This window comes from Lissotriton helveticus, chromosome 2_2 (genome assembly GCF_964261635.1).
Source record: "Lissotriton helveticus chromosome 2_2, aLisHel1.1, whole genome shotgun sequence".
NCBI classification, from domain to species: Eukaryota; Metazoa; Chordata; class Amphibia; order Caudata; family Salamandridae; genus Lissotriton; species Lissotriton helveticus.
Genome location: NC_136060.1, coordinates 6,452,660 through 6,524,748, shown reverse-complemented (window position 1 = coordinate 6,524,748; position 72,089 = coordinate 6,452,660).

The window sequence follows — 72,089 nt, the reverse complement described above, 5'->3', positions numbered from 1 at the left end:
GTGTTTGCATAGGTATTGGATGCCGCCTTGAGTCTGTTTTATCGAAGTTATAGGTATCTTCATGCTCACCTGACATTTTGGGTAGGTTCTTCATACTACTCTTACATCAAACTAGATCATTACGTGGACTTTATTTAGAGTTGTGCATATTAAAAGTTGTGTGTTTTGTTAACTCTTGTTAAAAGCATTATTTTGTTTCTCTTTCTAGGGAGTTTGCTGACCAGTATAATCGAAGTTTGAGTGACTTACCACTCCACCTACTGGTTTTGTAAACACATTTTTTCACTGTCTGAAGGCAATCCAAGTGGTTACTGGCACTTCACTTTATGCACACTCTTTTGGTCCTGATGAAAACCGCTGCATCCCTACGGGGAGCGTTAGGCTGAAACATGTTGACCTTCCTAATGCTTTGAAAGATTGAATCTCCCTCTGTCTTTGTTGTATTTTTTAATCCTGGGTTATGAATGCAACATTAAAATCGTCCAACATATCAAAGAGTTCGTTTTACTCACTTTCACCTTTTCATTCACCCCTCCCCACACCCTGCTCATCTAGAGGTTGGGTATATCTCATTATCGCTATCAAAACATACCTGAGCTCCTCTCTCTCAGTGAGGGGGTTTTAGCCCGCACTGCGACTAGGTTCGTAGTGTGAAGAGATCCCCTATGCTGAAGCATGCCACTTATGGGTGGGTGAGGGAATTCATCCTAAGAAAGGGATACCCCGACACCCCTACATCAAATTAGACCCAGGGGCCTACTATTGTGTTTTCTAGTTGTATAGTGGGGAATCAGCCCTGTTAGTCTCTAAAATTCCACTGCTCCTCTTTTTGTTAATTGCTGGTTTGAATGGGACCTGGATTAGCAAATCGGATGGACAGGTCCTATTGAAGCAGTACCAGAGCTGATTTAATTTTTGTTGGGTCTGATATTAGGTGGCATGGTGGGCAAAGGAGTGAGTAGTTGGATTGATTCCCATATCTATTGTCAGTGGTTACAGTAGCAATGTCTTGTGCTTCTGGAAATCTCCTCAAACCTGGCTATCCAGCAACTAATGGAGCAACCCTTCCATTATAACACAATTAGCACCAAGACATCACCAAGAATATGAGCGCCCTTCAAATCCCAAAAATCAATCAAATCAATCAATTAATTAGACAAATTGCAAGCGTTCTTCCCATTACCTGTTGCATGTTTGATCTACCACAATTAACACTAACTTGGAATGGTGTGTGTAGAAAATGACCTACTTTCAGTGGCTAATCCAAGAGATGAAACATGCCACTGATCTTTCTACCTACACAGTTTACAGAGTGCATATAAAATGTTCTCAAACAAATGTTTTCGATTTTCAGATTAATGGTGAATTGAACATTCAAGATTAGACCATAACAGATTTGAATTCCATTGACATGGTATTCTAAACCACCTACAGAAGGCATCTACATTTCGAAAGACTTCAATTAATTATACACTTTAACAAAAGAGTTTTGAGAAGACATAGGCTTGGTTTCAAGATATGTGTTATGTGGTAGGGTGTTTATAACACTCAATAAATACTATTACTCCGGGGCGAGTAGTTTACCAAGTGTAGCTCCCAGTTTTCAATGTAAAAACGAGGGAAAATGCGAAAATCAATAATCAACATACCATGGCCCTCTTTACAAACTGAGCTGCGTAGGGTATCATATTTACAACACCCCATAAATACCATCACCTCAGCTTCGGATACAGCTGTGGTAATAGCTTCCTAGTTCGAGTTTTGAACATGTAAATAACATACAACATGCACAATCGGTTCAAAAACACTGTGGGGCATATTATCAAGAAGAGCGTTAAAATTATCGCCGTTTTAGCGGCAGCAAACTGCCGCTAAAGCGGCAATAATGGGCTTGATAATATGCCCTTGTGAATTCCCATAGAAGCACAGGTTCTGATGCGATAATTTTAACGCCGTTGTTGATAATATGGCCCTGAATTTCATATATTTGGCCTTTTTTCCTTGAGTCCCCCCTCAAGTGAATGTTGGCACGTTTAACTGTCTGGAATGTATGAGGAGAAAACTCTAATACACAACTCGTAACACCGATCCCTGTGTAAACTCCTGGGGCCTCATTTATGAGAAATGACGCATCGCTGCGTGAAAGCAGCGATGTGTCACTTCTCAGTGCGCACTCCTTGCGACATTCCTGATGCGTCAGATTTAATGTATGACGCATCATGTCGCAAGGATTTACAGATACGTCAGTATTTCTGACGTTTCTGTAAGCGCAACAGTGACGCATTGCTAGAGTGTGTCACAAAAGTGACGCAACTCCAGCAATGCGTCCTTTCACATGGCCCATGTGAAAGGGCCTGCATCAGTCTTATGCCTGCTGTGAGGCAGGCGCAAGATTTTGACGCAACGGCGTCCTAAAAGTGACGCAGTGAAATCACATAGATTTCACTGCGTCACTTCTACGACCTTTCCTTGCGTCAATACGCCCCCCTTGCATACATTATACCTGGCGCAGGTATAATGTGTCGCAGGGGTTTACAAAGTGACACATCTACCTAAATGCGCCACTTTGTAAATATGGCGCAACAAGGTGCATTTTTTACGCCACTGGTGCATCACAAAAAGTGACGCACCGGCTGCGTAAAAGTGACGCAAGGCCTCATAAATGAGGCCCCTGTTTTTTCAATTATTTTCGGGAAAGCCTTGTGTGTCAAATGTGGAAAACACCGACAGAAGTAAAACAAAACATTGCACGTTTTACGATTTTGTAATTATGAATTCATAGGATTCACTTTAAAAAACCAAAATGTTCAGTGAGATTGGGGCATTTGCATGTCGCTGAGGAAGTAAGATTATCCTTGGATGTACTGTATACCAAAACACTTAAATCAAGCCTGCATTACACAAAAGTTGTTAAAAATGCACTTCATTCAAACAATGGCTCTCCAGCTGTGAGACTATTACAATGTAGGCAAACTAAGGTTTCTTTTAGTAGCCCATTAGCCTCAAACCAATTTAGAAAAGAATAGAGGTCATGGAACAAGAAACCTTCAATGCATTTTCAGTCTATCTGCTTAGGCTTTAGTCATTACATTTATACATACACATCTATTTTCTTTAGCGTGTCTGCACAGTCTATCTATTGCTTCCCCGTTATATAGCAAATAGAGTGAATATTTCCACTTCTAGCTCCAATACATTAATGACCAAAAGTGCTGCTTAATTTAAAAGTTACATTACAAAATGGCCTGTGCCCCCCCTTAATGTTTGTTCAAGGTGCAGAATGTAGATTGCTGTTTTCCTCACCCTGAGCTTAGTTTCATATTAGGACAAAACCCTATTTTTGTTATTTTCATTAGCCCATGATCCTGTTGATTGCTGTTTCTGCGCTGAATATGTGCATTCTGAGCTTTCTTGGATGTGCTTTTTTAAAAGTACGAGCTTCAGAAATAAAATAATATAAAGTAACAAATTTAGTGAGAGAGCTTTCCTTATCTGTAACGTGATTTTCGTCTAAGTGGTGGCACCTCTGCTAAGCCAGAGGAGCGTCGCCCCACAAGAAAAAAAAAAAACGATAATAACACAATGTTAATATCATTTTATTTTTCTCATACCGGCCCAGTTTTTCTTAAGAGGCGGGGCATGGCAAGGCTGGGACTGACGAAAGTCCCGCCCACTTTTCTTCTGGGACTGAAACATGTAGACCGCCAACACTTAGTCAACTAAGTAGTCATAATTTTTCTACTTGTAGTTGCATCACATACTTTTATCTTACACCCTAGGCCGCCACAAATAAAATATTGGGCAAAGACTCCCAGAGGTGCATTTTACTACTCACCTTCATTCACATCACACTATTGCACCACACCTGCTCCGCTGTAGTCAGGTGTTGAAGCACAACCAGGCGGCATTCGGCCGCCTGGTTGGACCCCGATGATGAAGCATGACACCAACCAGGTACGTGTGTGAGGGGTTTATAAACAAAATGTATTGTGCCCAGCTGATAAGCTATACTCACAAGTGACTTGGAATATCAACTAATATTCCACTACATCCACATAGTGGGCCAGTCCACACTGTATTCAACAAGGTCAACAAGTAATAATTAGTCCATGACTCAGCAGCATAAACCTTGATGGTTTCAAACCCTAGCTTTCATCTAATGTTAATTCATGTGGCATATCTACATCATTGCCTCTTTGGTTATCACAGGGGTTCTGTATTACATCATCTGGTAAGTGTTCCATGTGGTTGCACTGTGTTGATGTATTTTAGAATTGCATGTAGTCAGGCAGCTGTTGGACCTGAATATATGATGACCTGATCCTTGTACCTGCTTGGAATAAATACTTCAATCTTATATCTATCTGTAAATATCAGTTATTACAATGGCGACGATGTGGGTTCATTGAAAAACTTAATGAACATCAATTCCAGATTATTTTCTTCGTTTCAAGATCTTGAGGATTTTAAAGGATTTGGATTTTAAGAACATTAAATTGTGAACAGCGCAATTTTTTTTTTTGCCAAGCAGAGCGCACTGCTCATTTGAGGAAGGATAAAGATTAATAATATTAATATTAAAAGAATCGCGTTTATTTTTGATAAGGAAATAACAAGAACCTTGAATTTCTTGTCTTCAACTACATCCACAGTTAACTTCCATCAACAGTGACGGGAAATCGTGAGTAAACATTAATCTTTATGAGCCAGGAATCGCGACATTTTTGAGACAAAAGAAGCACGATTTGGAAACGAAGAAATTCTAACCGACTCAAAGTGCATCTTTTGAGTCACGGCAACGTTCGCAGCATGAGCGCTCTACTATAACCTTCATTGGCAGTTAACAAGAATCGTGAGTAAATTGACTCTTTATAAGCCATGTTTTTAGAAATTTTCTGGGAATAGAAGCGTGATTTATAAACAAGAGTAGCACTTACTGGCTCAAAGTGCATCTTTCAAATCGCGACAACATTCGGAGCTTGAGCGTTGGCACAGCTCGACTCGCGCTGTTAGGCAGAGTGACAGTGCGTAGCGTCGTAAGTCATCACGCTGTTCTCAAAGCGTGTGCGCAATGAGGTCATCACGCGCATACACGCAGCGGCCATTTTAAGAAGTGTTGGTAACCAAGGAAAACACTCTCCTTAGCAACGCAGCCACGCGAAGTAAACACGCATTTACCAGCTGATTTCTTGAGTATTCGCGCATTGTTTTGGATTAAATTACCAGCGACAAAGTAAGTGAACCAAGCATTTTACGCTCTATAAGAAATAAAACGAGTATAAAGGAACATTCGTTGTACTATTATCAATATCACAATAATAACTTTCACCATAAAATTGAACCATCGCAACTAGAAGAAGTTATTAGAAATTATAGGAATATTACATAAATATGGCATCACAATCCACGGGGTTAATTACTCCTGTCCCATTCCTTCTTCGACCTGGTGACCATACCATCAAGTGAATTGACTGGAAAGAGTATTTTTTTAACTATCTAGCGGCGCTTGAAGAAGAAAATGATGAGGCTTTCACTCCATCAAGAAAGAAAAAAATGCTTTTGAATATTTAGGACCAGAAGAAATAAGGATTTATTTGCAAATGGAAAAAAAAACAAGTGCTGATAGCAATTCAGACATTTTTCAAGATACCTTATCTGATTTAGAAAGATATTATCAACCAACTGTCTGTTTTGGAATAAGCCGATATGAATTTTTCCAAAGGAAACAAAAGAAAAATGAGACAGTGGAAGATTATGTGTCATCTTTAAAAAAATTATCTGTAAATTGTCAGTTTGAGAATCTCCATGATGGTTTCGTCAGAGATCAGCTGGTCATGCACTGCAATAACATTTCCATTCAAGAAAAGCTGTGAGTTTGTGGGGATTCCTCATTGAACGAAATAATAGCCATTATAAAAAATGGCTGAAATGTCTAAGAGGTGCGCACTAGTTGCGCTAAAAAAAAGATGGTGAGGATATGGTAGTTGCTATTGTACAAGGAAAAAAAGGTAGATAACGAGAAGTATAATGATCGCAACTTTAAAAAAGATAAGTATAAGAGCAAGTACATTAATGAAAATAAGAATGCATGTTATAGATGTGGGTATACTGGTCACAATGCGTTTGATAAAATGTGTCCTGCCATAAATTCTAAATGCACTTACTGTGGTGTACCAGGACATTATGCTAAAGTATGTAGAAGACGAGTTAACAAAAATCAAAAAAAGCATGTAAGCTATATTAATGAAATAGAAGAAAAGGATAGTGACAATGAAGTAAGCTCTGAGGATGAAGAAATACTCTACATCTTGGATGTTGATGACATTGACGATAGTGTTGTAAATGTCAGTGTCAATGGAAAAAAGAAACCAGTTTGTGATATTGACATTGGTGGGGTAACCATTAAAAGAGTTGCGGATTCTGGATCCCGTTATACCATTGTACAGAGAGCAGTTCGGGATAAAGAATTTGCAAAAGTCATTAATAAGGAATTAAAACCCTCAGATATTTGTCCTATAACTTACACCGGTCAGAGAATTCCCATAGTAGGGTATGTAGAGGAACTTTTAAAGTTCAAAGATAGGTCTACTTTGGGAAAGCTTTATATTGCTGAAAAGGGTCCATCTGTCTTGGGATGGATTGATCAAGGTGAATTAGGGATTATTTTAAACCCATAGCTGGTGATCAAGTCATGCTTGTAGATACTTGAATAAAGATTTTATAGGAACTATAACAAAGACATTAATAGAAGGAGATTCCAAAACTTTTAACTTAAGACAACTTTTGGAAGTAAAAAATGAATTTAAGTGGGATGCGGAGTTAGAACAGGATTTTCAAAATATAAAACAGATTTGGCATATGCTTTTCCTTACAGGTTTTTGACGATTGTGCCCTAGAAGTAAAAATTTTTTAAGTGGAGACTTATAAGCTATGTGGGAAATTCAAGATGAGTAGTCCATCGATGATGATGGTTAGGTTTGTAGGGTTGAGAAAGTTGTTGTTACACTTATTTTGAGGTATAAAGTTTTGGGTATTAACCATTAGGGTCATTTGGGCAATTCAAAATTAAAATCAAGAATCTAGTTACTATATGGATGTCCTGGTATAGATAAAGATACGAGAAGTTTGTTAGAAATTGCTCTATTTGTTTGGACTCAGATAAATCCCTGAAGACTTTAACCCCTTCGATGCTGATGACGGAACGGTTCCGTCATGAGCGTCGGTTGAGCTGTGCTGATGAGGGAACCGTTCCGTCATGACTCCGCCCGCGCAAGGCGGAGTCAGCATGGGCGGGGAATTCGCGCCGCACGCATGCGGTTAAGACCTACTCTTGAGTTCTGATCTCTCCTGATAATCCATGGTAACATTTGTATATTGACTGGTTGGGACCTATTGAGTATAAACATGCTTTAGTTGTCATGGATGTTGTCTCTAAGTGGTGCCTTAGATTTATCTTTAAAAAAGTTGAGATTTGGTCAAAGTAAGATTACCTAACAAGTCAAAAAGGGGTTGAGTAACTTTTCGGCTCCTGTACAAGTGGTAACTCATTATTCTTAAATCTGCAAAACTTAGTGATGGGAATATTTAGCATTTTAATAGGATGTGTGTGCATAAGAACAAAAAATGTAATCATTCTTAATGTGGGATGATGTTATGGACCTTGATTCCCTTGGTGCGAAAAATGTACCTTCTTGTGAGTCATTTACGCATTCTTCTAGTGAGGCCATGGGTTCACAGGATGGGGTCACTGATTTATAGGAATGTGGTGTTACAAAATCAACTGTTGATGCTGTAATTCACAAGGGAATGTACACAATATTTATAGTACTACCCGTGTTGGAAGGATTACAAAAGTTCCTGTTAAATACAGGAGTTATGTTATGTTATGTACATTTTTTTTGTTTTTTTTAGAAGAGGAGATGGGGTTATGTCATGTATTCAACCTTGTGTCTTTTGCTTAATTTAAGTTTTCTGGTTGTTTTAATATGCTGTATGGTAATGTTTATTCTTGTCTTATAAATTATAACATGTTCTTTAATCATTAGTTGTTTTATTGTATAGAAGGGAGATGTGGCATATCTACATCATTGCCTCTTAGGTTATCACAGGGGTTCTGTATTACATCATCTGGTAAGTGTACCATGTGGTTGCACTGTGTTGATGTATTTTAGAATTGCATGTAGTCAGTCAGTTGTTGGACCTGAATGTATGATGACCTGATCCTTGTACCTGCATGGAATAAATACTTCAATCTTATATCTATCTGGAATATCAGTTATTACACCCTAGCTTTCATCTAATGTCAAGTCACTCTGATTCACTGTGGTCACTGACCTCACCCTCAGCGAACACATGACTAAAAAAACCATGATGGCCTGGTGCCAGATGTCTCTACTAGAGGCAGGTGATTCTCATGTAAATTCCCTGTAGCGTGATCCAGCGGAATTACCAAACAATTCTACGAGATTATGCAGAATTACGTGAGAAGAGTAATTCTGCATTTAGCGCTATTTCTTAGCATAAAAAATGCCACCATGCGTCAAAATGGACAGGAGGATGCATTTTGAGCTAAAAAGTAATGCTAAATGCAACAGAACATGTGCACCTGACGAAGGATATTTCCGCTACTTACTTTTTTCTGAAAATATAAATTCAATGCCCCCTAGACATGAGAGTTTTCTCCCATGGTGAGGGGGCACTGACCATTTTTCAATGGCCTTACTGCCAGGTGCTGATAGACAATGAAAATCGGCGGTGTATGTCCTCCCATCTAAATTAGCTGGCATGACGTACAGCCGGACCTTCGGAGGGGTTTGATCATAGTGGAGACAGAGTAGTCTCCTATATCCACAAACCTCCATCTTCCCAATTACAAATTGGGCAGAGGATCATAATGTTGGCATGGAAGGATCTCTTTAGCCATTATGAAGGAGTTCCCTCTCCATCAACCTATAAATTGGACCCAAAGATCATTAAATTAAAATAGCTTTCTTTATCTTTTGTAAAGTTTAATTGCCTACATAATGGAGAGAAGCATTGATCGACAACTCGAAGAAACAAAGCTACAGTTTCTGTTAGGGAAATTTAACTGTGGACCGTTTAATCATGCAATACTTAAACTATTGTTTACTCCTCCGAGTAGCCGCGCGGTTAAATCACCACTAACATAACATAACATAACATAACATACCATAACATAACATAACATAACATATTGTGATTTTCCTTTTTTGATAGAGAAAGACTGTTTTGTACGTGCTTTTTGGGAGTACGCCACAAATCATGCTTTGTTGTGTGTTTCCTTGTTCATTAGTGAAACCGTTTCTTGTATTTTTCACGAGTAGCCTTTAACGTATATTGTGTAGCTTTATTTATTATGAAAAGTGCACTACTTCATTTAAGCCCATGTAAGGTCTAATGTATCTTTTTGGTGCTTCACTGACAATGTTGTGGTTGTTTTTCTTGTAATAATATGAGTGCTAACATTATTGCTTTTGATGGGTTTTAGTGTTAACTTCCATGTATCTCCATTTCTCTGTTGTTTTGAATTTTTAGTGGTTCACATAATTGTTAAAAGGTTTTATTCAATTTTAATGGATTTTCAAAAAAATGGATGTGGGGGTGAGGAGGATGTGGACACCATGAATATCCACAGTGAGCATATTGATACCCTATCTCTGAAACCGTAGGTGTGACAGCTGTTAAGAACCCCGTTTTAGGCACAATCAGCCACTGAGATTCAGTTAGCAAGTCACACATGGATGTGTGTGCGAGAGTTGCAAGTGCTACATGTGTTTTCTGAGAGGACAAGAAAAGACACTTTTCCCAGCAGGAAGAGTCTTAGGGATGTCTTACGTTTTCCTGACTACTCTCTGTAAGCGGTTTTTTGTGCCAGTGCATTCTTGGTTTGTGTATCTGGATCTGCATATGTCCCTTCCCTGCAAAAATATATAGAATTCGATGACTTCCTATGAGAAAACGTCTATAAAAATGTTTTTAACAAATGTTACATAGATAGCTATTTTGCATCATAAAGCGGCTAACGTAGCAGAAGAGCAAAACATATGGGTGAATAATTTCACTACTCAATAGATAAGTCATTTTTGGTTGCGAAAGTAAATTGTAGACAGAAAAGTGAGATTCAGCTGGTGTAATCATATTCTTACTACAATTGAAAATAATGGTATGCATAGGTGATTGACATACAATTCAAGCAAAGATTTCTAAGCATTTGAAATATACAGCAGCAAACGTAGATTCATGGTTTCTGGCATGATATTTATTTATCAATTTATTTAAGGAGTTTTATATAGCGCTAGCCAGACCCTCTTCTCGACATGGTATGTTATCCTCTCTGAAGATGAGAGCAAGGCACGACTCTATCCACTGATCAATATCTAGCTGCCGTAGCCATTTCAAGTTTAATAGTATAATTCTGTTTGCAAAACTAGACATTTGGAAACCCAACACTCAAAGAATAAACTAGAAAGATGATCAAGGAGGAATCATTCAGCAATACTACCAAGGAGAACGCCTTGAGCTCTACGTTGTTGACTTTTGTGATTCTGTGGTGCACTTTTTTGAACCAGGCCTGTACACAGGCTTGTTTATTGCCAACATATTCAACATTGTGAGCTTTCTTTCATATTGAGCTAATGTAGGTTAATTTCTTAGCAGTAATCTCTGAGGTTTAGCTTTTGATGTTCTAGTAACATATGCAGGCGATAGCTGAGTTGTTTCCAAGAGACCAGAGCGAAATCATTCTTCTAATATGCCACTTTTAAATTAAAGAATGAGTCAAAGAACAAACCAAAACTAGTCAAGACATTCGTTTGATATTTTGTATTTATAGATTATGGAAGGCTGTTGTGTTGCCACCCAATGGAAGACTCTACAAGGTCGCACAGTGTCACCTCCAACCAAATATTTTATTTTTAGCAGGTAGAGAAACAGTTTAGGTCTGTCTGGTGGTTTCTTCAACCGGTCTAAATATGCCTATATATGTACATATGCAACATCGAATCTGCCGCTCTGTTGCTGAGTGCCCCCCTCACTCCCTTTGGGTCTCCTCTTCTCCATCCACATACCTCCTGCTGCCAGCATAGGCCGTTGGCAGTTGCTCCACGACCCATGCGGCATTGCCACTCACCTGTTACAACCAAAGGGGCTGTGCCAGAACATTGGCGATTGAGCTGGGCAGCAGCACAACCCCCCGCCTAGGCCTTGATTCCAGTGTGTGCACCTTCCCGCAATGCATCTCCCCCAGCTGCTCGGTCCAGGAGTAGACCAGCCTTCTATCTTGACCTTTCAGTACCTGTTAGAGGTGCCGATCCTGTTGTAAGAGTCGACCGCCTGTGAATGAGAACGCTGTATCCAGCGTCCTCATTCACAGGCGGTCGACTCTTCTTAATACCGGGAGCTAGAAATTTTCAACCACTCTCAACAGACATGACAATATGAACGTCAGCTGTTATTTGGATCCCAACTCCCGGGATACAATGTTTTAGCCAACCTCAGATAATGAACGAATCCATTTAATGTTCCTATCGTTTATCCTCGTCACCTACTTTTCGTCATAACTTATCTATGAAGCAAATTTATATCGATACTACCTTGAGTGCTAAATAAACTGCAAAGAACAGACAGGACCTAGTCCAGTGATCTCTAGATATCACCTTTATGCGTCGACAACTACAACATATATGCCCTTGGTTCTCATCTACTTGCGTTTTAAGATATCAAGAAACCTCAAACATCGATCCACCTGTTATATTTGAGCCAAGAATTAGGTTTGAGTTCGCACAAATCTTTAGCAATAGACGGCAACCTGAAGAAGGCTCAAGAGCCGAAACGCGCGTTGTGACATCTACCGCTTTGCCTTCAACATTTTGTTCAGCCTCATGTCTATTGGTCATGCATTTTTTCTAATATGTTTTTAACTGATTTTTTTGTTATACTGAAATATAATTATAAGAAAACAAAATAAAAATAGAAGAGAAAAACAAAAAAAGAATATAAAATATGTAAATCCCAAAAGAATAGATAAATATATGAAATATATACCAATAAAATCAAAATAGAAGATTTCATTGTTTGAGATTATTTATATACAGTTGGACTTTCCATTATCAATGTCAGATGTAAATTATATCAATGAAAATATAGTTTGATTATGTCACTTGGCTATAGACGTTCTTTAACCTGTTTTGTTCCCTATGTATAGCAAGTGCAACAGTTGTTTATAGGGGTCCCCTTTTTTCAAAATACAAGTGTTGGACCTTGCCCTTTTTGCAGGGTTATCCCAAAACTTTTTGCTTCTTCCTCCTATGTTTTCCTAACCTGTTTTTGTTGGCTATAGGACTCTGGGCACTTTAACATTGCTAATCAGTGCTAAGGTGCATATGCTCTTTGTCTAAATTATTATCATGATTGGTTATCCCTGATTGGCATATTTGATTTACTGGTACGTCCCTAGTACAGCGCACTGTGTGTGCCCAGGACCTGTAAATAAAATGCTACTAGTGGGCCTGCAGCACTGTTGGTGACACCCACATGAGTAGCCCTGAAAATATATCTCATATCTGACACTGTAGTGTCTGCCCGCAGTTTTAAACTACCATGTCGACCTGACAAGTGTACCCACTTGGCAGGCCTTAACCTTCCCTTTTCTAACATATGTTATGTTATGTTATAAATTCTTATATAGCGCGCAGCTGCCCCAGCTAAGGGGCGTCCCGGCGCAATACAGGCAGGAGAATCGGCTACCGCAGGGATGGACTCGCGGCTATAACATAACAGAGCAGTTTAGTAGAAAAGATAGGTTTTGATGGCCTTTCTAAACGTCAAAAGGTCGTTTAGGCCGCAAACCTGGAGTGGTAGAGCGTTCCATAGTTTTGCCGCAAGATAGCGGAAGGAGCGCCCTCCCATCCGCGTGCGCTTTATTCGAGGAACCACAACCAGGTGTTGACCCGCCGAGCGCAGAGTTTGCCGAGGGATATAGGGGGTCAGGAGGGGACAGAGCATAGGTGGAGATGCAGATTTCAGGATTTTAAATGACTTCTCCACGGGTAGCCAGTGAAGTTTTGTCAGGGTACTAGAGACCGAGTGAAAGCGGGGGAGTCCTATCAAGGCTCTGGCAGCCGCGTTTTGCACTTGTTGTAATCTTCCCACCTCGGCCTGATTAGCCCCTAAAAGTAGAGAGCTTGCGTAATCCAGTCGAGATAGGATAGAAGACTGCACTATGAGCTGACGGGTGGCTTAAGGTTCCGAAGAATCCCGAAACACATGGCGGCAACCTTTTTAATGTGATGGATAAAATTAAGAGAGGAGTCTAGCCAGACTCCAAGGTTTTTTACCTCACTCTTCGGCTCGGGAGGGTTCCCGAGAATTTCAGGCCACCATTTATCTCCCCAGGCAGAGACATCCTTTCCTACGAGTAAGACCTCAGTCTTTTTGGCATTGAGCTGTAGGTAGTTAGATGTCATCCAGTTGGTAACTGCTGTTAGGCCCAGTTTAAAATTGGACGCACTCAGCCCTCATTCATCACTCAGCAACACCACTAACTGAGTGTCGTCCGCGTATGAGACTATAGATTGCTCCCACCATTTGGTGACCTCAGCCAGTGGTTGGACGTAGAGATGAAATAGCGTCGGACTGAGTGCAGATCCCTGGGGTACTCCCTGCTCAATTGAACGTTCCTTTGATAGAAACGGGGGGGTGGAGACTCGGAAGGACCTTCCAGTCAGAAATGCCCTGAACCAGTCGAGTGCTAGTTCACAGATCCCTGCTGCCTCCAGTCGAAACAGCAATACCTCGTGTGAGACCGTGTCGAAGGCAGCGCTGAGATCTAATAGAATCAGCGCTGCTGTCTGGCCGGAATCCATAATGGTCCGAAGATGTTCCGTCACACTCAGGAGTGCTGTTTCGGTGCTGTGGCCCGCACGGAAGCCATGCTGGAAGGCGTCTAGAGTGGTGTTAGAGCAGAGGAATTTTGTTCACGTGGCGCTCGGCCACCTTGGCTGGCCAGGGGAGCAGTGAAATAGTCCTAACATTTTCCGGTCTTGTGGGATCTAGCGTGGGCTTTTTAATAATGGGGGATACCCATGCCTGCTTCCATCTAGTGGGTATGGTAGCAGATTTAAAGGATGAATTAATGATTTCTCGAAGGGGGTTGAGTATGAGCGTGGAAGCTTCTGTAAAGTGGGCAGGCTTTAGAGGGTCTGCACGAGAACCCGACTTGATTTTCCCACAAAGTCTGAGAAAATCATCCTGAATTAGGTCAGGTATAGTCATAAGTCTATTTGTTGGCCCGATACTGGAAGGGATTAGACCGGGAGTGGCTGGAAAGGAACTGTAGATAGTTCGTACCTTATCTATAAAGAAGGAGGCCAGTTTTTCATAGTGCAAGTAAGAAGCAGTTGTCGCTACAACCGCTTTTTGGCGCTAAGGTCTTTCAGAATTTTAAAAATAGTTTTCGAGGGGTTCTGACTAGCTCTGATCTCATTGGCGTAGTAGGAGGCTTGCGTCCTACAGATATTTCTGTGATAGTTCTTTTGTGCGGCCAGGTATTGGGATTTTAATACCGGGTCGTACACTTTCCTCCATCTACGTTCAGCTAGTTTGCCTTCTTTCCTAAGAGTGGTGAGCCCGTCATTGTACCACGGGCTGGACTCCTGTGAGCGGGCTCTGATCCAGTCAGCCAGGATCAATAAGTCTAAGGCTTAGGAAAGCCAGGTACAGAAGTTCTCGTAGCCCTGCTCGGTGCCGCCTCCTACTTCTGGGGGGTCATCTTTGAGCAGGGCATAGAAATCTTTGAGATGTAGCTTTCGCCAAGGACGTTTGAGTACCCGTTGGGCATTGCTCATGTTAGACGGGTCGTGTATGGGAAATGACATAATCACCAACATGTGGTCAGACCAGGGAACTGGAATAGGCCCCTCTACCGTGACTTCATCTAGATTAGAAAAATGGGGTCCATAAGATGACCTCCCCTATGCGTGGGGCTCGTAACTAGCTGACGAAGTTGAAATGCTGCGAGGTCGGCTAATGGGCTGCTAATCTTGTTATCTGTAATGAGATCGAAATGGAGGTTTAGGTCCCCAAAGATATTGAAGTTAGCAGTTCCTATTGCCAAAGAACATACTGTTTCTACAAAGGCTTTTATGAAGCTGTTATCCTGTCCAGGAGGTCTATATAGCAGGATACCTGACAGTGTTAAATGGGGATTTATCTTAATGCTGTAGCGGGCGTATTCTCTTCCCTCAATGTCCATCTTAGTTAATCGGCATAGGTATTGCGATTTAACTATAACCGCGATGCCTCCACCCCTGGACTGTCTATTCAGGGAGTAGGTAGAGTACCCCGATGGAGTGGCCAAATTGATAATAGTATGATAATATGATAGGGCACCCTTATCGTAGGCCCAAGGTATCCTCCTGGACAGGTTGCAGTATATATGAAAGGTAGGACATGTACTGGTGTGTGTGACATGTTCTGATAGTAAAATTTGGCCAATTTCATTTTTTACTATTGAAAGGCTATCTATCCCCAAGAATAGAATGGGGAATACTCCACAGGGCTTGGTCGCCCCACTCACTGCTGCTGCTCCTGCCTGCCTTTGCCGCCTCCTGCCTGCAGATTCCTTCACTCGCTGCTCCTGGGAATTTCCCGCTGCTCCTGGGAATTTCCCGCTGCCCGCTGCTTCTTGGAATTTCCCGCCGCTGCCTCCCCGCCCCCCTGTGATTCCATTCGCTGCCCCGCCACCCAGCTGCTCCTCCCTCCCGGCTCCTTATTATGACGCCCCCAGAGCGACCGCGCAGCAGACGCGCGCAGCGGGAGCGCCGATTGAGCGCCGAAGGTGCACCAAAGGTAAGCCCTTCTGCGCCCGTCCGCGCCTGGCCCGCCCCCAGCGCCAGGACCCCTGGCCCTCCCCGCCGAGGCAAGACGACCCGACTGACCTACGACGCCGCCACTCTCAACGCACTCAATGCCGGCCGGACCCACGCCTGCTGCCGAGCCACCCCGAGACGCACCCACGGACCCTTCACCTGCTGCACCTGCAAGTTCACCTGCCTCCGAACCTGCCCCGCACCCACCAAGACAAACACCATCAGCAACCACCTCAAGTTCATCCTGATCAACACCCGCTCCGTCCACAGACACGCCGTGGAACTCTGGAACCTCCTCGACGCTACATCACCGGACGTCGCCTTCCTCACGGAAACCTGGATGAACGCCTCCTCTGCACCCGACATCGCCATCGCCATCCCGGATGGGTACAAGATCATCAGGAGGGACCGCATCAACCAGACCGGAGGAGGCATCGCCATCGTCCACAGGAACACCATCCGCATCACGACCGACGCCAACGACTCCATCGCCGGAGCCGAACATCTCCACTTCCAGATTCACACCGACCCTAAGACGACCCTCAGAGGCACCCTCGTCTACAGACCCCCGGGACCACGCACACAATTCAGCGAAGACATCACAGACTTCATCAGCCCGCACGCCCTCCCCTCCACTGACTACATCCTCCTCGGGGACCTCAACTTCCTCCTGGAGAACAACAAGGACCGCAACACCACCGCCCTGCTGGAAAACCTTGCCAACCTCGGACTCAAGCAACTGGTCAACACCCCCACCCACTACGCCGGCCACACGCTTGATCCCGTCTTCTCTTCCAGCAAGTACATCACCTTCAGCCACGCCACCGGACTCCACTGGACCGACCACAACTGCGTCCACTTCAGCTTCAAAAGATCCACGACTCACCACCACCCGCAACAGGTACCTCACAGGAATTGGAGCAAGATCACAGCAGACCAGCTCACCACCTCCCTCAGCCAGAGCCCACCCGCCAACACAACGGACCCCAACGAAGCAGCCCACAACTTCACACAGTGGCTGACCGCCTGCGCCAACGACCTCGCACCACTAAAGAACCCTCCCAGCAGACCCAGAAGCAAGAAGGCATCCTGGTTCACCGACGACCTCAAGGACTCCAAGAAGACCTGCCGCACCCTCGAGAAAGCCTGGCTCCTCGACCGGACCACCGACAACATGACCGCCCTCAAACACGCTACCCGCAAGCACCACCAGCTCATCCGCACCACCAAGATGAAATCCCTGAAGGAACGACTGGACAACAACGCCCACGACAGCAAAGAGCTCTTCACTATCGTCAAGGAGTTCTCCAACCCCAGCACCGGCACCAACGACATCACTCCGTCACAAGACCTCTGCGACTCCCTCGCCTCGTTCTTCCACCGCAAGATCGCCGACATCCACAACAGCTTCGGCGCCCCACCCACGCACCCAACCGTCGAACCAACGCCCCCCCACCGCCACCCTTCGCACCTGGACTACGGTGACCACCGAAGACACAGCCCGCACGATGAACACCATCCACTCCAGATCACCGACCGACCCCTGCCCACACCACGTCTTCAACAAGGCCGACTCCACCATCGCACCCCAACTCCGGAACATCATCAACGCCTCCTTCAACACCGCCACCTTCCCGGAGAGCTGGAAGCACGCCGAGATCAGCGCCCTCCTGAAGAAACCTACAGCGGACCCCACCGATCTCAAAAACTTCCGCCCCATCTCGCTTCTCCCTTTTCCTGCTAAAGTCATCGAGAAGATCGTCAACAGACAGCTGACCGCCTTCCTCGAAACAAACGGATCCCTCGACCACTCGCAGTCCGGCTTCAGAGCCAACCACAGCACCGAGACCGCCCTCATCGCAGCCACCGACGACATCCGGACCCTGCTCGACAAGGGGGAAACAGTGGCCCTCATCCTCCTGGACCTCTCCGCTGCGTTCGACACGGTCTGCCACCACACCCTAGTCCAGCGCCTCAGCAACATCGGTATCCAAGAGAAGGCACTGGAGTGGATCATCTCGTTCCTCGCCGGAAGAACACAAAGAGTCCGCCTCCCCCCGTTTCGCTCCGAGGCCACCCAAGTCATCTGCGGCGTCCCGCAAGGATCTTCACTCAGCCCCACCCTCTTCAACATCTACATGAAACCTCTCGCAGCCATCGCACGCCAGCACAATCTCAACATCATCTCTTACGCCGACGACACCCAGCTGATCCTCTCCCTCACCAGAGACCCCGACACCGCCAGAACCTGCCTACACGAAGGGATGAAAGACGTCGCCGAGTGGATGAAGGACAGCCGCCTGAAACTGAACTCGGACAAGAAGGAAGTCCTCATCCTGGGATCTTCGCCCTCCGCCTGGGACGACTCCTGGTGGCCCCCAGCCCTGGGCACCGCACCCAAGCCAACCGACAATGCACGCAACCTGGGCTTCATCCTGGACCCCTCCCTCTCGATGACCAGACAAGTCAACGCCGTCTCCTCATCGTGCTTCAACACCCTGCGTATGCTTCGCAAGATCTTCCGCTGGATCCCGACCGAGACCAGGAAGACTGTCACCCAGGCACTCGTCACCAGCTGACTTGTCTACGGAAACGCCCTCTATGCCGGAACCACAGCCAAGCTACAGAAAAGACTCCAGCGCATCCAGAACGCCTCCGCCCGACTCATCCTGGATGTCCCCCGACGCAGCCACATCTCCAGCCACCTGAGGAACCTGCACTGGCTCCCCGTCGACAAGAGGATCACGTTCTGGCTCCTCACCCACGCACACAAATCTCTCCACGACCTGGGCCCTAAGTACCTCAACAACCGCCTGACCTTCTACACGCCCACCCGCCAGCTACGGTCCACCAGCCGTGCCCTCGCAGCCGTACCACGCATCCGAAGAGCCACCGCCGGAGGAAGACCCTTCTCTTACCTGGCTGCCAAGACTTGGAACTCCCTCCCCATCCACCTTCGGCTGACCCAGGACCATCTCGCCTTCAGGAAACAACTCAAGACCTGGCTGTTTGAGCAGTAGCATACCCCTCCCCCCAAGCGCCTTGAGACCCTCCCGGGTGAGTAGTGCGCTATACAAATGGCATGATTGATTGATTGATTGAACATCTTACGAGCATAACTTCCAATTGGGACAAGGTAGAGAAATAAAGTTTAGACTCTCTGAACTCAGAAATTAATAACACATCTTTTAGTAAAGATGGTTTTTAAATTGTGTGTTAGAAAATGCCACTTTTAGAAAGTAGCCATTTTCTTATTTAACCAATTTGTGTGCCTCTGGCGGTTTGCGTATTCAGCGTCTGGTGTTTGATTGATAGGAGCTGGGATGTGCTGGGACACTGTTGGGGTTGAGGTGTGCCTGATTCTTCCTCGATGAGTCACCGCTGAGCTGAATGGGGCTTGGCTGCATTTAGAGTAGTGGGACGATATTTCCTTGCACCTGAATAGTGGCTGTCTCCCTTGCACAAGGCTGTCTCCACTGCCTGTAATCGTTCTGCACTAGTGAGGACAGACCTGGTTTGGTATGGGCTTAGAGACCATTGCCAAAGAGAAAAAAGACTTTTTAGTATATAAGTATTACACCTGAAACTCCAGAACTTTACATTACTTCTGGACTCAAGAGGAACCTTTGCCAAGGAGAAAAGCTGAAGAGCTGTAAGGAGGAGTGCTGCCCCTTTGCTGTGTGCTGTGGGGTGTGGGCCTACAGTTGCTGTTTCTCCCACAGAGAGGACAAAGACTGGAACTTTGCTTTGAACCTGCTTGAAGAAGATCTCCAAGGACCTGAAGTGTGCTGACCGCCTGTTGTGAAACCCCAGGGTCACAAAGACTTCACCCTCAGCTTCCCTGAACTCTGCTGCTGAGAATTCTGACATGCCAGGATGTGCCTGTTCCGTTCTGGGCCTCCCGAGGTTTTTCCTGATGTTGGGAGCTGGTAGAAACCTGAAAGAAGCAAGAAAACCTGTTTCCGATAACATGAGTGATGCCACTATGATGCAGCGACTTGCACCAAGGCCCGGGCACTGCTTGTGAAGTGAACAACGCACTGCCCAGCCTGCACCGCAGCTCCGACACCCCTCAACAACTGCCGATGCCTGCAGTTATAGGCTGTGCCCGACACCAGCGCTTGCACCTACTCCTTCATCGGCAAAGCCTGCAACCTGTTATCGTGGTGCCAATAACCAGCAAGAGTGACTCCACGAACTCGCCGATTTCACATCATCACCGGAACCAGCACCTCACAACCGACGCAACAGTCTTCCCCTGTCCTGAATTCGAAACTTTGCCTCCTCGCGGACACGACACCTAACCTCCCCCATGGCAACCAGTAAGCCAGCCTTGACCTCGGCACCGATGCTTCACCTCCACGACTCTGTGCATCGTCACAGACTTTGTTTCCAAGGTACTGTTTATTTGGGGGTCCTGGTGACTCCATGTCCAATGCGGCGGTCAGCGCGGTACTTTGGATTTTTTGCTGTCACGATGTCGCAATAGCCCCAGGTGGAGCTATTTCTTTTCTACAAGCTTATTTCTTTGCATTAACTATTCTAAAGTCATATCTTATTACATGTATGTTAGATTGCTGTCGTTTTGGTCTTGCTGAGTATAGATAAAGATACTTTATTTTTCTAAACTGTTGTGGTTTCCATTTGTGGTGTTATCACTGTATTAGTGTGTGTTTTGAGTACAAATAATTTAAACATTGCCTTTGTGATAAGTCTGTCTGCTCATGTCAAGCTACCCATGGGGTGAGCAGGGGTTATGTAAAGTGTGTATCCCCTTACCCTTACTAGAAGCAAGGGTACATAGTTGGACAAAGGTACTACCTCTGCCAACTAAATACCCCCATTTCTACCATCAAGTTTATAGGGTTTCCATGCGCACACGTTGACCTAGTGTGAGTGGGAGTGGGGAAAGCAGTTCTTTAAAGATTGTTTTTTGTTTGTTTATTTGTTTGTTTGTTTGTTTGTTTGTTTGGTAGGATGGACCCAATCCCTAGTCTACACATCACAGCATTACTGATATGTTCAACTATGCCATGTAACAACAGGGTGCTCTAATTATCTTTCCTATCCTAGCTTTTCTTTCCCATCCTGGAACATCATCAATATCCCCCGAAAAGGCAAACAGGTACTTCAATACCTCACCTGAACCACAGCACAAAGGTAGCTATTTTGAGGAGATTCATCTTCCCCTGAGAACTCTCAAACCTATGCTTCCTCCCGAGGTCCACACATATACTTCTCCAAGTATGGCACCTACTCCTGAGGGGTGTGTATACTAATACACAGACACCCCTATGGCTAGCTTCACTTACGACGAGAGACAGTACGTTGTGGTCACTAGACGCCTGGCAGGCCAAACCATGATACTGCTTAATGTTTACACCCCAAACATTGACTCACCTGACTTTTTTCAAGAAGGACTGTCAGTGCTGGGGTGGGTGGATGCCAATCATGTTATGCTGGAAGGTCACCTCAATATGATACTAAACACCCTCTTAAATACCACAGCCTTAGCGTCAAGCAACCCTCACTGCAAAACCTTCACAACATTTGTGATACTTACTCACTAAGAAATGGCACCACATCCACACCACCATCCTAGGTTACACAGTTCACTCTGCACAACATAATGCATGGACCTAGACTATTGGCTACTATCAGCACTAACTCGTACCTGGCTGAGTAATGTGTCCCTCTTCCCACGCACATTATCTGATACCGCTCTGGTTCAGACATTATTGCCAATACCCTTCGGGGGTAGTGTTGAACACCACTGGTGATTTCCATGCAGCGCCTTGCTCGACGAGTTATTCTGAGAGGAACTCTGCACATCCCTTGTGGACTACGTTGAGCTTAACGTGGGAACAGACTCTACAAAGGCTACTCTCTTGGAGGCCTTTAAGGCCTACATTTCTGGGATGTGTATCTCTACAAAGCATGGGGATTTTGCAGGATATTTGTAATTCTCTGGTGTGGCATGAAAATAAACTGCGCAACATAGACAATGCTGATGCCCGGCAGCGCCACAGACCACATCACTACTGGATGAGTTCCAAGAACTGGCCGAATGAGAGGTAGCCTATTTGGGGAAGCATGCTAGGGCCAGGTGTTATGGGGACAACCAATAATACTGTTATTTTGGTACAGCTTCAACAGTACTATAGGCGTCTCACTACTACCCGCATTTCCGAAGAAGGGGAAGACATGACAAATTACCTTGTGTAAATTGCCATGGTCTGGCTCGAAGGTGCCCAGAGCCAATTCCTCAGTGAATCTATCTCTACAAGTAAATGACTCCCTGGATGGGTCCAAGGCCCCTGGTGCAGATGGTCTCAGGGGCATTTTTTATGAAACCTACAAACATCTCCTTGCGCCACGCCTGCTAGCAATATATTCTGAGTCCATGGATCCAGGTACTCTCCCCCTACCCTCCATGAGGCATTTGAAGCTCTGTTGATAAAGCCTGGCAAAACCCCATTGTGCTGTAAAATTAAAACTGGATTGCCTGGCTAATACCGCCTGCAACCTGCTCAGTGAATATGGCAGTATACCAAGCATAATCACAGGAGATTTTAACACCAACCTTCACTGCAACTTCACCGAAGAACCAGAATCAGCCCTCTCTATGGTTCCATTACACCTTGCCACAAAGTCAATTCCCATAGGAAACAGACCATCAAAATTGGGGGAGTATGCAGTTACCCAGTTAGATAGTGTAGGTTATACCCAACTGAATGGTCGTTTCCCCACGGATACCCCTCCAGCCTCGACTTGAACCGACAAGCGTATCTTCTCTTTTCTGGATTTTTCCCTAGGGAGCATGGAACTTCTCCCTTTTATTGAGAGTTGTCATATTGCACCACAAGGTGAGAGTGACACCCGGCCGCAAATTAAACAACTCGTGTCAACATCCTGCGTTATCAGGAGCTTGCTCATACACACGCAGCCTGCTACACAGAGAATTTAAAAAGTATGAAATGGTCAGATGATGCAGCACCCTTTTTTTATTAAAAAATGTAGAAGATTGTTAACCCAAATATCCGCCACTGATTTCCCTCCTGTGTGCACCTGGGCTTGCTTTATTAATCAGCTATTAGAAGCAGTTCCACTCAAGAGGGGCACTGAACACTTCGCATCTCGACCACAAATTTCAACAGCTACAAAAAATATAAAGTTGCACAGCTACAAAAAATATAAAGTTGCACAGAAATCCTGCACTTCGGAAATGCAGGTAGAGCCCAGGTAATAAAACTGCTCTCATGGACTACAAGCAAGCTCAGGAAGCTAAATTCAATTCAAATAACTTTATTTCGAATCCACAAAGGAGTCATAAAAGTATACACTAATATAAAATACATAGATTGTCATTAAAAATCCACAATACATGTTTACATATTTAGGATTTACAATACAATACAATACAATACATTAAAAATAACCTTGATCATATATATGGACAGGACATAAAGTGCTAAGTTGGTTTCATCAACAGGCCAACAGGAAAAACATTTATGGAAATTTCCACCCACAGCTTATTTCAGTATCGATTTCTAATAGCAGAGGCAGATCTAATAAAACTAAGTACAGCATTACAAATGTTTGAAGTTGACAAGGACAATAAATGTTCATAGCCCTCTTTATAATAGCATGATACAAAGGAAAGTAAGACAGGTCTAATAAATATGTTTCTTGGGACCCTATACAAAGCACAGAAAAGGATAAGGTGCAAAGTACATTGCGAAACCCTATTGTTACAGGGGCAAGGAGGTAGTCTCTCACACCACCCCCCTTGCTTTGGAAAGGCAAAAAGGAAGTGTAGAGTACCAAGGCGAAACATTGTCAAATAAAAACGCCATTGCGTATTGATGATATATGATAAATAAAAAGGCCGCTGCAATTTGCCCCTAACATACAATGCATGTCCACTATTCCTTAAGGTACCCAATTTAGAACAGTAAGCATTTATGTTAGTTAACTTTGAATCCTTACTAATCATATCAGGGTTTTCAAACATATTACCTAACCCAATCTTGTAAAAGGTATCCCTAACATATAGGAGCCATGGAATCTCCCTATAGTGGTCAAGTTTAAGGCAATCTTGTAAAATATCCTTTGTCAGTTTCAATTCTTCAGATTGCCAAACTTTAGACCATAGCAGTAGTGGAGCTACATGTATAATATCACTTACAAACTCCATACCCACCTCCCCATGGCAAAAACTGTTCGACGTACCAGATGGGACAGATAAGAGGCGCTTTCTAAATTTATTTCCCATAATCTGTAACTTTTCACAGTTTTGTGACCCCCATACTCCAGCACCGAAGGTTACAACGGAGACACACTTGGCTTTATACAAGGATATTATATCTACTATTCGCCTTTGACCTAGTTTACTGGCAAAACGAAAAAGGGCTTCAGTTGGTTGTGTAACCTTTTGGACCCGAGCTGATATCAAAGGGTCCCAATTCAGTTTCTTATTAAATAGGTTACTCAGGTAATTGAAGTTATCAACTTTCACTATAATTGAGTCCTTCACCATATACCTGCGGGGTTTTACGCTTTTCGGACCGCAAGTCATGGCAAAGGATTTAGTGAAGTTGACCCTAAGATCTAAGCTTTCCATGAATGTATCAAAAGCATTCAGACAAATCTGCATGCTGTTGGAAGTGAGGGTCATTAAAACAGTGTCGTCTGCGCATGACAACATTGGTATCCTTTTGCCATTAGCCTGTGGAATGTCAGCACCAGATTCTAACAAAAAACTTTCTAATCCATTGGTATAGACCAAAAATAAAAAGGGAGCTAAAATACATCCCTGTCGGACACCGTCAGTGGATAATATGGGTCTAGTCTTCTCCCCACCAGGGCCATATCTTATTCTTACTGTTGTGGCGGCATGGAGCCTGCGAAGCAAGGTAACCAAAGGTTCCTCAAACCCCATGGACTCCATCATCCGCCACAGCTTACTCCTACATACAGTGTCAAAGGCACTGGACAAGTCCATGAATGCCAAGTGGATGGAACTATTCTTGGCACCCATGTACTTGCCCATAATTAGTGCCAAATTGAGACACTGCTCGGTGGTTCCTTTACCTCTTCTGAACCCATATTGGGAGTCCACAATAATGCCTACTGACTCTGCCCATGTTTCGAGGCGTGCCAGTATCACTCTGCCCATTAGTTTGCAGGACGCGTCTATTAGTGATATCGGCCTGTAGCAGCACGGGTCAGACCTGTTACCCTTTTTGAAAATGGGTACCACAACCGCCTCTTTCCCGGAAATCGGAATAGACCCCACCACTATTGCCTTAAAAACATTTAACAGTAGTGGTGACCAGACCTCTAAGTTATGTTTGAAAAGATCCAAGGGTACTGCATCAGGCCCTGGGGCCTTTAATGCAGCACCCTTACTCATGGCGATCTTTACCTCTGGGAGCGTTAATGAGTCACTAAGTAATTTTGCTGACTCCATATTGAAGTCGCCAACTCCCACAGTAGTAGTCAGCAATACATCATTTGGATTGAAGATTTTACTATAGTGAGCTACCCAAGAGTCTTCTGGTATGTGCGCTTGGATGGTACCCTCTTCTCCGGTTTTTAAAAAAGGTCGGTTTATTACCTCCCAAAAAAGCCTGGTGTCCCTCAATTCGGCCGCTTTTTCCAGATCTTCCCATGCCTTAGTCCTTAGCTCATTTTTCCGTCCACTGACTGCGTCTCTATACCTTTTCCTAACTGATCTAACCAGATCTCTATCACGTGGTACTTGGCGTAAAGCCTTTGTTAAACTTGTCTGAACAGCAGAACATTCTTCGTCAAACCATTTGGGTCCCCTATCTTGTTTCCTCCCCCCTGTTTTTACAAGGTGTGAAGCCACGTTTCCCAGTAGTGATTCAAAATTCTTGATTATAAAATCTGGGTCGGATATAGGCGTCAAACAAATTTCTATCCCAACCTTATTTTTCTTAAAGATGTCCGCCTCCAATTGCCTCACATCTATCTTGTCCCACCTTAAGGTGACCCCCTGATTTTGACTATATTTTATCGGTTGTTCCGCAGTTTGGGTTTTCTCAAGGACAGAATTGAAACTCAAGATTAGGGGATTATGGTCGCTGGCGGGATTCGTCTCAATCTTAAAATCCTTTACAAAATGGGCAAAACCCTTAGATACCATAGCAAAATCGATTGTACTCACTCGGCCCCCTCCACCCTGGAAGGTGGGTATACTCAATGAGCCGGAAAAACTAGGCATATCCAGGATACATAAATCATTATTCATAACAATACTATTCAAAGCCTCCCCCTGTTTCGAATGAGTAAAATGAGCCATAGGCTGGTCACTTGAGTCCATCAATCCACATACTCTAGACCCACTAAATTTGCATAACACACAATTAAAATCACCTAACAATATAATAAAAAGAGGGAAAACCCTGTTTGTGACCTTAACAATTTCCTCCTGTAATTTTTCAATAACTGTGGTTGCATGGGGATCAAATATATTATAGTACCAATTTATAAGAAGAAGGGTTACTGGAAATAAGTCCTTGATCATAAGTAATTGGTACCAAGGAGATTCCACCACTCGAACCACGTGTGTTAAGTTATACTTTACAGAAATAGCTGTCACAAGCCCACCTTTAGCTCTCCCTGCTTGGGAAGGCTCAGCAGAAACATTAAACATTTGGTAACCATCCAAGCTATGGTCCACAGTACTCCATGTCTCCTGAAGGCAGACAATATCAAAGGATTCAATGCAATTTAGCCAGGCAGGATCCTCTAGCCTCCGCCAAAGGCCAGCTATATTCCAGGAAATTAAACGAAAGCAGCTGTCCTCTACCCGATTACCCTCTTCACCCCGTGATGATTCTCCATTGAGGTGAACTATATCACCCCCACCCACTCTTGTTTCTATAACATTATTTGCTGCATCAGCATAGGGGGAGTTTGTGCTTCTGATATTATAGGGGTTTTCTCTACTCTGCTGATCTAAGACAGAGTTCAAATTTACTTTGCTTGCAGATCCCATATTCCTATGAGCAACATCATCTTTATCTCCGCTATGGGCTGCAGGATTAGTATTTTGTTCATCAAGGGTTCGGGTTATATTAGTAGCCCGAGAACCCGCTACCTCATAATGTCTTTTCTCCAAAACATCCCACTGAATGAGTTCATAATGAGTCACCGGTACAGGCATACCCTTCTCGACCAGAAAAGATGATATTGACGAATTTTCACGGACAGATCTCTCTTGTAGGGGAGTTGGATTCAGTCAATCATTTACGTCCATGCCAGTTAAGGGATGAAACATGTTATATAAGGGAATGTTCCAAAATTCTTTTGGATCTGTGGGAGGATAGTTCTTATCAGTTGGAGTTGGGTACCTATTTGGATAATTGGGCGGGAAAAAGGGGATAGCATTACTATTATGATAAGTAGGGATGGCAAAGTTAGTGATTTGTTTTGAGTGGTAAGGGGCCCCAAAACCATGCCCCCTTAAAGGTTTATGGGGGGGCAGCATCATAGTTTCCGGGTAGAAGTAAGTCAAGTTTCGAGATGATACTCCTCCATTACCTCTACCCGGGAACCAGTCACTAATATAAGTGACCACCCTATGGTCCCGAAAGTTTACAATGATCACGTCGCCTTCTATATCTTTTGGGCGTAAGCCCACCCAATGGCACCTTCTCACTGAGACAATGTCTCCATTCAGGTGTAAAGGTAACGGTCTATTTATATGTAACCAGTGGATAACTTTGTTTTTCAAACTAATGTTTGATTCCACATTTCCCTCTGGTACGACAGGGACACCTGTTAGGATGATGACAAAATTGGACGACTCCGGGGGCAGATTTACTATGTTTTTGGAGTTAAGTTTTCCTCTAGTTGAGAAACTTGTTTTAGTGGGGGGTAAACTGCTGGTATGGACAGGTTTTATACCACTGATTGAGTCTTTTCTCTGCTTGTGGCCTTTATAACTGTAGTGTCCATTGTGCCTACTGATTTGAAGTAATTCCTATCAGCAGGCATATTATTAGATCTTACAATAGGTGTATGTTGCCTACGTTGGTTATTAGTAGGTTGTTTAGTTATAGGTCGGGTTTCAGTTGGGATAGATGGAATAATTAAATTGGAATTCTCTGACGGAGTAGACTCGGGCAGAACTCGATCCAATTTTTCACCTAGCCTTTTGAGCCTCTCAGTGAGTGGAAGAATGAGAGCCTTTAAAAGACTTTCAACTGCCTCAAAAAGCCCTTCATTAGAAAAAGATTTACAATCTGAGGTAGATTGCCCTGTTTTTCCCTCCTTCCCCACTACATCTGGTGGAATTTGTTTAGGATCTTCTACATGCGGAGCCTTCCATGGGTTTCCAACCCCATTTTTTAGCCCTCCCTTCCTCCTTCTTTTCCTTACTGGGGAGCGTACTGCTCCTCTATTCCCTTTACTTGTCGGATTGTCACGTGCTCTGCTAATTTTAGCCGTAGGTTGAGAATCCAGCAACGTGACTACCTCAGTTTGGATCTTCGGGACTGAAGGTGAGATGTTACTAATAGGGTGGGGGCTGAATCTGAGAGTAAAGGGGTATTAAGATCTATAAGATTATTGGATGCAGCTGTGGAAGCATTGCTGTCGCCGTCCACGATTACCTCCAAGTCTTCTAGTAGTGGCGGGATATCTTGAAAGATTAATGGAATGTTTTCTGTATTAAACAGTTCCGCATCGGTATCAGGATACGTGGTGTCATGTGCTGATATACTCATAGCAACCTTCTCAAGATTGAGAGGAGCCTGTCTCTTAAAAATCTCAATAGAGAGGCGACGCTCGGCCCCCCTCTCTGCTAGGTTTATCTCCCTATCAATATCTTTAGTGGCTCTAACAAAATATTTATCAAGTGGGCCAAGTATGGATACGCCTACACAGTTAGGAAGAGAGTTTAAAACAGGACTAGACATCCCTAGTTAAAAATGCAATAGTTAAAAGGCCAAACAATGGGGGAGTAGTACAAGAGAGAGCCAAGATAAAAACACAAAAATAACAGTTAATATTAATTTATCATGGCTTACTTGATCAGGATAGCGTGGGCAACGGACCCATGCAAGAAGATAATTAGGTAAATAACAAAGATAGTCAGAGGGGTGGCCCAGCCCAGCCACCTTCGGCCACTGATGGCCACAGACGGTCCCGCCCTTGTCCCGGGCTTCTCCCGGGACGCTCCCGCGCAGCGGAGTCTCGTCGGTCCTATTAAGGGGTGGGGGCGTGGCCAGCAGGGAGAGCGGACCAGGTGTGGCGAATGGTCTGAGCAGGGGCTCCTGGGAAACGGAGTCCCACCTGCTCTGCTCACAGCCCTGCCGCCGGTGTTACAATGTCCCTCACTGTCCGCTCGAAAGACAAACAGGCTACCACCCCAAACTGCGAAGCAGGACCCGCGAAGCGGGTCCGGCGAGCAGTAGCTTAGTCCAGGGGGTTGGTGGTGAAAGAAAACGGTTGACAGCCTGCTCCCAAACAGCAGCAGCAACGGTCAGTAGAGTCCCTCAGGAAGCTCTTAAGTCTGCAGTACGTAGGGAAAAACAAGTAGCCATGGATCAATTCTGGGTGAAGCTCCTCTATGAAATCAAGAACCCAAATTCAAAGAAATTGTAGTGTCATGTAAATAGGAGCCAGCTAGGTGGAAGCGGCCATGGAAGTGCAAACATCAATGCGGATGAATGGACCCTCTATTTATCATCTCGTGTTAAGAGTAATGATAAGGAAGTCGACTGTTCCAACCTTTCTAGTACGCCTAACACAAAGGTACTAGCCTTGGAGGCTATGAAACTAACATGGCCAGGCCTCTGCTCTTCATTCATAAGTACATCACTAGTACCCATAAATGCGGCTTGTGTCAATAACATCGATCCTCTCTCAGAGACGACAGCGACCCCTGAAGAACTAAATCATAAGATTCTATGTTTAATTAAGAAAGCTGAGAGAGCCGATGGTGCTCCCGGGCCAAACGGTCTCCCCCAGGTCCTGTTTAAATCGGAAGCTGAATTCTGGTCAGTTCATCTGACCCCCCTGTTTCTTATTGCAGGTTAAACAACACTGTCCCCGAGTCCTGGAGAGGTGCCATCATTCATCCCATATACAATCAGAGGCATGAGGAGGATGTGCCACGGGGGTCCCTAGGTTTACTGCGATGGCGTTGCTGTTGGCGAAGGGTAAAATTGCTTTGCTCTGGGTAAGCTGCAGAAAGTTTCCCATCCGGAACTGACCCAGCCAGGCCTAAAAGCCTGCCTTTCTGTGACCCCAATAGTGAGATATAAGCTATCTCCTAAGGCTAGACCAAGTAAGTATTGTGTATTCTATATCTGAACGGTCCTTCCTTCAATTTATTGTTATTTAATATTGTTCATGCTTCTACTACCCACGGCATCGGCTGTCACTATATGGGTGTATGTGTTTTCAAAATGGCAAAAAAAAACGTCAACAAAAAACCCAAGCATTGCATCCATTCGGATCAGTGTTTGTGTTGCACTAACTCATTATAAAGACAGGTAACGATCCAATCAAAGTATTGGAGATCCCTGTTGCGAGATAGAGGCATTCTCCCCTAATAAGAATAGCTTTGTTGAAAAGAAATACTGCTGAGTACCATTAAACATATTTGCCATCCTGTTAGGGAGTGCTGATTATATGTCATTAAACGTATAGCAGTTCAATGATGTGTAAATGTTCATTAAAATTCATGAGAGTATCACCAAATAATGTTCCATGAAAGGGCTAGGCAAATACTGCCTCCATCCTCTTAAAGATATAGTAGTCATGGTGAGAAGTGCTGGCACTGTCCCTTTAAAGTGCTACAAATTATATTGACAAGTACATGTGCTATTCCCTTTTAGACATAGCCTTTTTTTTAGCTTCCACAACACTACACATCCGCATGCATTATGCCTGTGAATGAGTGTAAATTTGGAGTTGTTAACCGTCTAGTCCTTTCCCTCTCACCTGACACAGACAACAAACAATGTAAAATATTCAGGTTTTATGAACATCTTAATACCTCCTTGCTTCTGGACATCCATGCATTGTTTACACTGTTTTCATTTTTAGGGCTGAGTTTAAAGGAACTATGCAGCAGTGCCATTAATGTTAAAAGTTGTGTGGCTATGCTCCCTTTAAGATCAGTTGCTCTATAATGGCAGAGGAAATGATGTGCTTTTCCGTTCAGGCAAATAAAATAAAAACCTGCAGGTACTGTAAGGAAAAAATAGAATCCATCATCTGGCGTAGCGACAAGAAGCAGAGTGGATCCCTTTAATGGTTTTACGAATTAGCAGTTGTCAAGGCACACTCCTCGCGGGTCCTTCATGACTGTAGTGTGCTGGGAATGGGGTCTGGCCGCAAGGGCTGCTGGTTAGGAATATACCTGAGCAGAGTCACAGCTGCTGCAAAGCTTCATGCAGCAGTTTTCCAAGCAGTTTTATGTGGGCATCCTGGTCCCCATAGTGGCAGAGACTGCACCCTTAATTCACAAAAGCTTTCACCTCCTTCTTGTGATAATCCTCCCCTGCTACCACTGGTGTGCTGAGCTCTGGCGCCCCTCATCCGCTGGTCCTCTCTCGAGGTGGCACTGCACGGCATTATTAGCCCCAACTCCAGATGTTTCAGCAGCCTCAGAGGCATGCAGCAGAGATGGCCAGAAGCCACCTAGGCAGAAACTCTGAAACAGAAGGCGACCCTTGACCACACCAGGTAGGTCGCTTCCCCTCCACACAGCTCCACCTGTGTCTCCCTGCCCCAGCTGCCGCTGCTGAGGAAGTTCGAGGCCCTCAACCACCCGCAGGCTACCACCTGCGCCTCATCCCTGGTGGCCAGTGGTAGGCCGTAGGTAGGTTTGTTCATCCTCTGCTTCATTGCTTTTATTGTATTGCCTGTATTTTCATTGTTGTGTCTGTGACTGCTGTTGTCTGTCTTCCCACGCTGCCTGTACATGGTCCGTGCCCCTTTTTCTTCCCTCTGATCCCCTTGCTGTCCCCGTGCTCTCTCTACTCAGTCTTTCCTTCTGTACCCCTCGCTGGCTCGTGTCCCTGCCCGGTTTTCCCTTCTGTTCCCCTCACTGCCCACGTGCCTCTCTGCCCATTCTGCCTTCTGTTCTGTTATTTTGAATCTGTGCCACTCTTTTTTTCCGATATTTCTGTGCCCTTTTTGCCTTCTGTGCCACTCGTTTTTCCCTCGTTTTTGTGCCTCTTTTGCCTTCTGTTCCACTTGTTTTTTGTGCCCTTCTGCCCTCTATTCCACTCTTTTTTTGTGTGCCCTTCTGCCCTCTGTGCCACTCGTTTTTCTCTCGTTTTTTGTGCCCTTCTGCCTTCTGTTCCACTCGTTTCTTGTGCCCTTCTGCCCTCTGTTCCACTCGTTTTTTTGTGCCCTTCTGCCCTCTGTTCCACTCGTTTTTTGTGCCCTTCTGCCCTCTGTGCTTCTCGTTTTTCCCTCGTTTCTGTGCCTCTAATTCCTTCTGTTACCTTTGTTGTCCCTCACTCCCCTCGCTGCTGCGTCCCCTGCGGCCCCGCCCCCTGACTGCCTACTGCTCATTCGCTGCCCCGTCTCCCGCCTCCCAGCTGCTCCTCCCTCCCACCTCCCCATATATGCCGGTCGCTGCACGGCCAGGCGCAGCAGGCGTGCTGCTGGCGCGCCAAAAGCGTGCCTAAGTGAAGCCCGTATGCGCCCGTCCACGCCTGGACCGTGCCCAACGCCAGAACCTCTGGCCCCCGCACCCGCCACAACGATCGCCGCCACAACGATCGCCGCCACTACGACGCCAGCACTCTGCACGCTCTCAACTCCGGATGGAGCCACATCTGCTTCAAGGGCATGCCGAAACGCACACACGGCCCCTTTACCTGCCGGAACTGCAGCTATACCACCCTCAGAGCCGACGAACCACCCGCCAAGAAAGATCCCAACCACCTCCGATGTATACTATTGAACACCCGCTCCGCACGCAAGCATGCCGTCCAGCTCTGGGACCTGCTCGTCACAATTTCCCAGACGCTGCCTTTCTGACAGAGACCTGGTTTAACAACTCATTCGCAACCGACATCGCCATACATGGCTACAAGATCACCCGCAGAGACCGCACCAACGGAGTCGGAGTCGGAATCACCATCGTCCACAAGAACAGCATCAGGGTTTTAACTAGCACCGACGACGTCTCAGCACCGCTGAACACATGCATTTCCAGATCCACACAGACACTAACTCCACCCTCAGAGGCACCCTGGTCTACCGACCCCCCCGGTTCCCTCCCCTCGCTGACTTGATCAGCATGCACGCCCTGACCTCCACCAACTACATCCTCCTCAGAGACCTGAACTTTCACCTTGAGAAAAACAACAACAACAACTCCACAACCCTGATCGATAACCTCGGACTGAAGCAACTCGTCACAACGCCGACTTACTCCGCCGGCCACACGCTCGACCCTGTCTTCTCCTCAAGCCTGCACGTCTCCGTCAGCCACACCACCAAACACCTCTGGACCGACCACTGCTGCATCCACTTCGCCTTCCAGAAACCCATCACACACCACCGCACCCAACAGATCCCCCACCGCTGCTGGAGCAAAATCACCGAAGACCAACTACAAGCAAACCTCGCTCTCAGCCCACCCACCGAACCCTCCAACACTGACAACGCTGCCCACAGCCTCAGACGCTGGATCGAGGACTGCAACAACACCCTCGTCACTGAAGAAACCCTCCCACACAGACACCAGCAAGAGGGCCAGCTGGTTCACCCCAGAACTCCTAGCCTCCAAGCAAGCCTGCCGGAATTTAGAGAAGAAATGGCACAGTGAAGAAACTCCGGACAGCCACACAGCACACAAGGTCGCCATCAGCAACCACAACCACCTCGTCAGGGCAGCCAAGAGGACCTCCTTCAAAGACCGCCTCGACAACAATACACACAATAATAAGGAGCTCTTCAACATCGTGAAGGAACTCTCCAATCCCAGCTCCAACACCAATGACATCCCGCTGTAGAAAGCCCTGTGTGACTCCCTCGCCACCTTCTTCCACCGCAAGATAGCAGACATTCACGACAGCTTCAACACCCAGACAGCAACACAACAGACCCTCCGCACACCATCGACCACGACCCCCTGCTAGCATGGGCCAGCGTGAGCATCGATGACACCATCAAGACCATGCGCACAATCCACTCCGGCTCTCTGTCAGACCCATTCCCGCACCACGTCTTCAACAGCTCCATTGCACCCCACCTGCGCAACGTCATCAATCTCTCCCTCGAGACCGCGACCTTCCAAGAGATATGGAAACACGCCGAGATTAACACCCTACTCAAAAAACCTAATGCAGACCCAAGAGACCTCAAGAACTTCCGGCCCATCTCTCTGCTCCCCTTCCTGGCTAAGGTCATAGAGAAAATCATCAACAGACAGCTACACCCGATACCTCAAAGAAAACAGAATCCTGGACCCTTCCCAGTCAGGGTTCCGCAGCAACCACAGCACTGAGACTGCCCTCATCGCTGCTACAGACGACATCAAGACCCTGCTGGACATTGGCATGACCGCAGCACTCATCCTCCTAGACCTCTCTGCCGCCTTCGACACCATCTGCCACCGCACACTATGGGCACGCCTCCACGCTACAGGGATCTGAGACAAGGCTCTGGATTGGACCACCTCCTTCCTCTCCGGCAGAACCCAGAGCGTCCACCTCCCCCCATTCCGTTCCAAAGCCTCTGAGATCATCTGCGGCGTACCCCAGGGATCTTCCCTCAGCCCGACGCTGTTCAACATTTACATGGCCCGCTCGCACACGTAGCCCGACAGCACGACCTCAACATAATCTCCTATGCCGACGACACTCAGCTGATACTCTCCCTCACCAAGGACCCCATCACCGCCAAAGCCAACCTCCACAAAGGAATGAAGGCCGTCCCCGACTGGATGAAGACCAGCCGTCTGAAGATGAACTCGGACAAGACGGAGGTCCTCATCCTCGACTCCAACCCTTCAGCCTGGGAAGACTCCTAGTGGCTGACGGCACTGGGGGCAGCCACGAAACCCACCGACCACGCATGCAACCTGGGAATCCTCCTTGACTCAAAGCTCTCAATGACCAAGCAAGTCAACGCCGTCTCCTCCTCCTGCTCCAACACCCTCCACATGCTCCGCAGATGGATCCTGACAGATACAAGAAAGACAGTCACCCAGGCCCTCGTCTGCAGCAGACTCGACTACGGAAATTCCCTCTACGTGGGAGCCTGACCAAGCTCATCAAACAACTACAACGCATCCAAAATGCCTCAGCACGACTGATCCTCGACATACCAAACGACGACCACATCACCCCCACCTGAGAATCCTGCACTGGACTGGCCCAGCCTACCACAACAGATGGCTCTCCTGCTACATCCCCAACCGCCAGCTCCGCTCCGCCGACCTCTCACTCGCCACCATCCCGCGCATCCGAATAACAACCACCGGTGGGAGATCCTTCTCCCACCTCGCCGCCAGGACATAGAACACCCTCCCACTGAGCCTACGACAACCCAAGACCTGCTGACCTTCAGGAGGATACTCAGGACCTGGCTGTTCAATAATTAGCACCCCCCCCCCAATGCCTTGAGACCCTTGCGGGTATGTAGAGCGCTTTACAAATTATTGATTGGTTGATTGGAGAGGGGATGCCAAAGTTAGTTGCCTAGTGGATGAGTTCAGTCTCAAGAGGATTGCATAAAAAAATATTGCTACATTAAATATGGTATGCCACATTCTCTTTTACATGCCAAGGCTGCTGGCAATCTACCAAGTAGCAGAGAAGCAGGGTAAAACTAATTCTACACTGCACACAAAGCAATGCATTAACACAAACCGCAAGCCTCGCCCATCAAAGTCAGCAGGGCTCCCAATCGAGTGCTGTCAGCAATACCAGTCCCGTTGCTCCTGCTGTGCTCTCTAGCCATTCATCCTCTCTAGTGAACAGTAAGACTGGGCTCTGGTGCTGCTTGTCAGGCATGTGATTTGGGCACAATCTCCATAGATGCAGAGGAGCATTACTCGTGGCCGATCCCGAGCATGGAAATTAGTGGTGCAGTTCGCTTGGACCTGCTGTTCCTGAGCAGCCAGGATGACATCATGGCAGATGCCTGCTGAGCCCCAGCAGGACATCTAAGCTGCCGACTTGCACAATGGCAGGCACAGGTGCAGGCTGTAGTAGCATCCAGTTCATATAGATGACTCTCAGCTAGTGAAAGAGGGCCAGTGCCATGGATGAAGCTACACCATCTGGGTCAGGCTACAGAACAATGATTTCAGCATGCTAAGGGGTCCCCTGCATAATGAATGGTAGCACATCTACTATACTCTTTCTACAACCAGTAACCCATCATTATGACCCTGAAATGGATTGCGGTTTAGTTCACTAGCTCTGTCGTTCTGTCTGGGGAAGCCAAATGACAGTAAACAACACACAGAGAAGGCTTTAGGTCAGTTCATTTAAGTGTTTGGCTTGCTTAGGTCAGGCCCTTGAGCTTTTGCTTTAAAACAGTGAAAATGAAATCCTGGCTCAGCTAAGAGAATGATTTTTCTGTCATGCCATGCTAATAGCTATTAGGTGTGCAAGTCCACCAAAATAGCGCTCAGATGGTGGGTATGGACTGGGAAGCAGTGGCTGTTTTCAGAACCAGAAGGAAGCAGTAAGAGAGGAGGATTCCTATGACTCAGAGCTGGAGATATGTATTACTCCTTTCACCATCCTTGTGAGGGAAAGTCTATTTAAGGAGATAGCATGGCTGTCTTTCTTCTGGAGTATTAGGTGACTTCAAGGTGTGCAGCAGCACTCAGGCATTGCTTGATGTCACAGTTACATTTGATGTCTAGGAAGCTGGATGAAGGATCCCCTACTCACTTTCTAGTCCTTGTCATCATCTGTTGTGACAGACTAGGCAGGGTGTCAGCAGGAAGTTTTTGTATTGTGTAGTGTTGTGAGTAGCTGTGTGGAGATAAGCATTAGCAATAAACATCAGGGCTTCCTCCCCCATGCTTCCGTGTTGCATTGGCTCACCAATGCAAATTCAAAATTATTGTCATTCCACACTTTTTGGCCTGTAGAACCTTCTCTAAAGTTCTGGGACAGACAACTGATGATGAGGAGAAATGATGGAAGCTATACATTAAAGAAATAAGCTATGAAAGGATCAAGTGGAGACCAGAGCTACAGAGTGGAGAGAGGTAAGAAGACTCTGAGCAGAAGGGAATAAAGTGTTTGTAAATTAGTTCAGGGTGGTCACACGTCTTAGGGACTTCCCCCTGTCAAAGGGCAATACCCTTTCTTCAAGGAAATGGCTCCCATTGCCTATGTTCTGCCTCCCTGTGTAATGGTCACATGTCAATCTAGCACTCTAAAGCAGTGGCAGCTGCTACGGAACAGGGATGAGGGGGAAGAGGATAAAAAAATGAAAATGTACCTGATTAGGACTGCAGCTTCTCCTATGTTCTCTTCTTCCCAGCAGCACACAGGCTCCCCTAAGCCAGTCACGACGCTGCTGTCACCAGTATGACAGCAGCATAATGATTGATCTGAGCAGTCTGTTTGGCCGCTCAGACAGGGCCTGGGAGCCTTTGGACTGTTCTCCACCTGGCTGTGCAACATAGCCAGGTGGAGAAATGCTAAATGCACATGACTGCTTAGCCGGCTCAAGACGGCTGGCCAAACTGTCATGCGCACTTATGGTGTAGACATATTTTCTCCTCCCTGTGACCCCAGCCCCACCTCCGCCTAACTTTGCCACATAGCCCGTAGTAAAAATAAAATTATAATAACATTATGTTATTATCATTTTATTTTTCCCTTTTCCACTGCACTGCTCTGAGAGCAGTGGGGCAACGCTCCTTGGTGGAGGAGTCGCTGCTGCTTAAAAGGCTCAGGATGTCATGTGCCAGCAGCCCATCAACAAGCAGGTTGTTGTGACCTGTGAAAAGTGATGATGTACATGGACAAAGTAGAGGAGTGGGGGTAGTGGTCTCTGCGGGGATGAGAGGAGGGTCTGTAACCTTACTCTACCATGGAACAGGTAAGGGGAAGACGTTCACACAAAGAACTGCAGGGGATTGGACACAGTTCTGCTTTTATTTTCCAGAAGAAAACACAAGTCCATTAACAGAACATCTGTGGGGCAGCAAATGAGAAAAAAGAGTTAGAGTGACCTTATAGTTTGGATTGCTTGATTGTACATCAAGCAATCCCTTGAAATTCACTGAAAAAATAGTTACAGTTCAGTGACAAAGTAACTCAGAATGTCACGCTTTCTAGGCAAATATATACTGAAATTCACTAGTTAAAGTTTACTGAGCTTACTCTAACTTGAGCCCCTGCCTTGCCCTTGCTTATGACCTCATGTATTACATAACTCACAATATGTTGAATTGTGTCATTGATGACATCACTAGTGACATCTCAAATTACATAATCGATTGCATCACTGGTGATATGACTACTAGTATTATCACACCTACTGCTGCTCAAATTTCTCTGTGATCCAGATTTCAGATATGAATTTAAATACTAAATGGTTAAAAATCAAATAAACAACAGAATATCATTAAAATACATGAGCTCCCTTAGGTTCAGTCATTGCCCTATATCAAACACTATGGAAAGCCCAACTCATGTAGGATATCAACCAGGCATGAGTGGGCAAGCCTGTTCTGCAGATGATCTGCTCATTGTGAACAAGCCCCTATACAAAGCCTTTGCCCTGTGCTAAATCCTTCGTGGAAAGCTGACCTCTGGTGAGCAATTAAACACAAATGGGTAGCAAGGTATACCTACGGCAAACAGTGTTCGCCCTGTGCAGACCCACTCCTTGGAGAGCATACTCTCTCTACACACCCAAAGGTTCTTAGGTGGTGAAGGCCTTATTATGCACAGCCTTCACCTTGTAACAAAGACATTCAGATTACCAACCTCCTGTTGGCAGTCAAGCACACATGGGTGAACATCCACATGGTGCACAACATTTCATTCAGATGCCACTGCATCCAAACATTCAAGGCTCCTTAGGAGCAGGGGTGGCTCCTCCATTAGGACGGAGGAGTGCCGCCCCACTGCTTTCTTGTAGTGCGAGAAGCAGAGCATAAAATATTTTTAAAATACCATTTTATTTTCTGTTTCTCGTGCTGCGAGAAAGCAGGGGTATGCCTGGTTGGGGGTGGGCAGGAGGATATGCCTTGTTGGGGGCGGGCGGGTGGGCGGGTCGGGGAGGAGTGCCTTGCATCACTTTGAGTACCCTGACTCTTTGCAGTCATGCACACTCTACATTTATTCTATGTAGGCTGTATGCCTACATGCTGAATGTGATGTGATTATTATATATAAATGCTAGTCACTCTAGACCAGAGGTCTTCAATCTGTGGGGCGCGACCCCCAGGGGGACCACGATGTCCTGGGAAGGGGGTCGCGCATTTTCAGGCCTAATTTCTGCCTGGTATACAAAACATGTGCTAATCCTTTGCACAAAGGCACTGTGATTACTAAATACTTCAGCTGAAGTAAATTGAGTCTTGTGCTGTAAAACGAAGAGGCCCAGCAGACAGGTAAAACAATCCTTCTAAAGAGCACTCTTTCCAGGGTGCCTGCTTGACTGAATGAAATACTAATGTGTGCTAGAAGTGAATCTGCAAATGTACAGGATACTTGGGAGGGGTCTGGCTTTAGTTGTTCCAATTACTCCAAGCATTGTGATGGCAAAGATGAGTTTTTCAGTTTTTTTTGCCTGGTGGTTAACAACTGGGCTGTGAAGTGCATGCTTTTAATCATAACTGTATTTACACAGGGCTTAGTACACCTGAGGAGGAGTTGTGGGACAGTTATGCCCAAAAAAATGCAACACTAATGACCTGATATTACACGAATCTACATTTTGGAAGCTCCATTTTATCCTAATACTATTTGCAGTTTGCAGCAGTCTATCCTATAACATGTGTAATGCAATTATAAAATATTGACTTACACATTCACAGTGCTTTCTGTCACAGGTTGTGACCTTATAGCACTAAAAATACACTATTCTCCACTGCACCGACCAAATTTGATTCTGTGGCTGTCATAATGTACTATATAGTGCATTTCCCAATCAGTAACAATTTTCACATTGATTTTTCATTTAAGCTACCTATTATTTGATATGTAGCTACCGGATGGTGAAAGACCTAAAAACGTTCAAAATATTTTGGGGCTGATTTATGAGAGGCTTGAGCCGCCGGAGCGTAACATTTTTTTAAGCTTCGGTGGCACATGAGTCTCAATCATCTCTATGAGGCGAGGCAAAGTCACCCTTTGTGGCTTTGCATGGCATGGATATGGAGTAACGCAAGCCAGGGCAAGTCACTGCGTTGCCTTACTATATGTCAAGTAGGCGTATCATGGGTACCCCTTCCTGCACAAAAGCAATCCTGCCTGTGGTGGTGCTAGGCAGCAATTTGTGCACCAACACAGAGGGAAAGGACAGGAATGCACCATATTTAATAAATAAGAAGACATGCGGTGCTGCCCTACAGATATGCCTAATAAATGATGTACGTTGTTTTTAGCGACGCCTTTGGCTCACTAACCTTTGGATTGCTAAACATTGTTAAATTTATTTCCCCCGATGTAAAAATTATGTGCTGTGGGAATTGGGGGCGGGGAAGTTGACAGACAAGAGAATAGGTATAATTAAAAAATGAAAAAATACCTATTCCGTCATGCTTCTGCTTCCCCCCCGCTGTACCCTGCCCCGATGCACCAAGCTTACCTGAGCCGGGCACCGCTAAATAGTTGGCAATGATGAGGAGGACCAAGGTCTATACATTTTTTTCAGGAGGGGGTCCTTACGCCTAATAATTTTGACAGGGGGGGTCTCTGCATCAAAAGTTTGAGGACCTCTGCTCTAGACATAGATGCCAGAGAAAACTATTTCAGTGATAGAAGAAATCCTCAATGCCAAATTCTCTCCCCTATCAGTGCCAGCTGACTTTATGTAATGTTATGTTTGTACATTTGTACATGTCCTTATTGCATGCAAAGCCCATCAGTCTGACTGCAATCTTGTTATGCCGTGTCGCAATGCTGTTGTGCCACCCTAGCACACGTAGCCCATAGCCAGACTTTTGCTAACGGATACTAAATCACCAAAAAAGATGCCAATGCTTTTGAATAGTGAGAACATGGAGTAAAACATATGTCCAAATTGACCCGCACCTTCTTAAATACGCAGAATCCACCAGGAGCTTATGGAGGCAGGAAGGCACTTTCTAGAGCCTTTCAGAATTGTTTTGTGGAACTACGTTTAGTAGTTGTCAGCATTAGTGCTCCAAACCCATATTTCTATACACTTTGGAGTCATAGCACACTTTTGGAATGACAACCTAACGGGAGACACCTGGCTGAATGGTGGTGGGGGCATTTTAGCTTAAATACAGGATCCCGTTACCCATACTCTCATATTTAAAGAGAGGATCCAGGAACAAGAGGCAGATCAAAGCTTCACCAATATGACTTGAGCAAGGCAGGGCTTGGCGACAGAAGAAACTTCAAGAACCATGATGGTGGTGTGGAAATCTGTACTGGAGAGTGATGTGGAACTGGGAATGCAAGATGTTGAAAAGTGTTCTGTGATATACTGATACAAAGGCTGGCACTCCAAAACCCCCTCAAGAGCACCACCTAGTTGACGTATGGCAAAATCACGACAGTATGACTTAAAAAAACTGACTTTGGATAGCCAAAATCCAAAGTGGGATCCAAACACGAAACAAAATCCATAACTTTTCTCAAGTATGAATAATTAAAGAAAATCTTGCAACTGTAGTTTGAGGTTGTACTTTGAGGCAGATACATAGGGAATAGCATTGGTTAAACAGGACTCTTTTCTTTTCAGAACACCAGATCTTTATATTGTTCATGGCAATTTGAAGTGCCTTTCCTTTGAAATATTTAGTAGCATTGAAGTCATGGGGCCATATTATCAAGAACGGCAATAACATTATTGCAGCTTGCTAAAGCGGTGATAAGGGGCTTGATAATATGCACTAGAGAATTCCAGTAGAAGCCCAGGTTTGTGGTCCTTCACACCAGAACCTGGGCTTCTATTGGAATTCTCTAGGCATATTATCAAGCCCCTTATCGCCGCTTTAGCAGCAGTTTCCTGCTGCTAAAGCAGCAATAATGTTATCGCCATTCTTAATAATATGGCCCATAGACTGTTGCATGAGTGAACAAGTGACTGGCACAAAGGTTGTTTTCTGAATGAGTCAGAGATGTTGAAGTGCATACCATTGTGGTGCCAGATTGTGCTATGAATTGGCCACATCCACTGCAGTCAGAAGATTTTTGGACTCTCAAAAGCTCAAAGGAGTCAAAGAGAAAATTGTCTTGATGTTAGGTTGTTCCCTGGAAAAATCATACAGGTTGCAAGCGAGGACCTTCTTGATGACAAGGCTGTCCTCAGGAATGATGGCAGTAATTGTAACAAGTACCATTTGGTATATTTCCTTGAGAGACTCCTGAGAAGATATTTCAAAACAAAAGGTGACACTGGAGTTTTTTTATTCAATGGGAATATTGTTTTCTTCTAGAAGATAGGAATTCAAAGTCTTAAGCAGACATTGCTTCATGTTTCAGATAATTTTGTTCCCCCGCCACTGGAGTGTAAGGTTGTCTCATGATTGCACTCAACATTTAGTACATGCTATTCTTCCATGAAAGAGCATACTTCTGGTAGCTTACTTGTCACTTCCAGTGAACTTGTGGAAAGCCTGTAAAAAACTTTGCTATTAGTTAAAAGGGGTGGAATGCCACTCAAAAAATAAATACAATCATTTTGAAGGTGAACTACAAATTTCACAAAATAAAACTATGCCGGAGCGTTTGGTAACTTGTCACAAAGACAATCAGGCTGAACAAAGAGGCAACGTGTAAAGTGTTTAGGCAGCACTGTTAGACTTGTCAGCCTTAGAGTGGCCTCATCCCACTTTCTGAATTCACCCTTCTATTTCCAGAATTTGTTTTAGCTGGCCCTAGTACTCTGTGCACCTTACCGCTGCTAAACAGTGCTAAAGTGCTTGTGCTCTCTTCCTAAAACATAGTAAAATTAGCTTACACCTATTTGGCATATTTAATCTACTAATGTGTCCTTAGTAAAGTGGTACACCACATACCCAGGGCCTGTAAGTTAAAAGCTACTAGTGGGGCTGCAGCACTCATTGTGCCACCCGCTTAAATAACCCACTGAATGCAATTTTAAATTGCCAATTTGACTTGGTAAAATACCCACCTTGCCAACTCCCCTTTATTGTATATTATTCTTCCCTAAAGTAGGCCCAATACAGCCCAAACGGCAATGTACATTGTAGTTAAAAAGTGTGGACATGTACTTTTAAGTTTTAAATGTCCTGGTAGTGAGAAACTGCAACATTTGTTTTCACTACTGCGAGGCATACCGCTTCTCTATGATAATATTGAATTGCCTTCTAACATTTAATAAGTGCCAACCTTTGATTAGGAGCAGTTGGAAATTCATTTTTGGTGTCTAAGAAATTCTGATTTAAAATCCTCTTTAATGTTAAAGTTGGATTTGAAGTCACAATATGGCAAATTCCACTTTTAGAAAGTTAACATTTTCCTGCCCTAGCTATTCTGTGTCTACAGTCTTTTCCTGTGTCACATGACTGGGTGTAGTTGTCAGTTGACTTTGTTTATTTCTCCCAGACAGCACCACACAATATAAGGATTAGATGTGTGTTAAAAATGGGATTCCTGGTTGGCTGAGGTATGCACCCAGGCCAGGCAGGAACCACCACTCTAGTCAGAGTAAGCTTGATACACACTAAAAGATACCCTTTGCTCACCCTCTAGTAGCTTTGTGCAGAGCAATTAGGCTTATCTAAAGTGGCAATATGTAAAGTTTTTGGCAAAACACACACAAAGCAACACAATGAATACATCTGAAACATCTCTGTGTAGGTTTAGAACAATAGAGAATATTTCTCTGAGTAAAATAACACTAAAACAACAAAAAGCCAATCAGTAGTAGTCGAGATATTCATTTTTAGAGATTAAATGCAAAAATAGTGCTTAAGATGTCACCAGTGGCCAAAAGGTTACTTAAGGTTGCGGAAGATAGATGCAAATCCAAAGTTCAGGCTGACTGCGATGGAGGGCAGGCTGGCTACAGGACCCACGCAGGGCTCGCTGAGAAAGTACCTTGGATGGAGCAAAGCGTCAATGCTCAGGGCTTGATGTTTCGATCATGTCCACGCAGTTGGGTTAGTGCATCGTCATCGAGCTTCACTGAAGTGAAGGCAATGTATCGCTGTTGAGTCATGCAGAGAGTTGTCGTAGGGTCATGCAGCCTGTGGTACTGTTGTCATCAACCATCCTCTACATCGGTGTGGAAGGCCGATGCATCGGTTATGACTGGCGCAGTGGTGATGATGCGGAGTTTTGTAGAAAACAGCTGCAGAACCTACTTCGGGGGCCCAGAAGCTGGAAAGAGCACCTCAGACAAGGGTAGAACCCACTGAAGGGAGAATCCAGCAACACCAGCAGAATTGTCAGAAGTCTTTTATATACCTGATACTTCAGAAAACAACAGGCAAGCCAGCAAGCACTTGGAAATCACTTTGAGGAAAGGCAACATCCAACTTTCATTCAGCAGAGTCAGAGAGCAGTAGGCAGCAGGGCAACAAGCAGAAAACAGTCCTTCTAGGAAAGCTGTCCAGTTTAGTCCTTTAAGCAGCACAGCAGTTCTTCTGACAGAGGTTCAGCTCAAGATCCAGAAGTGTTTGATTTTAGGTGGTCAGACACCCAGTACTTATATCCAAAAGTGCCTTTAATGTAGGGGTTGACCTCAAAGCAACTCTTTGGAGCGTGCAATATGGGAGGTAAATCAGTGCTCTGTGTTTGGACAGGACAACACCTATTGAAGTGCAAGTGTCAGCTCCTTCCATTCATCCCTGCCCAGGATTACCCATCAAAATGCAGATGAGTGCTCAGAATGCAGATGAGCCTCACCTTCCTGTGTTTGTGGCTTTCTAGATGGAATGCAAAAGTGTAGCTGTCACCCAATCCCAACGTGTATTAGAGACAGGCTGTTAGGTACAAAGAGCAGTAAGTACAGAGAAATGTCCATTTTCTAAAAGTGGTAATTCTAAAACAGTTATGAAAAATGCAGCTTCACCAGTAAGTAGGATTTAACATTACCATTCTAAAGATAAGAAACATGAAAGCGCTACTACTCGCTGATCAGGAATTACAGCTTAAAAGTGTATTAAGGACTCCTCAATGCTGGCCTATGAGAGAGGTAGGCCTCACAGTAGTCAAAAACAAAATGGACTATTTTTCACTACCAGGAAATGCAAAACATATAAGTATATGTACCCTGCCCTTAGGGTTACTTAGGGCCTACTTTATGGGTGACGTATGTAATAAAAGAGGACTTTAAGACCTGGCAAGTAGTTTTAAAAGACAATTCAAAGTGGCAGTAAACTGCATAGAAAGGCACTGCTGTGGCAGCCCTGACACAGGGTTGACAGGCTACATCTGAGGGTGGCACAATCAGTGCTGCAGACCACTAGTACCATTTGAAGTACAGGTCCTGGGTATATGGTATGCCACTTAACAAGGTATTTGCCAGTACAACAAATATAGCAGTCAGGTATACATCAATATCATGTTTTAGGGGGGAAGCACATGTGCATTATCACTTGTTAGCAGTGGTCCTACGGTTAACAAAAAGAATCAGCAGAAATAGGAGGCAAAGGGCAAATATTCTGGGAAATTCCACCCAAACGATGGCAGGTCTAACAGTGTGCAAAAATAGGTTATGCTTTCACACAAAGGACTACCTTATTGTGCCTGTAGTCAGTCTAGAGCAAAGCTCTACTTCAAAGAAGGCAGCAGGTATAAAATTAGGACCCTCAGATCCACTCTTCAATTAAATTTCTGGACCGATGGATGGACCCTCAGAGGATTGCCTGCTTCTGTGGCCTGCTGTGTACCTCAGAAGACTGTGTTGCTGCAGCTGGAAGGAATTCTAAAATGGCAGAAGTCTACCTTGAATCCAAAGAGGTCTCCCCTGCTGCTTGAGTCCTGTTCCACTTCCTAAACCCAGGACTGCTAGAGTGATTCCAAGGGCTGGTTGCCTGGCCTCCTGATCAGAGTTTCAGAAACAGAAAAGGCTCCTTCCAGTGCTGCTAACACTTCTCAAACACTTTATTTTGTTTATCAACACCTTACATTCACACCTGCTAAACTGGCATCCTTTACTTCAGACTCTTCATCTACATGCTGGTCTTGTCCATGCACCCATGCTGATTTAAAACAATGCTTTTTGAGTGTTCCTCTATTTCTCGTTTTTAGCAATCAGTTTGGTCTCAAGTTAATAAAATCTTTAAAACTGATGTTTCTTTCTCCCTTTCTACCATTTTCTTAGGCTCTTTATCACCTCTATGGCCCCAATCACCATCACATTTTCAATTAATAGATATATTACCAGCAGTGGCCCTCCATTTAAGAACTTCCAATTGGAAACAGGTTGACAAAGTCACTTTTAAAGCATGTTGGAACGCCGTCTGTTTCCATCACAGACTTGATACTAATTATATTACTCCCATATCTTTATCCATTAAAAGAGTTATTTTGTGGCTTCCTTTGACTATCTACCTAACTTGGACTGCTTCTTCTAATGCTATACCGGTCAATACTTTGGATGAAGTCCGAAAACCTCCACAAGGAAGTATGTTGTCTTTTTACTTCTTCACATAGCTTATTATTACAACTCCTTATGTTGTATTCTGTATCACAGTATGTTCTTAACTCTTCAAGTGTTTTTATGCTTACAGTGACTTTATGCATATGTTATTTCTCTTTGCTTTCTAGAGATATAAAGTTTTGATATATTCTCCTTGTTTTTCTCCCTCCTTCCTTCCCCCCTCCTCCCTCCCCCCTTTTCTCCCTTTACTTCACACAAGTGGGTTCTATGTTAATGATTGTATTTTGGTTTTCTCTTTCTCTTTATAATTTTATATGTAATCTAATAAAAAATGTATTGTACTTCTTCTTTTTTTTCTGTACATGCTATTTTTCCTCTATTGCCTTCCATTACTCAATAAACTTAAGCTTAAAATAAATAAAAAAATAATGAATAAACAATATTTAAAAAATAAAATATATTACACATATAAAAAGAACACATATCATATTAATTATGTATAACAAAAACCTACACATATTATATAAAATAAAATAATAAGTACATTTTCAAACAAATTATTCTTTTAAACTTGAAAATATTTACAAAAAAATTAATTAATACATAAATGTATGTATTTTATTTCCTACCCTATAACACCACACCAATAACAAAACACTTCAACATTTTTCATTCATTTACATAATTAACATAATTAATAAAACAGTAAAATCATATTATTGATAAAAAACATTAATTGACTACACAAACTTTAACACTATAATATCCACTACGCACACCTAAATTAAACTAATTAGATTGTATTTAATACCCACCCTTTACACTTTTAAAAGTAAAAACAACACACACGAAAATAAACAATTACCCAAAATAAATATCAAATAATTAACATTAATTAGTAATTATATATTAATTAATTAAACACAAATTGCCTAAAATGACAACACACCTAAAATGAATTACACAATTACCAAAATTAATTACAAATTATTTAATTAAAATTAACTTAAGAGAGGAGTCTATCCATACCCCGAGATTCTTTACCTCTGATTTGGGGTCCGGGGTTTTGCCTAGTGTATTTGGCCACCATTGTTCACCTCAGAAGTTGGCGTTTTTCCCCACAATCAGAACTTCTGTCTTACTCGCATTAAGCTGCAGGCAATTGGCAGTTATCCAGTTTGCCACAGCAGTCAGGCCATTCTTAAACTTGGAGGCGTTCAGGGTGGAATCATCATTCAGGGCAACCACTAGCTGCGTGTCGTCAGCGCATGAGATCATTAACAGCTCCCATTTCTTGGTGACCGCAGCCAGTGGCTGAACGTAGAGATTACACAGAGTGGGGCTGAGCGCCGAGCCCTGAGGGACCCCGTGCTCAATGGGTTGTTCATGGGATAGGAATGGGGGAGTTGATACCCTAAAAGATCTTCCAGTTAATAAAGATCTGAACCACTCCAATGCCCGTCCCCTGACACCCGCTTCTTCCAGACGATGTAGCAGGACACCATGCGAGACCGTGTCAAAGGCGGCACTTAGATCCAACAGGATCAGTGCCGCCGTTTGACTAGAGTCCAGAATGGTTCGCAGGTGTTCGGTCATGGCTAAAAGTGCCGTCTCAGTGCTGTGGCGCGAGTGGAAGCCATGCTGAGAGGCATCCAGAAAGCTGGTAAGAATACTTTCAATGTAAGATTCTACTACCTTAGCCACCCAAGGAAGAAGGGAGATAGGCCTAAAATTCTCTGGTTTAGTAGGATCCAACTTTTGGATTTTTAATGATAGGGGATACCCACGCCTGTTTCCACTTCGCTGGTATCAGAGCCGACAAAAAGGAGGAATTGATTATCTGACGCAGGGGATCCAGCAGACGAGCGGCCACTTCCCTAAATTGGACGGATTTTAAGGGGTCAGCAGGAGAGCCAGACTTAATTTTCCCACACAGTCTGTTAAGCTCTTCATGGGAGATTTCAGGGATCGCCATGAGTTTGGTGATCGGCTCAGTGCTGGAAGGAATAGGTTTACAAGGTACTGGTGTCGGTGGGAAAGATCTGTAAATTGCGGGCACTTTCTCCACGAAGAAGGAGGCCAACTCTACACAGTGTGATTCCGAGGTGGTAACCAGTGCAGAAGATCTGCTGCCACTAAAATCTTTCAAAATTTTCAAAATGCATTTTGAAGGGTTCGGGCTGAGTTTAATCTCCTTAGCGTAGTAAGCTGCGCGTGTTCTGCAGATAGCTCTATGGTAGTTTTTAAGTGCTGCAGTATAGTGCCCTTTTATTTCTGGGTAATAATCTTTCCTCCAATCCCGTTAAATTTTTTTACACGCTTTCCTCGGTATAATCAGGGAATCATTGTACCATGGGCTGGATTCTTGAGAGCGCCCTTTAATCCAGCTGGCCAGGAACATAGAGTCCAGAACCCGAGTTATCCAGGCACATAACGACTCATACCCGGACTCTGCATTGTCGAAAGGTTCCCAGGGGTCTGTTCTAAGCAGGGTGTAGAAATCGTCAAGGCGTAATTTCCGCCATGGGCGCTTACCAACTGGTTGATTGGTGATCACACCTGAAGGTTCCTTTAGTGGTACGGACATACCAACCAACATATGGTCAGACCAAGAAACCGGGATGTGGCAGCTACTATGGCTGAGTCCATGTTAGAAAAGATGGGATCAAGCAGATGACCCCCACAGTGGGTAGGGCTCGCCACTAACTGGTGCAGCTGAAATGCCGCTAAATCTGCTAGCAAACCGCTGATATTCTTATCTTGAATAAGGTCAAAATGGAGATTCAAGTCTCCAAAAATGATGAAATTAGCGGTTCCTACAGCCAACGTCCCAACTGCTTCCAGGAATGTATTTTTGAAGCTACTGGCTTGTCCGGGCGGCCTATACACCAACACCCCAGAAAGGGTCAGATAGGGGGTTTATCAAGATACTAAAACGGGCACATTCACACCCCTCTATATCAACTTTAGTAAAAAGGCAGGAGTAACGAGATTTAACAATCACTGCTATGCCCCCGCCCCTTGTGTCCCTATTTATAGTGTACACAGCGTAGCCGGGCGGCAGAGCTAGGTTAAGTACTGTTGTCATATTGTCCTACAACCATGTCTCCGTAAGGAAAAAAATATCCGGACTTTTATCCTTAATAAGGTCATATATTTCAGCATGGTGCTTAGCTAAAGATCTAACATTCAGCTGAAGAATTATAAGCCGTTGTTGAGGGTGGATGACTTTAGCGGGCGGAAGTTCTGTAGGCTTAGGGAGTGAAAACCTCCCACAAGTACAGTGAAAGGGGCCGCTCAGAGGGTGGAGCGCGGGCCTCTTACATCGGATACCCGAAGGGTTCAGATGTAAAAGAGTTTCCCTTGATTAGCAGCGCCCAGCCGACTCACCTCGACCAGCGTTTCTGGCGAGAGGCGACGTACTGGCGCGGACGGGCTTGCCTTTGGAGCGCCTTCAGCGCGCCATCGGTGCGGCCGCTACGCGCATCCGCTGCGCGTTTGGAGGGACATCCACCTTTATACTCGGGAGCCAGTGAACTTGCGCCACAATCTGAAACGGAAGTCTACTCACTTCCGGTGTGTGCAGCGAGTTCATCTTCCCTCCACAACAATCCGACCGAAGTCAGCGGTGGAGCGGGGAAGCGGCAAGAAGTGGGTGAGTTAAAAACACAAACAGATTAAAATAAAGTGCAAAACTGCAAAGTAAATAAATGTAGCCCTTCGCGCATAGCACAGTGACAGCGTCTCCTTGCTTCGTGAGTCAAGCAGGAGAGAGGGAGGTTGGCCCTTAAATGCTTCAGGGTGAAAAAAGACTAGACTGCAAATTGCGCCACGATCTAAAACGGAAGTCTACTCACTTCCGGTGTGTGCAGCGAGTCCGTCTTCCCTCCACAACAATCCGACAGAAGTCAGCGGTGGACCAGGGAAGCGGCAAGAAGTGGGTGAGTTAAAAACACAAACAGATTAAAATAAAGCGCAAGACTCCAAAGCAAATAAATGCAGCCTTTCGCGCATAGCGCAGTGACAGCGTCTCCTTTCTTCGTTTGTCAAGCAGGAGAGAGGGAGGTTGGCCCTTAAATGCTTCAGAGTGAAAAAAGACTAGACTGCAAATTGCGCCACGATCTAAAACGGAAGTCTACTCACTTCTGGTGTGTGCAGCGAGTCCGTCTTCCCTCCACAACAATCTGACCAAAGTCAGCAGTGGCTCGGGGAAGCGGCAAGAAGTGGGTGAGTTAAAAACACAAACAGATTAAAATAAAGCGCAAGACTCCAAAGTAAATAAATGCAGCCCTTCGAGCATAGCGCAGTGAAAGCGTCTCCTTGCTTCGTGAGTCAAACACTATAACATCTCAATTACACAAATATTAATAAATTACATGAATAAATATAATATTAAATACAAATTTATCAATACATATAACTAAATTACTACCTACTCTATTCCCCTATAAACTCATAAAATAAAATAAAATAAAAAAATGGAAAAAAATTACTAAAAATGTAACAAATATATTAAAAATACAAACAATTCCTATACAAAAACACATAACACATACATATAAAATATATACTTAAATACATGCCAATAATAATCATGATATTTTTAACAACTATATTTTTGCAAACAAAATTAAACACTTCCATATTTTTAAAATCAATTTTAATTACCTTAAATCAATATTCTTGACCTCAGTTTTCTTGCTGTCGATGATTCTGACCCATGATATTAATGCCTCGATATTTTTACAACTCCATATTTATGACTCAATATTCTGTCTATGCACCGCGGCACCACATGGCAGAGAAAACTCACAGATGGTGGAGTCAAGGTGCAGGAGCAAGGTTGTAGGAGCCTCTTGTCCCTGAGACTACAGTTAGAAGGCCAGCCAACTATCCCTTGGAGTCAATCTGGGGTTGTGGGCTCAGAAGATGCAGATTCAGTCCTTCTCAAACAGGCTGGAGGACAGCAGGCTGCAGGTCAGCACAACAATGCAGGAGTCCAGCAAGGTAGCAGTTTGTTAGTTTGGCAGTCCTTTAGCAGCTCAGTCCTTCTTCATGGCTATCTATAGGTCCAGATGTGTACTGAAGTGTTGGTGTCTAAGGTCCATTATCTATACTCAGTTTTACCTTTGTAGTGGGAGAAGCTTCTGAAGGTTTTCCTTTGAAGTACCCAGCCATTCTGCCCTCCCTGTCCTGAATCCAGACTAACTATAGGTGAGTGCAGCCCTTTGTGTGGAGGCAGGACATAGCCTATTCAAGTATTAGTGTGTCCACCTCCTCCCTCCCATCCTGCCTGTGATGGCCCATTCAGGCACTCCTAAGCTCCCTATCATGTGTGGCTCTCTATGAGGACTACACAAAGCCCAAGTGTCAGCTACACCCAGCGATGTGAGAAGAAACAGGATACAGTCACTTAATGGCAAAGGCCGGAAAATGACAACATTCACCCCAGTCAAAAGGATCTGGGTTAAATCCATCATTCATTTGCTCACCACACCACCCCAGGTTGGACTCAGCCATTTGCAAATCAATGTTGACCCTGTTCCTTGTGGGAACAGTCCAGCCTGAAATACCAAGCCAGGTCATCCCTGAACCGGAAAAAAGCTTCCTGGGACCGGTTTCGGGGCATCACCCTTCATTAGCCAGGCTAGCTTGAATCCAGTGGTGTAGTGAGCACGGGATCCACGTCTGGGCATACCCTTTTCACTTGGGGTGACATTTCGCTTTAGTGTTGCCTTCTTCGCCATTTGCAAAGTAGGTGTAGCAGGCAACAATACGGCAAAGTTGCCCGCCACCCGCCTCCCTCCCGCCCTCCCTAAATACTTAAATAAAGTTGTTAAAAAGAATAAAAACCACTTACCTTGTCGACTGGGTCCCCGGGGCTCCCTCTCGTAATCGCTCCGCCGTCTCGGACACTAATGCGCATGCATCTCACGAGAAATGCGAATGCGCGGGCGGCCGCGCATGCTTATTAGTATCCAAGATGGCGGTGCGATTACGAGAGGGAGCCCCGGAGACGCAGCCGACAAGGTAAGTGGTTTTTATTTTATTTTTTAACGTTATTTAAGTATTTAGGGAGGGCGGGAGGGAGGCGGGTAGTATTTAGGGAGGGCGGGAGGGAGGCGGGTGGCACCTAGTGGGGCTACGCGAAGTGCGTAGGTGGACGTAGTTTCTTGCCCACTTCGCGTAGCTTCGCGTAGCCCCACTATGCCTACTACGCCCAGGGTTAATTTTAAACACACTGCGCGCTGCCCTTTGGGCAGCAGAAGGCCTGCCTAGGGGGTGAAGAATATTTATTAAGAAGCAAGGTTTGGGCATGTAAAAGGTTTGCTTCACCAGGACGAAATGGCTGGCAGTTTAAACTGTACACACAGATTGTAATGACAGGCCTGAGACATGTTTAAAAGGCTGTGGGTGGCATAATCAGTGCTGCAAGCCCACGGGTAACAATTAATTTACAGGCCCTGGGTATATGGTATACCACTTAACAAGGGACTTATAAGTAAATTAAGTATGCCCATTGAGTATAAGCCAATGTAACCACGTTTAGAGGCAAGGGAACAAATACGTTAGCACTGGTAAAGTGCAGAGTCCTTAGAGAAAGAGAAAGAAAGAAAAATGAATTGAGCAAAAAAGTGCAGGGTAAAGGAAAAATATGGGGGTGACCCTGCAGAAAGGGCCAGATCCAACTGCAACGCTGTATAATTATGGAATGAAATTACTGCTAGGTCTCAGGAGCCACAAGAACATGAATAGCTGCTGTTTAATACTTTGGTGTTTTTGTAACTACAGTTTAGAGCGAAATGTGTCCCTGCCTCCAAAATAGATGTGAGAACACATTTCATAGTAAAATATAGTGCCAATTGCTATTTTTGCATTTTGTGTATTTACATGTTATTTCACATAATTTCTTTAAACTTTCATGTCTTAATGCAAACGGAAATTACAGGGGGATTGCACAACACTAGTAATTATCCATTTTCTCGGTGTGCAGGCCTTGTACTGCGGATTTTGTGCTCCTGGACAATATGCCCCCTGCACTGCATTGCCTAACTAAACTGTGCTAAAGTTGGAGGTGGTGAAATGGGGAAGGGTCAGGAACAACGACTTGAAGTAACAAACCCCCAAAACACTGCAATCACCATGGGGCACACACCTACGTAGGGAGTGTGTCTGTGTTTATCCCACAGTGAAAAGTCTGCAATTCTATTTTCTTTCTTTACTCTGTCTTTTAAGCCATGAGAAATCTGAAAATCACTGCTATGTCTTCAGAATGGGTGTTTGCCTACATACATAGCGTTCTTGCGGACCGTTGTACACCACAACAAGGAGGGGTTTAGCAGTCTTAGCAGGCTTAGCAGGTTTAGCAGTCTTTCCTTATTTAGAGTTGTGTCCCTATAAGGCTTGTTCATATGAAATGACGGGAGCTGATGTAGGGAAAGTGTACAATATTCCCTCAACCTAATTTAGGGTACCGATATCGAATATAACAAATTAACTTCTAAGGATGCCTAACCTGTCATTGGCAGATGTACCTCATAGCTGGGCATGCCTCATCTGTAGACCTTTTACCTAGCCAGGCATCCCTCCCAGTGGGAGAGAAGCTAACACAGAACTGGTTTAGTGACTACAGGGGAGGGTTTGATTGTTTGCCTGGCCACATCTCTAGGATGGGCACAGGATCCCTGCACAAGCAGTGAATGGTTATGTCATCATGGTTTTAGATGAAGGGGGCACTCTGGGATTCTGTGCAGTGGAGGTCATGGGAACCTTTTCCCTGTAGGTTAGGGAGGGGTCTTGAGTCACCCCCACCCATAGGCTAGTGTCAGGCATAAACATGGTACCCCTGGGAACATGCTGCAGAGCACTGCTGGACCTGTGAAAGGCAGAAAGAAGACTGTGCCTCCTTTTGTGAATAATGAGAAAAATACTAAGTGCTGGACCTGCTCTAACTTGTACCAAGGACTAATTAGTGGACTCCAAGGGTCTGTTGGCTGAGCTCCTATCAAACTACAGGACCACAAAAGTTACAAGAAGCCCACCTTCATGAGAGAGCTCCTGTTAGACCTGGCATCATTGGCTGGGGTTTCCACTGTATGTTTTGCCTTTGCCTCCTGTGTTTTTGATGTTTGTTGGACTTTGTTTTACTGGTCTAGATGTTTTGGGCACTTTGCCACTGCTGCGTTTGTAAATTGTTGTTATGGATTGGTGATTCCATGATTTGCTTATTCGATTTACTAGTCAGTCCCTAGTACAGTGTACTGTGTGTGCCCAGGGCCTGTCAATCAAATGCTGCTAATAGGCTTGCAGCACTGATTGTGCCACTTACACAAGCAGCCTTGCAACATGGTCTCAAGCCTGCCATTGCAGAGCCTGTGTGCAGTCCAATACTGCCATGTCGACTTGGCAAGTGCGCTCACTTGCCAGGTGCTGCCCTTCCCTTTTTTTTTATGTTAGTCACCTCTAAGGTAGGCCCAAAGTATCCTTGTTGGCAGGGGGAAGTGTATGGTAAAGGTAGGACATGCCCTGATGTGTGTTGCACGTCCTTATAGTGAATTACTGCCAGTTTCGTTTTTCACTATTGCAAGGTCACCTGTTCCCATAGGATAAAACGGTGAGTTTGCTTATAACATCCTATAAACATAACTACCCCAAGGTAGGAAAATAAAGTTTAGTATGCCTGAACGCAAAATGTTAAAATGGATCTTTTAGTGGAGGTGATTTTTACATTCCGTGTTTGAAAATACCACTTTTAGGAAGTAAGTATTTTCTTGCCTAGCCATCCAGAATGCCTCTGCTAAGATGCATATTGACTGTCTGGCTTTGGAGTGACAGGGGCTGGGGATGTGCAGTGGCTCCAGAAAGTCTGGATGAGTCAGGGCTAGGCTGACTAGACCTGGACTGCTTTTAGCGTAGGGAGGAGGAGATTTCCTTTCACCTGAATGGGCCTGGTCTGCCTTCCACAATACTGTCTCCGCATCCTGCCAGGAAGCTGCGTCAGAGAGGATAAAACGGGTTTTCACTGAGCACAGGGCATCTCTACCACCAGAGAACAAAGGATTTTCTTTTACCAAAAAGAGAGGTCCAGACCCAAGACTTTTAGATAACCTCTGGAAAATCAAGAGTTACCTTTCCCAAGGAGATGAACTGGAGAAACGGAGGAGGAATACTACCCCTGTGCTGTTTGCTGTCTGGGGTTGGCCTGCAGTGGCTACTTTCTGCTAAGGAAAGGGAAAAGGATGTTGCTGTTTGCTATGTCCCCTGCTTGAAGGAGATCTCCAAGGGCTTTAAGAAGAGCTTGCCTCCTGTTCTGAAGTCTTAGCAACACAAGGACTTCATCCCGAGCTCCCATTAACTCACTTGCTGTTAGTTCTGACCTGCCAAGAGGTGCCTGTAGCTGTTCTGGTCTTCTAGAGTTTATTCTGTCCGTGGGGAGCTGGAAAAGTAATGCAACAATGAGAGCGTGGCGCATCAACACCTGTTTCTGACACATCGCTAAAGAAAATGTCGCAGCGCATGCCCGTGGCTCGAGAAATCATTGTATGCCGCATCGAGTGCACTGATCTCCGAAGTCCGAGATCATCGCACAGATTCTGATGCAAGTCCTGCTGTGCAGCTGCAAGAACCCCCACATCATCCAGGATCACTGCATCGCATCAAGTTACCAAGTCTGCTGCATCATTGGGGGACGCAGTAAGAAACTGACGCATCACCTCCTCTCCAGTAGGGAACCAACGCATCACCTCCATCGGAGCAAGGAACCAACGCATCACCTTCCCTGAGTGTAATAAACTTACACATCAATCACCTTCCCTCTGACCCTTTTTACTTGTGTGCACGACGTATCCAAGGTACTTTGTGTGGAAAGTGTTGCATCAGCAATTTGCTTTGAACTAAACTATTTCTAGCTGTTGAAAGTCATATTTGTATTACAGTATTGTGGATTTTTGTCATTTTGGTCTTGTTTGGTCTTGTCTGGTTTAGATAAAGAGTACCTATTTTTCTAAACTGTTTGGTGTCCATTTGTGGTGTTTTCCCTATATTACTGTATGTGTTCACAAATGCTTTACACACTGCCTCTACGATAAGCCTGCAAGCTACCAAGGGGGTGAGCATGGGTTATTTTAGAAGTGTATCCCTCTTGCCCTGACTAGGAAGAAGGGTCCCTACTTGAACAAAGGTACCTACCACTGCCAACTAGAGACACCCATTTCTAACAGCTCTACTGACAAATTACAACAGAACTTGCCCTAGAAACTGCTGCTGGCTTTTGTGGAGTGAGTCTTGACCCACAAGTGCTGTTCCTATGGTCTTGGTCTCTAGGATGGTGTTAGTATGTACTCCTCCTGCCTAAATCAAAAACCCAGTACTTGGAGTTTGTTCATGGATTTGTGCCTGGGATCTTACAGAGGAATCTGCCAAGCCGATCTGCTAGAAGTGTACTGCCTGTGGGTCTTACTTTGCTGCAGCTCCTACTATCTTCTTCTGCATAGAAGCAAATCCGCTTTAGGAGGCCAAACACCGACCGGCCTTTGATGATGTTGAAACCTCTCCGGTACATCCTTGCCTTGCTGAAGGAATCTGATTTCCAGAAAAGGGACTATGTCTGAAGGTAGAAATCTTCACCTGACCCAACATCGCGCAGAACCCAATTGAGATCAGTGGCATCCTGGGCACGAACTCCGACCTTTCCCCACTCAGAGATTTTCATGTCTCAGTCAACCGCTTCACCAAGACCTTGTCCTTGAGCACCCTGTCGTCAATGACCCACTCTTTGGATCCAGCCTGCTGCCGTGGCCAGCTGAGGACTTTAAATTCTCAGAAATTTTCTACATCACTAAGTAACTTTTCAAATGCGACCAAACTGCTGCTTGAGTGTAACTGCATTCCATCGCAGTTGGCTTGGAAATGTAACATTGTCTCATTCTAACATGTCAGTTGTTCACTTTGTGTGTTTTGGTGCAATTTATTTTTAAAACATTAAAACCTCATATCACCAGTTGCTCTTTTTGTGTTTTTATTGTTGTGATGGCATTTCTCCATTGACATATTCTCTATTTTTATAAATTAGAGTGGAATTTCGAATGTGTTGTGTTTTTGATGTTTTAACTGTTTTAGTACTTCTAGATGCTTTACACATTTTCTTAAGTTCTGTTCTGTGCCATAGGTACCAGTGGTTGAGCTCAGTTTTAAATTACTGAAACATTCACTGGACCCACCAAAAAAAGTGACATTAGTACTTTTGCACACCATAATATTTACAACAATATTTGCCTAAATCAAGTATTCCAATCACAATTTAACATTAAGAACATAGTATGTTACAGTTCCTGATGGAATTTGCATTGCCATAGTTTACATTATACATATATTCATGTGACTAAACAAAATATCCAAATAACACTTGTGTTACTGTATTCATCTCTGGATACAATATGTGTATCCATTAATTGCAGTGACAGGCATAAGCAGAACTCACAAAGAAACGTGCCAAAGCCAGCCCCAGGCAACATGGGGACAGGTTCCTGGATAGTAATTTCTTGAACAGCAAGGGCTTAAAAAGAAATTAAGTATCATAAACCTTGCATAAATCAAAGATAAATTAAATAAAATATTTCTAATGCAATTTTAGGGCAATGAGTCAATATTAAAGGTTGTCAGGATGAAAGAAATATAGCAAATATTGTCTTCATTTTGTTTGTAATTTCATAAGGCACACAAATGAGCAAACTGTCTTAAAGATAGATAGTGAAAAAGAGACTAACGCAAAAGCTAATAAGATATTGCTATATATTTTTGCAGTCCTGAGCCTCCAAATGAGTAGATTTAATGCTGACAAGATATATAGCTGTGATTGTATTGTTATCAGTGTCAATTCACATGACACATATGTTATGATACTGTACCATATGCGATCATTTGGGATGTTGGAAACGTGGAGCCTTGTGCACTAAATGCCTCCTTTCGAAGAAAAAAAAGTTCGGACACTTTCCCATTCAAGCTACAGTTGTTCAGCAGAGGAGTACTGCAACAAGCCATTGATACTCTTATAGACCCATATTGAGGTGTTCAGAATGCAGCACACATAGAAAGAGGAAAAGAAGAGGAGAAATAAAGATATTTCTCCTCATTATGCCTCTCCTGGGGAGAGGCGTATTCCCAGTGTTATCAGTTTTGGTAAATCTGGCAATGCATCAAAACCCATGGGAGTTACGTGTAAGCACCCACTGCAACAACCATGGAACACCTGTCTTGTGCAGTGTTATACAACACAGTAATTTGTGCTGCATTGCATTATTCCATATTTTTTTAGCCATTTGAAAGTCCACAAAGTTGCTTTGCGTGGCTTCAAAACTTTAACTTAGAGGTTTACGTCATGCATCTATCACATGGTGCAAGCATGATGCAAATTTCTTATAAGTATGACTGTAAATGTATAGGAGCCTGCTGTGAGGTGATTGTACAGTTCAGCACAATCTGGGTAGCCCTGCTGAAAGGTGCTAGTACTGGCCTTGCAGTAGCTATGATGAAAGAGTTATTCGGCTGTCCATTTTAAAAATCACACTGCTGAGTGATACTCCTGGGAAGTCACTGCAGGGCCAACATATGATGAATGTGGAGTAGAATGTTTTCTTCTGCACAGATGAATGAGGCCCTAAGGGAAGCAGGAGATGGCTTCTGATTTCCAGCGGCACAGGGCTCTCCTGAAGAATGGAAGGACAAGCTTAAAAATATTCCCCTACTATAATTCCTTTGCACCTGCACTTTCCTATCCATCCTAACCTTTTGAAATATTATCTGCACATCTGTGACCAATTAAACAAGTCCTGGCATTCACCTGGTCCTTACAAAGTGGGGCCATTCCAGCCTAGACATCTCTGGAACAAGAACAATCACCTAAGTCGGTAACAGAGGACCACAAAATCAGCATGTCACTGAGTAAGACTTGCCTCTGTGACATTATTGCAAATCGTACACTCTTTCCAGCCATACCTGCTGAAACAATCACAAGCACAGCTGCACGAGTAGACAACTACCACCTCCTATTACTAAATCCTCCTAGTACTAAATCCGGCCTGACAGGCTCAATTGACCATCAGAACAAACCTCTCAACAATCAACCACACATCTCAGTTCCCTCCAACCGGGTTTCACCCTCATGTGGTTTACCCAACAGAATAATTACACTTCAGAACACAAACTACTCAAGTGTGCTCTCAACACCAAAATCACTGCTACCTCACTAACTAGAGGAATCTCTAAAACCGCTTCTTCTAAAGGGAATGCAAGAAATGTTGATAGACCACAAAACCATCTTTCCTGAACATGTATCAATCAATGCAAGATACTTACAAAAGTGAGAATATACAAATATGAAATTGAATATCAAGCGGGAGAGAGAGGAAAGACTAGAGCTAGTTCACTTCCCCTAGTAATATGTTAGAATCAATGGGAATTAGCTACAGGGTAGAAGCTCCTTGTGTATGTTTGCAGATGAAAAAACATTTGAAAAAGCATTTGTTTTCTATGAAGACCCTCACCCACCAACCTGGTTGTTGGCATGCTTCATCATCGGGTCCCACCCAAGGCACCGAGTGTACTTTGGGTGTTCTTTAAAGCCTGATTATAGCAGAGCAGGTATTGTGCCGTAAGTGTCTGGTGAAGGTGAATGGTGTGTGGGTTAAAAAATTGTCCAGAGGGTCTCAGGACCCTATTGATGGAGTTCCGATGCGGCTGCAGTAGGTACGGGCAGAGGGTCTCAGACCTTGATGAATGTGTGACAATAGGTCGGGCCCCCCACGGAACTCATGGGACTTATTCCTGAAAGTTTCAGAGAATTGCGTCATTAGAGGAAACCATAATCTTCCACACTCTGCACCTTAGCGAGTGCTCCACATAGTTGATCTCAAAATACTCTTTTTATACCACCATTTTAAACCACACACATAAGGTCCTGATGAAAGCCAGTTTAACACTGAGACATGGCTGAAACATGTTGACCACACTGGATATTGGAGTCATTAATCATCTCCACTAATATCCACTTCTCAGTTTTTTTATCACTGCCAAGGGTCCACCATTGAAATAGTCCTTTGAGTTCTGGGACCCTCTAGACAGTTTTTTAACCCAAACACCATTCACCTTCACCGCACACTCACTGCACAATACCTGCTCAGCTGTAATCAGATGTTGAAGCACACCCAAGGTACACTAAGTGCCTTGGGTGGGACCTGATGATGAAGCATGCCACCAACCAGGTTGAAACAAATGTTTTTCAATTTTTTTTATCTGCAAACATACACAAGGAGCTTCTACCCTGTAGCTAGTTCCCATTGATTCTAACAAATATACAAATGTGACCATCTATTTTTCTTTTTTAGAGTTTTATAAAGCACAAACTAAACCCAATACATTGGGTATCAGAGCGCTTGACATGACCACCAGTTTCATTACAGATGGACACATTCATTTTTGTTAACACAGGGAGATTAACTGATATGCCCAGAATCACAAGATGTTGAGCCGAGACTTGAACCCGGTTCCCCAACTTCGAGGTTGACCACTCTAGCCTTAAGATTATATCCACTCCCAATGATTCTAAAGAGAACCTCCTTTTTCTCACATACTCACAGAAGTCTCACTGTGTGAGGATGCCTCAACAATGCTACATGTGGCCATATGTTAAGGCATGTATAACACTGTACAAACATCACCCGATCAAGAAACGGAGTAAAGGAATAGCAGTGGTTTAGAAAAAAAATACTTTGCCATCTGCCATCATCAAACACAATGCAAAATTCCTTCACTGACTTGATCCCTCACTAGCGACAAGCAGCACTCTACAAATCCACCTGGCATTGCATTGCATTACATTACTTGTACATTGTTCAGTTTACGCATTTTTCTCCTTCTCATGCTCATCTATTGAGCACCACATCACAACAATTCCTTTCAATGTACTGTCATAAATTCTATTTCATATGTAAACCACTCACATGAATGATGGGAGACTTCAACATGTGACTTGAGAAACTGAAACTGGATGACACCACTTCACTCCTGTCTAACAATGGAGCTTTTGGCCTTCATCAACTAGTCACTAGATCAACTCACTCTGGTGGCCATTTTCTCAATGCAGTCATAGGAAACAACCTAACTACCTAGAGTTGTTGACAAATAATTAACTTCGAACTCAGCCTTCTCATCCAACCCCCTCCGCACCAGCCTTCAACATAAATTCATTGACCATAACATGATAACATTTTAATCCAGAAAGATTTTGGGTGAGACTGTTTGATAAACTGCTACTGGACAATTTCGGCCCCCCCATGACTGTTGGTCAATCCCGCAAATGGCCTGTTGAGAATTTTGACAAAGTAGTTCTCCTGAAAGTCTCATAAATCCAACAACGCAATAAATTGACAGTGTGGAACAAGTGGGATGTCAATGTACTAAAAAAGTATGAGTGCCTTGAAGGCCAGTTCTATGCTATGTCCACTAAATTTACACCATAAACAAAAAAGAGAGTGGGAAGCCAAGATGCAAATCTTTTTCACCCTAGTTGGTGGTATGCTTCACCATCAGGTTTCCACCTAGGGTGTCGAATGCATCCTAGGTGTGCTGCAATGCCTGATTACAGTAGAAGTGTTTTTTGTGTGAAAATGTGAACTTGCACCAAAAAGCATCATGAACTCAAAAATACGGCATTGAGCAATTGGGGCCTACCCACTGTGATTGGGCATTTCGCCTGTGGTAATTGCAGCATATGCCACCTCACCACCACTACCAAGACTCTGAATCTCGATCCAGTCAAGACCTGGACATTAAAACAGACAGACTAACAGCAATTCTTTCAATGAAATATACATGATCACTTGTCCTTGTCAGCTACACTGCATAGGTATGAACAGCAGAAAAACAATTACCAGGATCTACGAACATTGAAGATATGTGAGATGCAAACGCAACACCACAAAAATTATGAATGATTTCCTGCAGGAAGATCAAATCACAAATGACTTACGCTGGGTAACAATTGAACCACTTGACCCTAACCAAAATATTCTACAGAGCCGTCTTTTAGAAAAGGTACAGAGATGAATTTATCATTCGTCGACACATAAAAGAGGACTAAACAATAATATACCATGGATGACATCACCATGGGGTATGTAGCAAAGGAGGGGTAAAGGAATTGGATCAAATGTTGATCCTAAGGCTCAAATTACCATTCCAGAAAAGTAGAATGGAAGGTCCAACCTGAGTCACAGCCCCAAGTAACAATGACTGACAAAAAGGGGACTCAGTTGTTCCTTGGTGAAGAGTTATATGGTCAAGGAGGGAAGAAGGTTAATAGGAGGGTAGTGCTCAGTGGAGGGCTACCCTGGGCATCCCATTAGTTGGAATGAATGGCCTCACACACTCTTGCAAGTGTCATGCTTCATCATCGGCCGTTGCTCCTCGTTGGACAGGCGGTGCAATGTCCAACGGGCTCACCTCTAGGAGGGGCTCTTTGTCGGAGATCTTTTTTCCAACAGCCTGTGGGTGAAGTGCAAGTGAGGGGCCAGGTGAGGGGTGGATAGTGTAGGTGGGTGTGTTAAAATATAGCACGGGATACCGGAGATCAGTTTATTCTGGTGGTTCCCATACTATAAGTTAAAACCAGTGGGTAGCCTATGATCGCCAGAAGTTAGGTTCCGTATCACGATCTAGGACTACAAAGCGTTCTGTGAGGTCGACATGTTTCTTGCTTTTGCAATTATGCTGCGATTTTTCAGGACCTAATATAATTATACATCTATCACAAGGGAAGACCTAATAAAGTGTCAACCTATAAACATTATATTTTCTGTTGTACTACCTGGTTAAGACTGCTCTTGCCTAGAGGAGACAAAAGAGAGAGTTACCAAAATACACAGACAACAATTTCCCATTCTTGACCGTGAACACACTGTGGTTGTGTGAAGAGAAGTGACTCTGTGGCTGTGACATTCTGTGAGCAGTGACCGTTTAGTATCAACTTAATTCACGTATACCACATGTCACCTCTATCATAATTCAAATTAAAATAAGCTTAAACATCAAATTAAAACATGATAGCAGCAGTTTCTTCATGGTGTCTACTTCGTAAAACCACTGTGGGTTACTTAGTTACTCACCTATAGGTCAAGGAGTACAGGTGTCAACAGTACCCGGTAGGTGTGACTTCAAGGGGGAGAGCCAATAGGGGTTTAATGGCTATAAGGAAGACAAAGGCACGTAATTCCAGTTTTGTCAGGGGTCCCCAAACGCCAAAACAACTCATGGTTCTAGAATTGGAGATGGTGTTTCTTTTGAGCTTAATGTTTCACGCTAATAGTATTAGACATGCCATTGTAGGGACACTCTTATACATTCATTCTTCCATTCGATAATATGCAGCTTGTTTGGTCAATGCATTCTCTAATTTATGCGGAGGCCTCAGTGTTGTTTTAGCCATGTTCTATTAAATGTTAGCTATGGTTACAGGATATAGGTAAAAACGCCCAAAGTGCAGCATTCACACACTTAGTTCTGTATGCATATGCCAGGGTCACCGATAGTGTGAAAGACACAACCGTGTGTTGGTTGTAATGTCGCCCGTTCCCTTCAATAGCTAGATTGGGGATTCAGAGGCAGTCGTGCTCGTGCGTTATCGGTAAGGAAACGCCAGCACTAACTTCAGCAACGCCGGGCAAGCACACAAGTATCCTGGTGTCGGGGCGAGCGAAACAATCTCGCTGCGCTCCCAGCAGCCGGTAAAACGCACGCGCCGCTCACTTACTTCTCGAAGCCTTGGTCAGAGCTAGTAAGCCTACCCATCGCTACCGGTGTCCGGATAGTAACGGGTTCCCGGTACTCGAATGGTTATATCGGAGGTTTGGGGCGTCACCAGCGCGTCTGGTGTATCACGTGATTAGTGGTGCTAGCGTGGTCGCCATCTTAGAAGGTGCAGTCCAGGTGTATCAACGATTAACCAACCAGGGGTGCATCAAAATAAAGGGTATTAGTACAATTACACTGTAAGCGAGGAGAGTCAACAGTGTAAAAGACAACTAGAGTTGTGGTCAGAACCCATTATATTGGACGTAGCCAAAGCGCCTGGTATATCGTGTGAAGACCGACGTTAGCATGAGCGCCATCTTGGAGAGGGGAATCAAACCCATTGAGTTTATAGACAATGATGGATTAATATGCATTCGTGTATATAACCCAATGGAACTCATCGTATATTAAGCAATATTTACAGAAGCATGGTCAGCGAGTGTCCCTTCATTGTGAATTGCACACTGTTCTTACAGTGGTCAATCAGACTATTGGAGCTGGTTCCAGACTAGACGTTGTTAAAGTCTAAAAAGGAGGTAGGATGCATACAGGAGGGCATGGGAATTTGAATCCACCATACCTAGGACACAGAGGAGTGGTATTGCATCAATGAAGTCATAGGCTGCTCCATGGGATATCCTCGTTGAGTCCCTGCTTATCTGAGGATAACCTATGTATCCACCGCTGTTCCTTTTGGAATAGATCCTGTTTTGATGTACTAATGTACTACTTTAACCTTTTCCTGTGAATTTCTAAAATTAAAAAAGATCTTTTTTCACACCAAACTATAAATTTGCTTTAACCTTCAGTTTTTTCAATGAATTTCTAGGTTTTATTTTAAGTAATTTTTTTAGTAGTGTATGTATATTATAGTAAATGAGTAATGTATAGTGTGTGCGGACATTGCTCTTAAATGTTGTTTGAGTATAAAACATAGTAATTTCACAATATTTGTGTTGAGATTGTCTATCTCCTCATTTCTTTTTGCTGTCAAATTGAGACATTTTCCCAGCAAGTTCATTAATGTTATAATAGCATACTTTCCTTAACCTTTTTATGTGTTTTTACATTAAAGTCGTAATTATAACTCAGAAATAGAGTAATCAGTTTTTTTTAAATATTGTATAGTATTGTTTCATTATATAAATCTATTTTTAAGAGTGTGATTACTCACTAGAGTTCTATATTTTGTTTCAGTCTACTGTTTAGCCTCATCGCTGCGGCGCGAATTCCGCCGCAGTGCTGAGATTCCAATCGCGGGCTTGGTCATAACGGCTATTTTGCTGCTTGTGTAAGCAGATATTTTTTTCATGGGAGACAAGTAGGTCTCCTTTTTATTATTAAAGTGAAGCTGGTGGTGTTTGTTTAGCACTTCAAGTTGTATGTTTTTGTAGTGCCCTTAAAGAAAAATACCAAATAATATTAAAAATGTTTGAAAAATAGCCCAATAGAGTCATGATCTATATTCGTTGCAGTAAATTTCCCTTTTATCCATTTTCCAAAGATGTCATTTTGATGCTATGATTCATGCTGTGTTGTTATAGCAGCTGTTGTTTCTTTGCTCCTTGCAGTGTTTAAGACTATGGTCATTGCTACTATCCTTGCCTTGCTGGCATCTGCTGATGCTTTTATCTATTGTAGCAGCTTTGGTCACTGCTGTAATCTCTGCTGTAATTATGATAGTGATTGTTTCTGTAGTCCCTGCTGTACCACCGGCATTTGTGGTCCCTGCTATGGTTGGGTCTGCAGTCAATGCTAACATGACTGTAGTTGCTGTTGTCCCACCTGTGGTTGATGCAGTTTTTCCCGTTGTGGTTACACTTACAGTTCTTATTGATGCTGCAGGTCCTATGTTATGTTGTTATTTCCTTAGCTGCAGCTCTACATATCCATGTCGTTTATAACAAAGTGACAGCTGTGGTTACTACTGTGAGTCCTGCTATTATTATAGCTGTGGTGGAATCTGCTATTAATGATTTGGTCCCTGTTGTGGTTGCTTACTTTGATTCCATTGTAGAGATAATGCTCTAATATTAAAGTTCAGGCCATCGGAGTTTTGGTGATTAGACTTCCTGCCCAATTTAGAGTGTGCAGCCAAATGCCCAAATTCATTGGCCGGAACCACCATGTAAAACCTCAAGCAAACTTTCACTTTAGAGTCATGTTATAAGCTTGACAGTAAACCGTTATTTTACTTTCAATTTTTTTATAGTGAAAGTTTCAATGTAGTAAAGGTACTGAGGAGCACATTCAGTAAATTGCTACACAAAGGCAACAAGTGGTGAGAATGCTGCAAGAGTAGACCAGACTATTACTGAAATTAGTACATAATTGAAGTCTGACCTCAACTTGCTCCACAAAAGAAAGGACTGTGTTTGACTGAAGGGAAAACGAGTGGTCTTGCTGATTAGCAACAGGTACAACAGAGCTGAAAGAAGTTACCTGTCCAGCCAGTTGCAAATGGATTTTTCCTGGACTCTACAGGAGCATTGTGGGAACATTTGTTCTAGCCCCCAGAAGCAATCAAGAGTCTCTGAACACTTAGTTGGTGCTATTAAACCCTTCTTTTCCCCAAAGGAGTTCAGAACCAACAAGATCTCAAAGTTTGGAAAGTTTCTAATAAGTTTTACAGAAAAACGTCAGGAAGAGACAGCTTGACGATGTAGATTTGCAAATCGAGCTGACAACTCTGGTTTGCCCTTCTGAAAGGTCCAGAGCTCCTCACTGTACTTCAGATCCACGCTCACACCGCTTTGCAGGGTTTTCCATACATGGAGAGCGCAGTGCAATGGTGAAAAACAACAATTGATTTTAATTGACAACTGTATCACCACATATCATCAGGTGGGATCAAAGAGAGGACATGAAGCTTTACAGCATGACTCTTGGAAATAGCACCCAGATTGTTGCGATCTGGCGGTCCGATAAAATAGGATACCACTGATTGCTGAGGGCCGGATTATTTCTGTAGAGGACTCCATAAATATCGCCCATAAGGAGCCCTTGGATTGTAGTTTTTATACAGATGGTTGCCGCTTCTCAAGCAAGTATCTTGGAGATTGTGGTAGAGCAACCATCATCCGGCGCTACTTGATTTTATGATACATAGGAAAACAAATTGACTGTGAAAGGGACATATATCAAAACTAGTTTTGATAAAAGTGGTGCATACAGAGCAATACATCGAAACGCGTCAACGCTATTATTCATGTTAAATTCAAGGAACTACTTTGACAGCACTGTTTTATTCGATTCTGACCTAGTTGCAAAGATTCTGATGAATTAACATCCTGATGAGTCAGGTCAACATCACAGGTTTTTTAGTCTCTTTCTGTGTATATTGTGTATATTTTTACTGAGCAGGATATGATTTAATCTGTAAATTGTATTAATAAATGTTACTGTTGGGATAACTTATGTTTTGGGTACTTTCATGATTAAGGGGTATTTGCATTGATAACCATTAGATTTTCTCTGTGATGGCTTTGAGTATAGCAATGCAGTGACGTGTGAATGAGTGAGTTTGATTGAGATTTTGAGCAATTCCAAGGGAATCACAAATTTTCACTTTTCTCTCCTCTATGCAGACATCAAGTATAAAGACTTCCAGATGTTCACCGATGCATCTCTCTGCAGCAGGCTGTCATTGTCGAATCAAGCTCTGTATCCGAGGAACACAAGGACTCATAGTTGAGAGAAAAGCTTAAAGAAAAAGTCTATGGGCCTGATTTAGATCTTAGTGGATGTTGTTGTACCATTGCTTTTCCATTGGTTTCTCTATCAAACTCCTAGGCGGTTCACTCGCTCAATTTAGATGCTGCTGGTCTATGGAGGCCTTCTGAGTGCGTCCAGCCAAGATTTCTGCTGGACCAATAGCGATGTGCCTTCCTGCTGACATAACTGTACAGGGTAAACCTCAGTACCTGATTCTGCTGTGTTGAAGGTATGTAAGATAAAAGTTTACTTTTTTTCTTTTTACACTTTTTTATTTTTTGACATGAATTTGATCCAAGTTCTTTCTTTGATGCTGCTACTAGACAACATATCTAATCAACCCCGTCATCACCAGGATTGAAGTTAAGCTTCTTCTTTACTTGCCCCCGTTTGCCATGTCTGTTTGCACTAGATCTGGATTCATGCATTTTAAAATATGTCTTACAAGAAATATTGTACTAACGTATAAGTCATATGTGTTTATTTTAATTTCAAATTTGATGTAAGCTGCCTTCATGATAATGGGCTATTAAAATATGACATTAATGAAACATTCTAAATGTGTCCAGACAGCCGTGTTCAATATTTTTTAACAAACTATAAACCCATGTAAAGCGCAATATATCAATAATTTAAAGGTAATAAGATGTAGACATTGCCACTAGGCAAGGTAAAAGGTCTTGTTTTTAAAATAAAAGTCAAATAATGGTTAGTTTTAAACTTAAATGATTTCATATATTTATAAATGTAATAGTAAAATGTTCTGTATTTTATAAAGTTCAAATTTTCTCTATTTCTTTAAGGTGTAATACATATGTGTTTATTTATACCAGTTATAAAGTTAAAATTAACACACTTAAAAAAATAGAAATATATTTTGTGTAAGTATTTATTATCATGGTGAATGCTTGCTTCAAAATTGTAATGTCCATTACAAAATGCATCACTAATGTTTGGACTGTACAAATATGACATTTAAAAAACCCCTTGGGGCAGATTTACAAGCCCCTTGCGCCACTGGTGCACCACTTTTCATGTCGTACCGCTGGCACACTTTACTGCTCCATAATTACAAGGACAGGAATAGCCACCCTGTGTGACTTATCATATCCTTGTAAATATGGCCCCTTTGCATGCAGTACTTTGCGTGAAAGGGGTTTTCTATGGGTGTTGCTGCGGGTGTTCCCACGCAGCACCCATGGAACAAGACACATTTCCAGATTTACTAGGAATTGTAAATCTGGAAATGTGTTTGAATGCTACGCCTCACCAGGGGAGGCGTAGGGAGGCTCAACGAGGAGAAATGTATTAATTTCTCCTCATTTTCTTCCCCTCTTTATATGAGCAGCACACATAGCAAGAGGAAATCACCTCTAATGATTGTTTATGTACAGGAAGTGTTCCTTTCCTGCACATAAACAATCATTGAACCAATGAAGTGTTCAACTTCTACGTGTGCTAATGCAGCACACAAAAACGTTGGAAAACTGCATTTTCCAGATTGTTTTTGTGCAGGAAGGGAACCTTTCCTGAACAAAAAGCAATCTCCCCACAACGCAGGCATCCCGACACCACGGTGCAAAGGTGCCTGCGCTGGCGCATGGGAGAAGCACAGAGATGCAACATATTGTTGTAAATATTTTGCATCCCTGTGCTTTGAAAGAGACTCAGTGCAGGACAGCCAAATGTCTTGCATTCCGCACTAAGTCACTTTCTTGTAGATCTGACCCCATGTATTTTCGGTAATTTATATAAAAGTTAGAATATGTCTTTAACATTTTTATCATTAACATTTTAAATAATCAATGACTTATGAACGAATATAAGTATTAGGACAAACTTAGTACATTTGAAATCCTTTTGTTAATAAAGGAGATATTTCTTTCAACGATTTATTTGAAAAAAATAATATAAAAGCAGTACTAAAGGTGCTCCAAATCCAACAAGCTGTGGTTTTGTAGCCCATAACATGCCTTCTGAACATATTGCAAAAGGGTAAAATCCTCAGGAAGGGGCCTCTATTGGCAACAGAACAGCCAACTCATGGATCTTTCTTGGGAGGGGTGGGTTTAGGTTTGTCAGGGGTTAAGGGCATGTAAGAGGTGAATTTCAGAGAAGAAGAAAGGGTAGGAGGAGTGGGAGAGGATTGGGTTTTAGAGATAAAGGGAGCTGAAGTGTGTGATATGTGGGTGTCTGCTTGAAAGTTGCATGTGGGTATGGTGTTTGTTATGTCGGTTTGGCTGTGTATTTTTTGGGTCGTGTTTGGCATTCAGGTGAGTGTGTATGTTTAGTTTTGGCAGGTGTTGGTTTGGGTGCAGGTGTCCTTTTGTGTGAGTGTGTTTATTTTGATGAGTGTGCTGTTGAGGTGGTTGGTGTGGTTGTGGTGTGTGTGGATGTGGTGGTGCTTGTGGTGCTTGTGGATGAGCTATTGGTTATGGGTGTGGCGGTAGTTGTCATGCTGGTAAGTATGAAGGTGGTTCTGGGTGTGGTGGTGGTTATGGTAGTTGCAGGTGTGGTGTTTGTGGTGCTTGTGTGTGAGATGGTGGTTATGGGTGTGGTGTCAATAATATGTGTGGGTTTGTGTATCTTTGTGTGTTTGTGTTTAGGTGTGTCTTTTGGAGTGGGTGCCTGCAAAGAAGTGAATGTGCTTGGACTGGGAGTTGGGATTTGGGTTTAGGAAGGGACCTGAGTTTGGGTAGAAGGTTGGGCTGGTTGGGAGGCAGGCGTGCTGGAGGAGGCTATTTTTGCAAGCAATCTCGGCATGCCAGACATTGAACTGTGGATGGCAACCATAACTGCAACCATTTGTTGAATTTGGCAGCTAAGGCCCTGTTTGCCATTCACTATTTCAATTTGGCCTACAGAGATGCTGTGTAAGAGGTTTCTAGCTTCAGCACAGCAAGAGTGAAGGGGGGTGAGGTGCCTGTGGTGTAGGAGACCCTTTTTAGGGGGCAGGGTATGGCCAACTGTAGGGGAGCAAGAGGGAGGGTGGTGATGGGTCTCTTTGTGGAGGACAAAGATGAAGTTGGTACAGTTCTTGTAGGGTCCACCACCACTAGGGACTGGTAACTTGTGGAGGGCTCTGAAGATGATTGTGAACTAGTGGCCTCCGTTGCAGTCTCAACACCCACCATGCCACTGTGTCCATCTGTGTCAGATGTTTCACCACCTGAAACACAGTTGCAAGGTGCTTCCCCACCTTCTCAGGTCATATCCCTTTTGCCTACTCCTGAAGATGCTGTTAAGACACAGACAATAGTTTTTTTGTCTCTGTGTAGATATAACGGAATGTATTTCTCAACACATTTTCTAGTTTTTCAAATTTCAACAGGTTCAAGGCTTTTAAACTTTGGTTTCTTTTTATCATTATCTCCTACATGTGGGGACTTACTTTAGAAACCATTTGGTCACAGTTTCATTTCCCACTATTGCTCATTTATTATTTTTGATCATTTCACTTCATTTAGCACCTCTGAACGGTTCTGATTTGTTGCTTTGAACAGAGAACTTATTTCACAAAAATTAATGTAAAGCAAAAATCCCTTTGTACATTGTGTGTACAAAAGCACAAATAAAATAATGTGTGTTAATATTACTGCAATGTTGTACCAATATTTGTATATACTGAAAGCCAGTTTCTGATGTTTGGACACTTCACAATGGTTACACTTACTTCAAGTAGCTTAGGTATTTAGCAATGTTAAAACATAATTTTAAGGATTTAAAACTTAAGTTGTTTATTAATGTATCACACCCTATGGATTTACTTATACTGTTGAAAAAATGTAATGGTAGTATTTTAAAATCCCTTCTACAGCATAAATAAATGCATAGGGCTTGATACATTTGTAATCCAGTTTAGTACAGAGCTAAAAGAAAATTAAATTT